This window comes from Aegilops tauschii, chromosome 5 (genome assembly GCF_002575655.3).
Source record: "Aegilops tauschii subsp. strangulata cultivar AL8/78 chromosome 5, Aet v6.0, whole genome shotgun sequence".
NCBI lineage: Eukaryota > Viridiplantae > Streptophyta > Magnoliopsida > Poales > Poaceae > Aegilops > Aegilops tauschii.
Window position 1 is genome coordinate 71,471,537 of NC_053039.3, and position 72,089 is coordinate 71,543,625.

The following is a 72,089-nucleotide window of genomic DNA, read 5'->3' on the forward strand; positions in this document are numbered from 1 at the left end:
GCTGGTTAGGCCGGCGGTTAGCTGGAGCACGGCGGCGTTGGCCGTCCGGCCAACTCCAGCGTCGGGAGGGCGCGCGACTAGGCATGTTAGAACGCCCCAGAGAGGCGAGTGGGGTGGTGCCCACGGTTCGTGCCAAGGCCGCCGAAGTCGCCGGCGGTGAGCACGACCGCGACGGCTGCAGAGAAGCAGCCGCGCGGACGAGCGGCAGTGGCGGAGCTCGCGAGCGAGGGTGGGGGTACGGACACGGCGGGCGCAGGGGCTCGCGGTGAGCGCGGTCTGCGGCAAGCGAGCGCGGCCACGGCGTTGGGACGGAGGGGGAAGACGGACGGGGCCCGACAGGGAGCTCACCCCCGTTGAAGAGAAGAGGGCGGCGAGGCGCGGGGAGGACCGACGAAGGAGAGGCGGGGATGGGGCAGTCCGGCGGGGAGGTGGCGCTGGCAAGGTCGCGGGCGACCCGGCGAGCGACAGCGAGGGCGATCCGGTGGCGGCGACGTTGATGTGGCGGCGGGGCGCCGGCGCGAGGCGGGGCGGTCCGGTGACGATGTCGGTGGCGAGCGGCGTGCGCCCCCAATCCAGATCGGGGAGGAGCGAGAGAGCGAGGGGATCGGGGAGAGTGGGTGGGGTTCGGGTTAGGTTAGGGTTTGGCTGGGGGGGTGAGGGGATAAGGTGTGGCCGGCTGGGCCTGGTGGGTTGGCCCAGTGGGGTTGATGGCCTGCTGGGCCGAAGCCCGGGGGGTTCTTTTCCTTCTTTTTTTTTGTTAGTTTTCTTTTCTGTTTTTGTCTTTGTTTCCTATTGTTTTATTTTTTTTAATATATACTTGGCATCTAATTTAGTAATTCAATTTAGGCCATTGTCACAAAAAGTCTAGTCCTCAAATAATTTAGTTTGACATTTTATTAATTACAAAAGGTATTTAAATAATTATTTATGCTGCTGTTTTATTCATCTGATAGTATTTAAACATTTTATAAAGGTGTGGCTTCTCCACCATAATTACTATGCAATATTTGGTTCACTCCGGACATTTTAGTTTTAATATTCGAAAACTTTTATTGTTTGACTTGATTTCGAATTTAGAATTCAAACGGGATTTGAACCAGAGTGAGTTTAGTAACGATAACAGTGGTGACGTGGCATCATTAGTAGAGGGTTACTGTAGCTTAATTATCCGGGCGTCACAATTCTCCTCCACTAAAAGAAATCTCGTCCCGAGATTTAGGAGGCGGAGTAAGGGGGAAGATCTGGTTACGAATTCTAACGAGTCTTCTTGGTCTTGGTTACTCTTCTCGAAGAGGTCAATTCATTACGTTGATGTCTTCATTTCTCTACTTCGGGAACTCCATCGTACTTACGAAAGAATAAAGGGTGGGTAGCCCGGGAGAACGGACCTCTGCAAGGTTGACTATCTGGTCGATAACATCGGGGGAAGGTGGAAAGTAACTCTCGAATTGAAACTTAAGAAAATATCAATAGTAAATAAAGGAGGTATCGTGGGAAGTTTTGAGCGGGCAGGCAATCGCCCGATGCCTGAAACAGGGCATGAAAGGGGTTCAAAGCAACGGGGATAAGTATTGTGTTTGATACCAGAATTGATGATCCCTCGGAAGCTGGTCGTGAATTATATACGAGGTCACGCGCGAGGAACAACCTTGGGAACCAGTGGTGTACAGGAGAGTCAGGTTTCGATCATGTGGAACTGTGGGTTATGGACCCACCATGTGGGTTAAAAGTAGGAAGAGGGGTGACATCTTGCATGATCATGTAAGCAAGGCATGTGAGAGAATAACCGGTCAGTTATGTTGGCAGCATCGTTGGTACCAAGGGCGAGGGACGAAGAGAACCATTTTCCTGCTCGTTGAAACGAGGCGGACCAATAGGCAAAGTTCTCGTTCATCGGTGGTTACCGAAATGTCATCAACAATAGTAACACAGTCTTGCTGACACAGTTGCACACCAAGGTGTTTACATAAGCAGAAGAATATTACTGCTTAGATCATATAGATCACAAGCAACGTTAAACCAACCAATGGAAAGGAAAATATGACTATCATATTAAACAGATCAATGAAAAGGAAAAGGTGTTTAAACACATATTTCAAGGGTATATCCTTCCGAAGGTCAAGCAGAGCATGATATCCATGTTAGGATATAATGTAGAAAACTCTTTAGGTAGGGGAGAGAAATTTCATGACATTACCCATACAGCGGTGTTTGGATAATTAAGCAGGAAACATTTAGTATTGGGCTTCAAATGTTCTTTGTTGAAAGTCGGAGTACCATAGGCATGCTTCGAGATAGCATTGACATGGTCATCAGGTGAAGATCAAACTTTGGAAACACAAAGGATCCATCAAGAATAACTTGTAGAATAAGTCTTACAATTTCCTCATGGAAGAATGGATAACCTTGCTGAAAAGGAATCTGTAACAATAGGGCCTCCGGCCAGGTGTGCTATGCATGACATAACCTTACCGGGTCATATAAAGACCAACATTATAACTCTTGGAAATATGTTCCAACCATCACATCTGACCGAGATTCAGATCTGATTGGTGTCACGATACCTCAGACTTAGGATGCCTGAGAAGAAAAGGAGCGGCACAATTTGACGAGATGACATTGTAAGATTCTCGGGAAATGAACTATGGAAGTGAGTTCCGAAACAAGAGTCCATCAGTAAACCAATGAGAGGATGAGGAGGTGGCTGATGGAATCAGCGACAATTCATCGAGATTAACAAAAGATGGATTTCCACAACTATGTGAACAAGGAGATAACATTTGTTAGATCAAATGGTATAATGATGTATGCTCGAGGAAAACATACACAATTAAACATTGGTTGAAAGGTGCACCCGAAATATGGGCTGGGTTGCACGATCAATGTTTAGACCGGTGATTCAATAACCAATAGTCTAAGAATGAACTATCGACCATTAACTTCAAATCAATAGGGCTGCTAGAAGTACCGAACCCAAACATCATCGTTCACTTGTTGATATTCCCGGTTAGTCAATATGGGGACCAAGAATAATGGTGCTTGTGAGAAGTATCACTATACCAAGAATTATTAAGAGGTGGAGCAATCCTTGCAACATCCTTGACATAAGGACAGTAATACTTCAAGGTAGAACATAACACAAACTGGATAGCAAGTTGCATCCATAACATGAACAAGTTTGTGTTGGGGGAAGGCAAGGATGTTGTCGATGATAACCCACATCATCGAGGGGCAAGGATGGTATTTCTCATCATGAATTCGATCGATATCCTGGAAGATCTCAGAATGCTGATGATGATCACGACACATTTGTCACGAGATTTCATGAAGATGTAATCGATCGGCGATGACATCAAGTCAAAGGAATGATGAAGCGAAAGGTTATTGGAACCACGGTTACGACACAAACTCAAAATTAAGCTTGTTGTTCAAGGCGAAATGATACGACGAGGAAGAATGGCGTAAGGTTATCTCATCGTCGAAAATTATGCTCTGGGAAGAAGGACCAGGTAGCACAGTTAAAATTTAGCACAATGATATAGCCGATCAGGCTAGGAATGACTTGAAGGATTATTAAACTCGTAAGCAATGAAAATTACTTAGAGTTATTGAATCGGAGTGCGGAATCGATTCACTTATCGGTGTTCTCGAGTGAAATAACTCAGAACCCGGGGGAAATCTGAAATCGGTGAGAAGCAATAATAGATGAAGACTCATAGGAAGCAACACAGTTCGTTGATATTCTCGAGATACTGGAGGGTATTACTCGAAGGAAGATTGACATAGGGGTTGCGGAGATGTATTGATCCGTAGAAGACAAGTGTTTTCACTTGCTTGAGAAATGGGATCAAGTAGAAAATATGGTCGGAACCACGATCATAAATGATCGAACCACGGATACAAGATGAACTTATAACAAGGGGGTAATTATTTTTACAAGCAGATTCCATGATAAGTTATACATCGTGTCCATGGGCATGAACGCAAGGTTCAAGGTCGACTCCCACTTCTTTAGTGCATAACCTTTCATTCCCTGCTCTAGATAAAAATGATTTCAGCGTCAAAACCTACCTGGTGAATTACCAGAGGAGTATGACTCGTGAAAACTTCCGAGTTCACACATATTAAGGAAGGCATAGGTTCAACCCGTCAGGGTATCGTGGAAACATATACCACAAGCTTCAGTAGTAACTACCACCAGCTCGAAAACTGAGCATGGTTGAGAAAACAGAGGATACAATTTACCCAAGGCTTTATATATCCGTGGAAAGACTCACAAGGTTATTTGAATATGAAGGACACTGTCGGATAATAATCCAACAAGAGGTCCGGTGGTCTACAACGGAGCTGATGTGAGTATCGGTACTCTATCAAAGGAAGAAGGAATGCAAGTGCATCGGATTATAGAAACAACTGACTAACTCAAAGCTTAAATGCAAAGGAATTATGAATTCCAAGACAAGGGATCAGAAGCAATGCTCTGATTAGGGATGGATAAGCTGAATAGACTTAGGGATACAACCGATCAAGGCATTGATTGGTCAAGAACCAGCTCATATCCAAATGACGTCTGAGCCGGAAGAATGAATTCTAGGATCTGATTGAGGATTGCGAGCATTCACAACAAATTGAATCAACGAACTCAAAATGATAAACGCCAAGGGATGCCAATAAGATTACGAGACTTATGGGATTAAACATAATGCAAGCAAGCAAGAATTTCAAGAGCAATAGACTGCTTAGGATTTTTGGAAGATCGAATGGTATTTCGAAAACTTTTGTGAAACACATGAACAACTGGGAAAGAGCGGATACTCGATAAGCATGAGGAATTATCCGTAAGGGTATTCATGAGGCAAGAACTGTATAGCAGTAAGCTCAAAGGATTCTTGGAACAACGGAGAGCGATTCGGGGCATCTTGTATTAACAATATCAACTTGGAATAAAATTAAGAATGACGGGTGTAAGTATTTATCCATAGGGATAGATCAGTGGTAGGGAATTGCAAAAGCAACGAGCACAAAGTCTCGAGAACATCGGAGAGTATCTTCAAAATCCTTCGGTGCACCAAGCAATCATCTGGAGTGAGGGGCTCTCCGGGAGGAAGTAGTTATGAGAACCTAGAGTTAAAGTTAGTAAAATCATTTCACCCGAATAGAAGAGAGGTCAGAGTCCCAGAGTATAGGTCGAGGAATAAAAGATCCTAATACCACCCAATGGCGACGTGGGCCCGTAAGACACACAGCCATGTTAGTAAAAGTTTTTGCAATGTCTAGACTCGACTTCGGCCAAGGAGTGTGGAAGGGGGTTTCCTACAGGCAGTCGGCTCTGATACCAACTTGTGACGCCCCCGATTTGACCGTACACTAATCATACATGCAGCGTGTACGATCAAGATCAGGGACTCACGGGAAGATATCAAAACACAACTCTAAAAAAAGTCATACAAGCATCATAATACAAGCCAGGGGCCTCGAGGGCTCGAATACAAGTGCTCGATCATAGACGAGTCAGCGGAAGCAACAATATCTGAGTACAGACATAAGTTAAACAAGTTGCCATAAGATGGCTAGCACAAACTGGGATACAGATCGAAAGAGGCGCAGACCTCCTGCCTGGGATCCTCCTAACTACTCCTGGTCGTCGTCAGCGGCCTGCACGTAGTAGTAGGCACCTCCGGTGTAGTAGGAGTCATCGTCGACGGTGGCGTCTGGGTCCTGGGCTCCAGCATCTGGTTGCGACAACCAGGTAGAAGGGAAAGGGGGAAAAGAGGGAGAAAAGCAACCGTGAGTACTCATCCAAAGTACTCGCAAGCAAGGAGCTACACTACATTGTTGGGGAACGTAGCAGAAATTCAAAATTTTCTACGCATCACCAAGATCAATCTATGGAGTTTACTAGCAACGAGAGGGAAGGAGTGCATCTACATACCCTTGTAGATCGCGAGCGGAAGCGTTCAAGAGAACGGGGTTGATGGAGTCGTACTCGTCGTGATCCAAATCACCGATGATCCTAGCGCTGAACGGACGGCACCTCCGCGTTCAACACACGTACGGAGCAGCGACGTCTCCTCCTTCTTGATCCAGCAAGGGGGGAGGAGAGGTTGATGGAGATCCAGCAGCACGACGGCGTGGTGGTGGAAGTAGCGGGATTCCAACAGGGCTTCGCCAAGCGCTGCGGGAGGAGGGAGATGTGTCACGGGAGGGAGAGGGAGGCGCCAGGGCTTAGGTATTGCTGCCCTCCCTCCCCCCACTATATATAGGGCCAAGGGAGAGGGGGGGCGCAGCCTTGGCCCTTCCTCCAAGGAAGGGTGCGGCCAGGGAGGAGTCCATCCTCCCCAAGGCACCTCGGAGGTGCCTTCCCCCTTTAGGACTCTCCCTTTCCCTTATCTCTTGGCGCATGGGCCTCTTGGGGCTGGTGCCCTTGGCCCATATAGGCCAAGGCGCACATCCCTACAGCCCATGTGGCCCCCCGGGGCTGGTGGACCCCCGGACCCCTTTCGGCACTCCCGGTACAATACCGATAATGCGCGAAACTTTTCCGGCGACCAAAATAAGACTTCCCATATATAAATCTTTACCTCCGGACCATTCCGGAACTCCTCGTGACGTCCGGGATCTCATCCGGGACTCCGAACAACTTTCGGGTTACCGCATACTAATATCTCTACAACCCTAGCGTCACCGAACCTTAAGTGTGTAGACCCTACGGGTTCGGGAGACACGCAGACATGACCGAGACGACTCTCCGGTCAATAACCAACAGCGGGATCTGGATACCCATGTTGGCTCCCACATGCTCCTCGATGATCCTATCGTATGAACCACGATGTCGAGGATTCAATCAATCCCATATACAATTCCCTTTGTTAATCGGTATGTTACTTGCCCGAGATTCGATCGTCGGTATCCCGATACCTTGTTCAATCTCGTTACCGGCAAGTCTCTTTACTCGTTCCGTAACACATCATCCCGTGATCAACTCCTTGGTCACATTGTGCACATTATGATGATGTCCTACCGAGTGGGCCCAGAGATACCTCTCCGTTTACACGGAGTGACAAATCCCAGTCTCGATTCGTGCCAACCCAACAGACACTTTTGGAGATACCTGTAGTGCACCTTTATAGCCACCCAGTTACGTTGTGACGTTTGGTACACCCAAAGCATTCCTACGGTATCCGGGAGTTGCACAATCCCATGGTCTAAGGAAATGATACTTGACATTGGAAAAGCTCTTAGCAAACGAACTACACGATCTTGTGCTAGGCTTAGGATTGGGTCTTGTCCATCACATCATTCTCCTAATGATGTGATCCTGTTATCAACGACATCCAATGTCCATGGTCAGGAAACCGTAACCATCTATTGATCAACGAGCTAGTCAACTAGAGGCTTACTAGGGACATGGTGTTGTCTATGTATCCACACATGTATCTGAGTTTCCTATCAATACAATTCTAGCATGGATAATAAACGATTATCATGAACAAGGAAATATAATAATAACCAATTTATTATTGCCTCTAGGGCATATTTCCAACAGTCTCCCACTTGCACTAGAGTAAATAATCTAGTTCACATCACCATGTGATTAACACTCACAGGTCACATCACCATGTGACCAACATCCAAAGAGTTTACTAGAGTCAACAATCTAGTTCACATCACTATGTGATTAACACTCAATGAGTTCTGGTTTGATCATGTTATGCTAGTGAGAGATGTTATTAGTCAAGGGGTCTGAACCTTTCAGATCCGTGTGTGCTTTACGAATATCTATGTCATCTTGTGGATGCTACCACGCGCTACTTGGAGCCATTTCAAATAACTGCTCTACTATACGAATCCGGTCTACTACTCAGAGTCATCCGGATTAGTGTCAAAGTTCGCATCAACGTAACCCTTTACGACGAACTCCTTTTCACCTCCATAATCGAGAAAATTCCTTAGTCCACTAGATACTAAGGATAAGTTCGACCGCTGTCATGTGATCCATTCCCGGATCACTATTGTACCCCTTGACCAACTCATGGCAAGGCACAGTTCATGTGCGGTACACAGCATAGCATATTGTAGAGCCTACGTCTAAAGCATAGGGGACGACCTTCGTCCTTTCTCTCTCTTCTGCTGTGGTCAGGTCTTGAGTCTTACTCAATACTCACACCTTGTAACACAGCCAAGAACTCCTTCTTTGCTGATCTATTTTGAACTCTTTCAAAAACATGTCAAGGTGTGCATTCTTTGAAAGTATCATCAGGTGTCTTGATCTATCTCTATAGATCTTGATGCCCAATATGTAAGCAGCTTTATCCAGGTCTTCCTTTGAAAAACTCCTTTCAAACAACCCTTTATGCTTTTCAGAAATTTTACATCATTTCGGATCAACAATATGTCATTCACATATACTTATCAGAAATGTTGTAGCGCTCCCACTCACTTTATTGTAAATACAAGTTTCTAACAAAATTTGTATAAACCCAAAAACTTTGATCACTCCATCAAAGCGTACATTCCAACTCCGAGATGCTTACTCCAGTCCTTAGAAGGATTGCTGGAGTTTTGCATACTTGTTAGCATCTTTCAGGATTGACAAAATCTTCTGGTTGTATCACATACAACCTTTCCTCAAGAAAATCATCAAGGAAATAATGTTTTGACATCCTATCTGCAAGATTTCATAAATAATGCAGTAACTGCTAATATAATTCCAACAGATTCTTAGCATCGCTACGAGTGAGAAAATCTCATCGTAGTCAACTCCTTGAACTTGTCGGAAAACATCTTAACGACAAGCCGAGCTTTCTTAATGGTGACACTTACCATCTTTGTCTGTCTTCCTTTTAAAATTCATCTGCACCCAACAGCCTTACGACCATCAAGTACATGGATCCTCTCTCGGATTTTATGGCCTCGAGCCATTCGTCGGAATCCGGGCCCACCATCGCTTCTCCATAGCTCATAGGTTCATTGTTATCTAGCAACATGACTTCCAAGACATGATTACGTACCACTCTGAAGTAGCACGCATCCTCATCGTTCTACGAGGTTTGGTAGTGACTTGATCCGAAGTTTCATGATCACTATCATAAGCTTCCACTTCAATTGGTGTAGGTGCCACAGGAACAACTTCTTGTGCCCTGCTACACACTAGTTGAAGTTATGGTTCAATAACCTCATCAAGTCTCCACCATCCTCCCACTCAATTCTTTCGAGAGAAACTTTTTCTCGAGAAAGGACCCGTTTCTAGAAGCAATTACTTTTGCTTCCAGATCTGAAATAGGAGGTATACCCAACTGTTTTGGGTATTCTATGAAGATGCATTTATCCGCTTTGGGTTCGAGCTTATCAGCCTGAAACTTTTTCACATAAGCGTCGCAGCCCCAAACTTTTAAGAAACGACAACTTAGGTTTCTCTAAACGGTGTCGTCTCAACGGAATTGCGTGGTGCCCTATTTAAAGTGAATGCGGTTGTCTCTAATGCCTAACCCATAAACGATAGTGGCAATTCGATAAGAGACATCATGGTATGCACCATATCCAATAGGGTGCAGTTATGATGTTCGGACACACCATCACACTGTGGTGTTCCAGGCGGTATTAATTGTGAAACACTTTCCACAATGTCTTAATTGTGTGCCAAACTCGTAACTCAGATATCTCTATGATCATATCATAGACATTTTATCCTCTTGTCACGACGATCTTCAACTTCACTCTGAAATTACTTGAACCTTTCAATAATTCAGACTTGTGTTTCATTAAGTAAATACACTCAGCATCTACTCAAATCATCTGTGAAGTAAGAACATAACGATATCCACTGCATGCCTCAGCACTCATTGGACTGCATACATCAAAATGTATTACTTCCAACAAGTTGCTCTCTTGTTCCATCTTACTGAAAATGAGGCCTTTCAGTCATCTTGCCCATGTGGTATGATTTTCATGTCTCAAGTGATTCAAAATCAAGTGAGTCCAAACGATCCATCTGCATGGAGTTTCTTCATACCAATAGACATGGTTCGCATGTCTCAATCTTTTCAAAAACGAGTGAGTCCAAAGATCCATCTACATGGAGCTTCTTCATGCGTTCTATACCAATATGACTCAAATGGCAGTGCCACAAGTATGTGGTATTACTATTTTATATCTTTTGGCACAAACATGTGTATCACTGCGATCGAGATTCATTTTAGGTGCAAGACCATTGAAGGTATTATTCAAATAAACAGAGTAACCATTATTCTCCTTAAATGAATAACCGTATTGCGATAAACATAATCCAATCATGTTTGTGCTCAACGCAAACACCAAATAACAATTATTTAGGTTTAACACCAATCTCGATGGTAGAGGGAGCATGCGATGCTTGATCACATCAACCTTGGAAACACTTCCAACACATATCGTCATCTCACCTTTAGCTAGTCTCCGTTTATTCCGCAGCTTTTATTTCGAGTTACTAACACTTAGCAACCGAACCAGTATCTAATACCCTGGTGCTGCTAGGAGTACTAGTAAAGTACACATTCATATAATGTATATCCAATATACTTCTGTCGACCTTGCCTGCCTTCTCATCTACCAAGTATCTAGGGTAGCTCTGCTTCAGTGACCGTTCCCCTCATTACAGAAGCACTTAGTCTCGGGTTTGGGTTCAACCTTGGGATTCTTCACTAGAGCAGCAAATGATTTGCTGTTTCATGAAGTATCCCTTTTGCACTTGCCCTTCTAGAAACTAGTGGTTTTACTAACCATCAACAATTGATGCTCCTTCTTGATTTCTACTTTTGCGGTGTCAAACATCGCGAGTTGCTCAAGGATCATCATATCTATCCCTGATATGTTATAGTTCATCACGAAGCTCTAATAGCTTGGTGGCAGTGACTATGGAGAACCATCACTATCTCATCTGGAAGATTAACTCCCACTCGATTCAAGCGATTGTGGTACTCAGACAATCTGAACACATGCTCAACGATTGAGCTTTTCTCCCTTAGTTTGCAGGCTTAAGAAACTTGTCAGAGGTCTCATACCTCTTGACGTGGGCACTAGTCTGAAATCCCAATTTCAGTCTTCGGAACATCTCATATGTTCTGCGACGTTTCAAAAACGTATTTGGTGCCACAATTCTAAACCGTTAGCACTACGCACTGAACTATCACATAGTCATCAAAACGTGTATGTCAGATGTTCCGCAACATCTACAGACGACGCTGAGGTTCAGCACACTGAGCGGTGCATTAAGGACATAAGCCTTCTGTGCAGCAATGAGGACAATCCTCAGTTTATGGACCCAGTCCGCATAATTGCTACTATCAACTTTCAACTAAATTTTCTCTAGGAACATATCTTAAACAGTAGAGCTAAAGCGTAAGCTATGACATAATTTGCAAAGACCTTTTGACTATGTTCATGATAATTAAGTTCATCTGATTATTTAATGAACTCCCACTCAGATAGACATCCCTCTAGTCATCTAAGTGATACATGATCCGAGTCAAACTAGGCCGTGTCCGATCATCACGTGAGACGGACTAGTCATCATCGGTGAACATCTCCATGTTGATCGCATCTACTATACGACTCATGTTCGACCTTTCGATCTCTTGTGTTCTGAGGCCATGTTTGTACATGCTAGGCTCGTCAAGTCAACCTAAGTGTTTCGCATGTGTTCCGAGGCCATGTCTGTACATGCTAGGCTCGTCAACACCCGTTGTATTCGAATGTTAGAATCTATCACACCCGATCATCACGTGGTGCTTCGAAACAACGAACCTTCGCAACGGTGCACAGTTAGGGGGGACACGTCTCTTGAAATTTTAGTGAGGGATCATCTTATTTATGCTACCGTCGTTCTAAGCAAATAAGATGTAAACATGACAAACATCACATGCAAATCATAAAGTGACGTGATATGGCCAATATCATCTTGCGCCTTTTGATCTCCATCTTCGAGGCGCGGCATGATCACCTTCGTCACCGGCATGACACCATGATCTCCATCATCATGATCTCCATCATCGTGTCTTCATGAAGTTGTCTCGCCAACCATTACTTCTACTACTATGGCTAACGGTTAGCAATAAAGTAAAGTAATTACATGGCGTTTTCATTGACACGCAGGTCATACAATAAATTAAGACAACTCCTATGGCTCCTGCCGGTTGTCATACTCATCGACATGCAAGTCGTGATTCCTATTACAAGAACATGATCAATCTCATACATCACATCCTTTTGGCCATATCACATCACATAGCATACCCTGCAAAAACAAGTTAGACGTCCTCTAATTGTTGTTGCATATTTTACGTGGCTGCTATGGGATTCTAGCAAGAACGTTTCTTACCTATGCAAAAGCCACAACGTGATATGCCAATTTCTATTTACCCTTCATAAGGACCCTTTTCATCGAATCCGATCCGATTAAAGTGGGAGAGACAGACACCCGCTAGCCACCTTATGCAACTAGTGCATGTCAGTCGGTGGAACCTGTCTCATGTAAGTGTACGTGTAAGGTCGGTCCGGGCCGCTTCATCCCACGATGCCGCCGAATCAAGATAAGACTAGTAACAGCAAGTAAATTGACAAAATCAACACCCACAACTACTTTGTGTTCTACTCGTGTATAGAAACTACGCATAGACCTAGCTCATGATGCCACTGTTGGGGAACGTAGCAGAAATTCAAAATTTTCTACGCATCACCAAGATCAATCTATGGAGTTTACTAGCAACGAGAGGGAAGGAGTGCATCTACATACCCTTGTAGATCGCGAGCGGAAGCGTTCAAGAGAACGGGGTTGATGGAGTCGTACTCGTCGTGATCCAAATCACCGATGATCCTAGCGCCGAAAGGACGGCACCTCCGCGTTCAACACACGTACGGAGCAGCGACGTCTCCTCCTTCTTGATCCAGCAAGGGGGGAGGAGAGGTTGATGGAGATCCAGCAGCACGACGGCGTGGTGGTGGAAGTAGCGGGATTCCAACAGGGCTTCGCCAAGCGCTGCGGGAGGAGGGAGATGTGTCACGGGAGGGAGAGGGAGGCGCCAGGGCTTAGGTATTGCTGCCCTCCCTCCCCCCCCCCACTATATATAGGGCCAAGGGAGAGGGGGGGCGCAGCCTTGGCCCTTCCTCCAAGGAAGGGTGCGGCCAGGGAGGAGTCCATCCTCCCCAAGGCACCTCGGAGGTGCCTTCCCCCTTTAGGACTCTCTCTTTCCCTTATCTCTTGGCGCATGGGCCTCTTGGGGCTGGTGCCCTTGGCCCATATAGGCCAAGGCGCACACCCCTACAGCCCATGTGGCCCCCCGGGGCTGGTGGACCCCCGGACCCCTTTCGGCACTCCCGGTACAATACCGATAATGCGCGAAACTTTTCCGGCGACCAAAATAAGACTTCCCATATATAAATCTTTACCTCCGGACCATTCCGGAACTCCTCATGACGTCCGGGATCTCATCCGGGACTCCGAACAACTTTCGGGTTACCGCATACTAATATCTCTACAACCCTAGCGTCACCGAACCTTAAGTGTGTAGACCCTACGGGTTCGGGAGACACGCAGACATGACCGAGACGACTCTCCGGTCAATAACCAACAGCGGGATCTGGATACCCATGTTGGCTCCCACATGCTCCTCGATGATCCCATCGTATGAACCACGATGTCGAGGATTCAATCAATCCCGTATACAATTCCCTTTGTTAATCGGTATGTTACTTGCCCGAGATTCGATCGTCGGTATCCCGATACCTTGTTCAATCTCGTTACCGGCAAGTCTCTTTACTCGTTCCGTAACACATCATCCCGTGATCAACTCCTTGGTCACATTGTGCACATTATGATGATGTCCTACCGAGTGGGCCCAGAGATACCTCTCCGTTTACACGGAGTGACAAATCCCAGTCTCGATTCGTGCCAACCCAACAGACACTTTCGGAGATACCTGTAGTGCACCTTTATAGCCACCCAGTTACGTTGTGACGTTTGGTACACCCAAAGCATTCCTACGGTATCCGAGAGTTGCACAATCTCATGGTCTAAGGAAATGATACTTGACATTAGAAAAGCTCTTAGCAAACGAACTACACGATCTTGTGCTAGGCTTAGGATTGGGTCTTGTCCATCACATCATTCTCCTAATGATGTGATCCCGTTATCAACGACATCCAATGTCCATGGTCAGGAAACCGTAACCATCTATTGATCAACGAGCTAGTCAACTAGAGGCTTACTAGGGACATGGTGTTGTCTATGTATCCACACATGTATCTGAGTTTCCTATCAATACAATTCTAGCATGGATAATAAACGATTATCATGAACAAGGAAATATAATAATAACCAATTTATTATTGCCTCTAGGGCATATTTCCAACATACATATGCATGGGTACATGTGTAAAGGGCCACATCGGTGGACTGAACTGCAGAATGCCAGAATAAGAGGGGGATAGCTAATCCTGTCGAAGACTACGCTTCTGGCCACCTCCATCTTGCAGCATGTAGGAGAGAGTAGATGGTAAGTTCACCAAGTAGCATCGTATAGTATAATCCTACCCGGCGATCCCCTCCTCGTCGCCCTGTTAGAGCGTGATCACCGGGTTGTATCTGGCACTTGGAAGGGTGTATTTTATTAAGTATTTGGTTCTAGTTGTCATAAGGTCAAGGTACAACTCCGGGTCGTCCTTTTACCGAGGGACACGGCTATTCGAATAGATAAACTTCCCTGCAGGGGTGCACCACATAACCCAACACGCTCGATCCCATTTGGCCGAACACACTTTTCTGGGTCATGCCCGATCGCGGAAGATCAACACGTCGCAGCCCCACCTAGGCACAACAAAGAGGTCAGCACGCCGGTCTAAATCCTATGCGTGCAGGGGTCTGGGCCCATCACCCATTGCACACCTGCACGTTGCGTACGCGGCCGGAAGCAGACCTAGCCTAGTAGGCGTTCCAGTCCAATCCGGCGCGCGCCGCTCAGTCGCTGACGTCACGAAGGCTTCGGCTGATACCACGACGTCGAGTGCCCATAACTGTTCCCGCGTAGTTGGTTAGTGCGTATAGACCAAATGGCCAGACTCAGATCAAATACCAAGAACTCGTTAAGCGTGTTATTTTGAAGTAACTGCGGACGCCGTCCAGGGCCAGGCCCACCTCTCGCCTAGGTGGTCTCAACCTGCCCTGTCGCTCCGCCACAAGATCCACTCGCGGGTACTCCTACGAGCCGACCCGACTTTAGTCACCATAGGTATCATGTATAGAGTATATAAGTATATACCTATGATCACCGCCCAAGTGATCACGGCCCGATAGTATAGCACAGCAGACGGACAAGAATGTAGGGCCACTGATGGAAAACTAGCATCCTATACTAAGCATGTAGGATTGCAGGTAAAGGTAACAACAGTAGTAGCAAAGACAGGCTATGCAGCAGAATAGGATTAACGGAAAACAGTAACATGCTACACTACTCTAATGCAAGAGTACAGAGAAGGATAGGCGATATCTGGTGATCAAGGGGGGGGGGGGCTTGCCTGGTTGCTTTGGCAAGTAGGGGTAGTCAACAGCGTAGTCGGTCGGGGCACCAACAGCGGCGTCAGTCTCGTAGTCTACCAGAGAGAAGAGGGGGAAGAAACAATGAATACAATGCAAACAGATGCATAACGATGCATGACAAAGCAAACAACGGTGTTAGGTGTGCCCTAACGCGGTAAAAGGTGATACCGGCGAAGGGGAGAAACATCCGGGAAAGTATCCCCGGCGTTTCGCGTTTTCAGGCAGATGAAACGGAGGGGGAAAGTTGCGTGTTCGATATGCTAGGGGTGTGTGGCGGACGAACGGGCTGTGTATTCGGATTCGTCTCGTCGTTCTGAACAACTTTCATGTAGAAAACATTTTCATCTGAGCTACGGTTTATTTTATATGATTTTTCAAAGCTTTAAATGATTTTCTAAATTTCTGGATTTAATTTAATTCGAAATACTAAATGAGAAAACTGCTATGTGTACCCAGAGGGTAACAAGCCTCTTAGTATGATAGGTGGGGGTCCAGGGGTCTAGTCAACAGTGCAGTCAAAAGGTTGACCAGTCAAAGTTTGATTGGTCAACAGGGTCAATGGACCCACATGTCATGGGGTGTAAAATTTAACTAGCACTAAATAAATCTAACAGGGCCTTTTAACCGATTTTATTTAAGTTACTTAGGGTGTTGGGTCCCATATGTCAGTGTGGCATTAGTTATATCAGTTAGCACTTTAGTTGATTAACGGGACGGGGCCCGGTTGACAGTGAGAGGGGAAAGGTGATTAGCGCCCTAATTAAGCCGGTTAGGCCGGCGGTTAGCTGGAGCACGGCGGCGTTGGCCGTCCGGCCAACTCCAGCGTCGGGAGGGCGCGCGGCTAGACATGTTAGAACACCCCCAGAGAGGCGAGTGGGGTGGTGCCCACGGTTCGTGCCAAGGCCGCCGAAGTCGCCGGCGGTGAGCACGACCGCGACGGCTGCAGAGAAGCGGCCGCGCGGACGAGCGACAGTGGCGGAACTCGCGAGCGGGTGGGGGTACGGACACGGCGGGCGCAGGGGCTCGCGGTGAGCGCGGTCTGCGGCGAGCGAGCGCGGCCACGGCGTTGGGACGGAGGAGGAAGACGGACGGGGCCCGACGGGGAGCTCACCCCCATTGAAGAGAAGAGGGCGGCGAGGCGCGGGGAGGACCGACGAAGGAGAGGCGGGGGTGAGGACGACGCAGTCCGGCGGGGAGGTGGCCCCGGCAAGGTCGCGGGCGACCCGGCGAACGACAGCGAGGGCGATCCGGTGGCGGCGACGTTGATGTGGCGGCGGGGCGCCGGCATGAGGCGGGGCGGTCCGGTGACGATGTCGGTGGCGAGCGGCGTGCGCCCCCGATCCAGATCGGGGAGGAGCGAGAGAGAGGGGGGATCGGGGAGAGTGGGTGGGGTTCGGGTTAGGTTAGGGTTTGGCTGGGGGGTGAGGGGATAAGGTGTGGCCGGCTGGGCCTGGTGGGTTGGCCCAGTGAGGTTGATGGCCTGCTGGGCCGGAGCCCGGGGGTTCTTTTCCTTCTTCTTTTTTTGTTAGTTTTCTTTTCTGTTTTTGTCTTTGTTTCCTATTGTTTTATTTTTTTAATATATACTTGGCATCTAATTTAGTAATTCAATTTAGGCCATTGTCACAAAAAGTCTAGTCCTCAAATAATTTAGTTTGACATTTTATTAATTACAAAAGGTATTTAAATAATTATTTATGCTGCTGTTTTATTCATCTGATAGTATTTAAACATTTTATAAAGGTGTGGTTTCTCCATCATAATTACCTATGCAATATTTGGTTCGCTCCGGACATTTTAGTTTTAATATTCGAAAACTTTTATTGTTTGACTTGATTTCGAATTTTGAATTCGAACGGGATTTGAACCAGAGTGAGTTTAGTAACAATAACAGTAGTGACGTGGTATCATTAGTAGAGGGTTACTGTAGCTTAATTATCCGGGCGTCACATGCAGGTACCTTGGATGATGCCCGCGTGGCTCAGCCGCCACATAATAGCGACAAGTCAACAAGTATAAGTCTATCGACATGTGTCGCTGCCTTGACAATGGGCGTCGCCTTCCCATGATAGTCCTTCTGAGATATTTTATTAAACAAAAGCGATTGGAGTTAAACTTATTCTAGATCTATGATAGTGCCCGTCCACCAAGTTTGTGTTGTTCCCCTTCATGCTCATGGCAGGCGACCATGCCCATTTCTGACGAAGATAAGACCCATGAAATGAAGGTGTGGTCGCCAATGAGTAAGAGTAGGATATTGGACAGGGACCAACCCACTCGAGACTTGAGGCTCAAACTGTCCGCCGCCAGTGGACGCAAAGTCGATGCTGGACGTGGACAGGCCAACCTCGTCGTCGTAGCGGCGCCAACAAAAAGCACAGTTGACATCATGAACAATGTGCAGCTACTGGCGTTCTTGTCCGCGATCACGAGGGCCGTCTCCATGTTCGTCTGTGTCGTGACAGTGTTGCAGGCGGCGCGAGGCGACATCGCCCAGTGCTCCACGACGAAGTTTGGGTTCTCTGTGGCCATGGTTGTCACGGCCTCCTCACTCGCGAGCTCGTCGTATATTTGAGCCTCCACCAGCAGGTGTCGCTCGAGGAGGAACAGGTTGTACCGCTACTCCTCTCTTGTGTGTGTCGGAACACCGACGTCGGTTGCAGCTTTGGTTGCTCCTCCGCCGTGTCGGCGTTGCAGTGCGCATGCGCCTGCTCCATGGGCAAGCCGACATGGAACAACGCAGGCAGGATTGCCTCCATCATCCGGTCGTCATTGGAGACCTCCAGGGAGCTGGCCGGCAGACTAGCCTCTACCCTCCTCGCATGGCGGCACTGCAGCCAGCCGCAAGGCAGCCATCTCGTGTTTTTGCTCCATCGAGAGGCTCTCCCACGGAGCGGCCTGTTTGAATGCGGTAGATATCCGCCCATCCCGTCGAGTCACATCTCTTTGGCAATATAACTGAAGTGACAGTTATAATGTGTGACAAATTTTCAATACAAGATGATTTAGACTTCTATATGATCCACTTTGACAAAGTAGAGAGACACAGAAGAATTGTAATTCAGGCTCCGATATGCAGTAATAGCTATATGAGCCAAGCTCATCTGCTCCTGATGAAATAGTAAATTCCCAAAAAAATACCAGACACATACGATCTAAATTTGTTTTTGACATTCAAGAGGTCCTGCAAACTTTCGTAGTATTTGGACATCCGACAAGGTCAAATCGAGTCTAAATAGTGTGTTTTTATACAGTTTCTTTTAGAGCCAATTTTCTTTTGCCACGACCTTCTTGAATGTCCAAATACCACGAATTTGTCGTCGAGGCCTGCATTGGGGGCGATGTTGCGGGGGCGAAGCCATGGTGGCGGCGGAAGGTTCTTAGGTAGGCAAAAGAGGGCAAAGGGTTTGGGCGAGGGGAAACTGGGGGGGTCGGGAGTCAATAGTGGTGAAGGGTTTGGGGGAGGGGAAACTGGGGAATCGGGACTCGCAGAGATGCATGGCGTGAAAGAGAGGAAACAGTCCGAGGTGGGATTGTAATTGACCACTTAAATGCAAATTGGCAAATTACCTCCTATATGATTAATAATTAGTTGTATTATTTGGGGCGGAGAAGAAAGGAATAAACCCTCACCGCCGTCGGGGCATGCAGAAACCGAAAATGATGCCCCCGTGGCTCAGCCACCATGCAATGGCGATAACTCAGCGGCTGCGAGTCTACCGACACGTGACGGTGACTCGATGATCGACGTGAGGGTCATAAGATGATGACTTCAGCGTTGTGCTTCCATGCTCCATTTCTGCGGTGTCTTGTGTCTTGTTTGAAGATGTGTTACTGTATTTTCTACAGTTTCTTGTGTGAAGATGTTACTGAATTTCTGTGCTTTTGTTCCTATACCTACCGTAGCAAGAGCTTCAAATTTTTGACAGGACAATGAGAAATCTGTGAATGTGTATTGAGGTAAAAAAATAAATACAAATCTTCTAAGTTTTGATGCAATGTTGAACATTTTTCCATTGTTAAAAGTGACAATTACAGTGCATGATAAATTTCTAGATAAGATGATTCAGGCTTTGGAAAAAAAAGACAACGAAGAATTATGTATGAAAATGATTTAGCATACACAAAGTGCAAAGAAGAAGTCTTCAGGCTGGCTCTGAAAAGACAGCCATGCATACTTCGTCTTGTAAAGATGTGATTCATCATAGGCCGGCTTTACAAGAGCTACAACATCCAGTAATACAAATCTTGTACCCAGAATAGAATAAAGGGAGAGAAGTAATACAGTTTTTTTTGGGAAGAAAACTTCCAATCTATTCATCTTCAATCATGGCAGTACAACAAACACCAGAAATAAAAATTACATCTAGATCTGTAGACCACCTAGCGACGACTACAAGCACTAAAGCGAGCCGAAGGCGCGCCGCCGTCATCACCCCTCCATCGCCAGAGTCGGGCACAACTTGTTGTAGTAGACAGTCGGAAAGTCATCGTGCTAAGGCCCCATAGGACCAGCGCACCAGAATAGCAACCGCCGCCGATGAAGAATAACGTAGGTTGAAAGGATTCAACCCGAAGACACAAGAACGTAGACGAACAACGACGAGATCCGAGCAAATCCACCAAAGATAGATCCGCCGAAGACACACCTCCACATGCCCACCAACGATGCTAGATGCACCGCTGGAACGGGGGCTAGGCGGGGAGATCTTTATTCCATTTTCAGGGAGCCGCCGCCGTCTCGTCATCCTGAGCAGGACACAAACCCTAACAAGACAGGAAAAAACGACTGAAAACGGAGCCCTCCCGCCGGCTCTTCAAAAAATATTCGTTGATTCAATTAAAATAAATAAAATAAAACTCGTTGGCAGGATCCACCGCGTCCCCTTGGCCCTAGGGCCACCAGAGATGAGGCGGACCTGCGGCGGCGCAGGCGAGAGGCAGAAACCCTAGCTTTCTTTCTTGGAGGAGGAGGAGCAAAGAAAGTAACACAGCTTTTATTGCATACAAACAACAATTCAACAAACTGAACAGAAAATGCAGTAAAGAACAAACGCTCGACAACTAGCTTGTTTTCAAACAAACTGATTCATGGGTTGGTGTGCATTTCGTCATTTCTGATGGACTATGCGATCATTGTTTTTTGCGAACACTTATATGATTGTATATTTAGAAAACAAAAAAGGCACACAACATAGATGCACTGTTAATCCAGTACCAACACCAATCAATACTGAGGACCTTCATCAGTTTGTACATCAAAATATTATAGTCTTGTCTGCTCCAGGTAGCCATGTACCTGTGTCAACAAGCACCAGCTTGAAACCCAAACTTGCTGTCTTGGATATCATACACGACCCTGAATGATCTTGTTGCCCTGTTCCCCAGAATCGGAACCCCTGTCAGTCCAGCAACATCTGGCTGAAATGTGGAGCAAATTTTATCTGCTGACACTCGATAGAACACATTCTCTGACGGGAGCTTCAAGATAGACCTTACAAATTTCATCTCCACCGTTGGCATGTCTCGCCAGTTCACTGAATCACTAGTGGATGTGAAACAAATTTTATTCCTTCCAGCTGTTTCCCGGGCATATCCCTTAGCTAGCATTGCCGCTGTGATGGTCTTGTCAAACGCACGAAACACTGGGGACAGAATGAACGTGTCGATCGTGCCAGAATCCAGTATCGTCATTCGAGTTGCGTAGATTGACGGGTCGACTTCAAGCCGTATCCCGTCGACCATCATGTCCAGCTGCTGAATAGCATACACCGGGTTATCTCCGTGCGAGCCGTACTCGACCAACGGAATGAACTGTAAACTGTACCGATCATACGGCCCGATGGATAGAAACCCTCCGTTTCTATGATTACCAGGAAAGCAGTGAGAGAACGCGGTGTAGTTGGTATGGCGAACTACCTGACGAAAGAAGGAGTAAGTCGCACCCCCAAATCCAATAATGCCTGCATCAGCTGCATTGTACCTGTCATCTCCACTGCAGCCAAACATGAAATCATCAATGCTGAAGTTGTTTCCTAAAGTGAGCTTGTCCTTGACCAAGCTTCCGGCCGTGTACTCTTCTGATGCATATCTCAAGCTGTAAAGGCAGCTATCTTGCTCCTCGTTGCAGCCAAAGGGAATACCAAGTGTTTCATGCACATAACCACAATCTTCAGTTGAGCAGCCAACGCTTTGGTAAGTTGAGGACTGAAGGGGGTCAAATATCCGTCCGGCCTCTTCATCTTGATTATGGCATCTTATCGGACAAGGTCGGCACTGAACCCAGGAAAGTGTTGAGCCGGTGTCGATGGTGACGAGATTCACAAAGGCCGGAGTGCCCAGACCAATGGCCATGAGGAACCGATCTTTATGGATTCTGTCATCCTCAAAGGAATACCATGTTTTCTGTACATTTGCTATATGTACTGATGCTTGTATGCATGGGTGCTTCTCGTGGAACACCGGGAATTGAAAGGCACCAGCGCCAGTCTGACCAAGATCTGCTAGCAGTAGATATAATTCAATAATTAATATTTCGGAGAAGGATTAAATACAAGTGTAGTATAGCATAGATATTTTTAAAGCTAGTGAAGTGAACAAAGATGGAAAGTGGATACCATGCAGGGTGCCCTGAAATGAAAACATCCTATAGAATGTGGTAAAATATTTGATGTATTTTTTATGTAATCAGTAAACAACTGTGCCTCTGCATGACATTAAAATAAAATTATGTTAGGTTGTTCAATGACAGAGAAATGTGGAAAATGATGAAATTTTGGTGATTGTATGATTATTCACCACGCACTCCTACTTACCAACAAGCACTCCTAAACTTGAATATTTGATTACTTCTTCGAACATCATCAATATTTCCATAATCTTGATCATAAGATGTTTTGGAATTTTATCACTTCCGGCAATACTACCTCAGAAAGTATAAGAATGATATATTTTAGTTGGCACCTAGATATTAACTGCGAGAAGAATAGGCTGAGTTGGTTACACAAATTGAAACAATTTCTAAAATACACATGGAAATGCACATCATTTTCATTAAGAAGAAGAAAGGCCAAAGCAACTAAGCATATCCACTTGTGGTATGCCAAACTGACGACCGTTGAGACTTCCAACACTTTTGTACATACCTAAATAGCCGTCCGTCCTCACAATCCCTTCAGGACTCAATCCTAACTTTGAGTGACATTTCTATTTTTAATTTGTACATGATAATGATTTCTTCATGCAGGATATTGCTTGGTTGTATTCTGCTACTAGGTGGCTGTCTGCTACAGTACATCCTAAACCAGAAACATAAAAAGCCGGTGCACCTTTTCCTTGTTCGTTTTCCTTCCAAAAAATTACTTAGATAAGTGGATATGGAGTTTCCTCCTAGTAGTTGTTTCATATTGTTACTGCACAGGTATTGACGAGAACTTATTTGTGTAGCTACTATGGGCGCAAAACTTGGATGTGTTAGTTAGGTGGATCATTATATTAACTCAGCATAGGTTCATTCTATAATCACAACTAATATTTTATCCGAACATACAAGTTAAAAATAAAATTTAACCTAGAAATGAAGCACCGAAGCCTATAGCAGTAAGATAAACTGGTAGGAGCTAGGACCCTACCAGGTCTAGGACGAAGGTTGTAGGGGAAGGAGGGTGCTGGACGTGGCGGAGCTTGCGGTCGCCGGCGGCAGGGCGCCGTCATGCGCGAGGGAAGGGGCGGCGGCGCAAGGAGCAGGAGGCGGCTAGGGCTAGGGTTAGGTCTCCCGGCTCCCTTCGGGAAGCCGAGCAAATAATGATTGCTTCTCGCTTGATTAGATTGATACATCTCCTCTCCTTATATAGAGGTTTACTTGACTCCTAAGCAAACGATCCTAATAACGATAAGATAATTGGGCTAAGCCCCTAATAACGATAAGATAACTTGGGCCACAACCCACTGGGCTAAGCCCCTAATATCCCGGTCATAACACTTCTCCCCGCCTGCACAAACAGCTCGTCCTCGAGCTGTAAGGTGGGGAAGCGCTTGCTGAACTCCTCGAGGTGATCAACCAGCATCAAACACCTTCGCGACAGCTGGGGCGGCCAGATCGGCGGCAACAGCGTCCTCCTCAATGTAGTCTGCAGCCTCCAGGTAGAAGAGTCACGGGCAGACGTGGCCGGGCGTGTAGGGCTCGTCGTAGTTGAAGCACAACCCTTCGCGGCGACGCTCGAGTAGCTCGGCCGAGGTGAGCCGGCGGAACGGGCGCGCCGCGGTCGCGGCGAGGGGTGTCGCGGAAGCCTGAGCAAGCCGACCCTGCGCGGGAACATCCGGCCAAGGTAGCAGCCCAGCGGCCCGGGATGGTGATGCCTGCTGGCTGGCCACCGCGCGGCGCTCGAACGCGTGGGCGTAGTACATGGCCGTCTGGAGATCCTGGGGTCCCCGAAGCTCCACGTCCACGCGGATGTGATCCGGAAGTCCACCGACGAAGAGGTCGGCCCGCTGCTGCGCCGTCACACCCGACGCATGGCATGCCAGAGCCTGGAAACGGTCGGCGAAGTCCTGAACCGTGGAGGTGAAGGGAAGGCGGCCTAGCTCTGCCAGGCGGCTCCCGCGGATCGGTGGCCCAAAACGAAGGAGGCAGAGCTCGCGGAAGCGCTCCCAAGGGGGCATGCTGCCCTCGTCCTGCTCGAGGGTGTAGTACCAGGTCTGTGCCGCGCCGCGGAGGTGGTAAGAGGCGAGCCAGGTACGCTCCGAGGCGAGGGTACGCTGCCCGCGAAAGAACTGTTCGCACTGGTTGAGCCAGTTGAGGGGGTCCTCCGTGCCGTCATAGGTGGCGAAGTCCAGTTTGGCAAACCGCGGCGGTGTCTGAGTCGGAACGCCATGGCCGACTGGCTCGGAGGTGCGAAGCAACAAGGATTGGGGCGCCCGGTCAATATGGCCGCGGCCCGTGGAGTGCCCTGCCGAGCCGGAGGGATCGCCGAACTGCAGAGTGGGTGCCGGCGGGTCTCCAGCTGACGTGTAGACGGGTGGCGGCGATGATCCGGTCAGCCAGGCCGGTATTGGGGACGGCGATGGCGGGAAGCGCACTTGCTGGATCGGTACGCCTCCCTGCGAGGGTGACCCGGGCCCCGTGCTGGGCGGTGGCGGGGCCGGCAGCTGCGGCACGGACCCGGGTGGCGTGGGGGGCGCAGCGAGCGCCAGGGGCGGCCACTGTGGCCATTGAGGCGCGGCAGCGGGCGGTGGTGGGGCCGGCAGCTGGGGCTGCGGCTGCCCGGACCCGGGAGGCGTCGGGGGCGCGGCGATTGCCGGAGCCGGCCACTGCGGCCAGTGGGGAGCGACGGCGGGCGGCGGCTGACCGGGCCAGTGGTGGTGTAGAGGCCCGATCGGCGCCGTGGTGGCCGCATACCAGGGCAGGGCGGCTGGCCCGGTCGCGACGGCGAGCGGCGGCTGATGCGACCAGTGGTGATGTAGAGGCCCGATTGGCGCCGTGATTGCTGAGTACCAGGGCAGGGCGGCTGGCCCGGTCGCGGCGGCCGGCGGCTGCCCGTAGGGCCCGGCCAGGTAGAGGCGTATGCCCTGGATGGCGGTGACGAGGTCGTTAAGGACCCCGGTCATCTCCGCCGGCGAGTAGATGGCGACGGGCGGCGCGGTGGAGGGCGGCGGCGTCTGGCCGGTGGAGGCGCCGGCTGTGGAGTCCAGCGGCGCGGTGGGGAGAGCCAGCGGCGCGGTGGAGAGGGGCAGCGGCGTGGTGGTGACGGGCAGCGGCGGGTTGGGTGGTGGTGCAGACATGATCGGAACCGAGCTACCTGATACCAAATTGGTAGGAGCTAGGACCCTACCAGGTCTAGGACGGAGGTTGTAGGGGAAGGAGGGTGCTGGACGTGGCGGAGCTTGCGGTCGCCGGCGGCAGGGCGCCGTCGTGCGCGAGGGAAGGGGCGGCGGCGCAAGGAGCAGGAGGCGGCTAGGGCTAGGGTTAGGTCTCCCGGCTCCCTTCGGGAAGCCGAGCAAATAATGATTGCTTCTCGCTTGATTAGATTGATACATCTCCTCTCCTTATATAGAGAGGTTTACTTGACTCCTAAGCAAACGATCCTAATAACGACAAGATAATTGGGCTAAGCCCCTAATAACGATAAGATAACTTGGGCCACAACCCACTGGGCTAAGCCCCTAATATCCCGGTCATAACATAAACATTCAGAAATCTTTGTGTACTTTCTTAGTTTAAGAAATAAACATAGATTTCTAATTATTTGTCTTACTTTTTTTGCTGGGAAATTATTCATCTTACTGCTATAGCTTTGAATTTAATTTACCCAACACATAATTAACTCCACTCATCTGTTAGCCACTGTTAATGCACGCAGTACATAATATTTGGAAAAATCGTAGAAAACAGACTTGAACTTCACCATAGGTATAGGAGATGAGGAGCATGAGCTAGAAGATTACCGTAGGTTGAGGGGCATAAGCTAGAGCTGGTGCAGTACTGAGACGTATAGCTTAGTGCAAGCATCATGAGAATCAAGTACTCCATGGCTAATATTATTCTCTGAAGAAACTTTGCTTCATAGAACTTCACCAGGCAATATGTACTGGCTTAGAGACATGCAAAACAAGCTCAGCACCTACCCAGTCATGCATGCTTACCACACTGCTAACTAGTACTCCCTCTGTGAAGAAATACAAGAGCGTTTAGATCACTAAAGTAGTGATATAAATGTTCTTATATATTTCTTTATGGAGGGAGTATAATAGATGGCATATGCTCACTAACAAAATTATTAGGAAGGAAAATGTTATTGGGGCCTAAAACTATAAATTGTGCGGATCTACTGGTAACTAATACGGGCAAGGTAAGTCATATAAGAGTTTTGTATCAGTGACTGAAATTCCATTGTGTGTTCTTCTTTAACTAATAAGCATAGGTAAACAAAATGGAAAACATCTGGGGAAAAGAAGTAGTTTGAATTTTAAAAGAAGAAGTTATCACAAGTCAGCTGTTGCATTGCATCAGGTAAGGCTGTAATACTGAGATTCCAACATTCACATTTAACAAAACCTACAAAAAGAAGATGATATATAAGCTACAATTTGTCGCAGTTGAGGGCTTGAGGCTAGTGGTTTGCTCACTGCAGTCAATCAATAACGGGAAGTTCAGTCGGTAAAACACCAGTCCGTGGAGTATCCCCACTGACGCCTATCGCCTCCCATGCATGGGTACCCATTTGCCATAGGATGGCTTAGAAGAGCAGCTCCGAGAGTGACAGTTTGATCTGGCATCACCGACGCATTGATATTTTTCAGCTCCCTCCCATCAAAATAATCGGTGACGAGTCTCCGAATCCCAGGGATCATGGTGCTTCCACCAACCAGCACAATCTCATCAAGCAGCTCCTTGTTCTTGTCTAGCCCAGCCTGTCTCATGGCACTCTCCACCAACGCCATGGCTTTAAGGAACAAGTCATGGTTCAGCTCCTCAAACTCTGCCCGGGTCAGCGAGCCGGAGAAATCGACACCATCGACCAGCGACTTGATGCTCAGTTCGGCAACATCTTGGCTGCTCAACGCCTTCTTGGCCTGCTCGCACGCCGTCCTCAACCTGCCCAGCACGCCCTTGTCGTTGCTCAGGTCCTTGCCGTGCTTCTTCCTGATCAGCTCCACGAAGTGGTCGACGATCCTCTGGTCGAAGTCCTGTCCTCCAAAGAAAGGGTCCTCGTCTGCTCCCATGAACTCGAAGACGCCGTCCACATACCACATGACGCTCGCGTCTGACGTCCCGCCGCCGACGTGGAGGACGAGGACGTTGCCCTCGTCGCGCAGCTTCCTGTGGAGGCCGTGAGCGACGGCAGCCGCGGTCGGCTCGTCGATCATCCTCGTGACGCGCAGGCCGGCGAGCTCCGCGGCCCTCAACATCGAATACCTTGACGGATCGTTGTACTGCTGCGGGACGGTGACGATGGCCTCCTGGATTGCACGGCCGAGGTACGCCTCGGCCGACTCCCTGAGCTTGGCCAACACCATGGCCGTGATCTCATCGGCGCCGAGGTTCTTGACCGCGCCGTCGGCCATCTGCACCTGAACCAGGGGCCTTTCGCGGCCGACGACTTTGTACGGCACGCGGACCATGAGTTCCCGCACCTCCTCCTCTTCGCGCTCCAAGTCGCGACTCTTCCCGAGCAGCCGCTTGAAGCCGAAGATGGGATTGGGAGCGGCGTGGTTCTTGGCGTCCTCGCCGACCAAGACGGATCCGTCGCCGGGGAAGGCCACCCAGGTTGGGATGCAGAGCTGGAACATGGTTTCGACCTGACCATGGCCGTGGCTGTAGCCGGCGACGCACGAGTTGGTGTTGCCCAAGTCGATGGCGATCACCGGAGACGGGGAGTGGGGCGCCTGGTTGCCGTTGACCGCGCCCGCATGGCCGAGCAGAAGAAAACAGGCAGCGATCGATACGAGGAGGATGGCCGCGACCCTGACGCCAACCATCGCCATCGCTCCTGATCGAGGCTTCTCTATTTTCTGAGCAAACCGCCGGTCGTGATGTTGTTTATAATTCCGAGTTTCGATCCATCTCTAGTCGGAAGTAGTAACCGAACGCGAATCCAGGAGCTGTTTTTCCCAACTCGTTCTCTTTTTTTTTATCGATTTCTTCTTCTTTTCTTTTGACAATCAAACACCTCCTTTATTCATTTTTTATTGATTTCAATTAGTGTTATGAGGCCTACTTCGGTAGACCCCCCTCCACAAACCGTATAAGGGCGGTATAGTCATTTCATCAAACCGTATACTCATACGCTTATGTGACACATACGAGACATCATACCCACTTTTTATTAAATTTCAAAAAATGCAGGCACCTTGTATCGAACTCAAGACCTCTTGGTCTAAGGAAGACCACATTAACCAACTAGAACAACCTAATGTTTGGCTGTTTTACTTCTTTTTTTATTTTCTTCTACTTCAGTTCGCGGCTGGGCCGGCCCATTGTTGAATCGTACTGTTATTACTATTTCTTTTTCGTTTTTTCTATTTGTCTTTTTCATTTTTGTTTCTTTTTTATTTTCTAAAAATTCTCACACTTATTTTTTTTAATTTTAAAAATCGCTTTTTAAAATTTTGTTCATAAAGTACAGATATTCGCATTTCAAGAGAATTTTACAGATATGTCAAAAAATTGTTTGTTTAAATAGAAAATGCTCACATCAATATGATTAAATTTCTGAACATCTATTAAATAGATAAATTGTTCGTTTAAACAAAAATGTTTGTTTATTGTTCGTTTAAATAGGAATATGCTCACATAAAAGAATCGGACACTTTTAAAATTTCTGAGCATCTATTAAATAGAAAAAGGAAAATGAAACTAAATCATTCAACGACCGGTTTACTGTTCTTTTTTGTTTCTTTTCATTCTTGTTGTTTTTCGTTTTTCGTTCTTCATTCTTTTTCTTTCAAAAAATGCCCACATCAATAAAATTGACCCAATTTTTTTTCCACACACTAGTATCATCATGTCAAGCATCCATGATAAGTTTCATTGAATTCTGACCTTTTATACATTTTCTAGGGTTTTCCTAGTGAAAAAAACCCTAAAACACTAGCCAAACGTGACACAACGAGCGTTCGGTGTCCAAATTTCTTCAAATTTTTTATGGAGGCCTGCCATGAGCATGCTCACATGCTGGCAAAATTTGATGTTATTTCATGCATGGCAAGAAGCACACCATGTTCAAAGGTGGTGGTTTGAGTAGGCCGGTAGGGCAAGTCTGGTTGAACTTTTATTTCACACCAATAAAATGAAACCAATTTTCTTCGAAACACTAACATCACCATGCAAAGCATCCATGATAAAATTCATTGAGTTCTGACTTTTTATGCATTTACTAAGGTTTTCCCGTGAAAAAAATCCTAAAATACTAACCGAACGTGACACAATGTGTGTTAGGTGTCCGAATTCCTTCAAATTTTGCATGAAGGCCAACCATGAGCATGGCCACATACTGACAAGTTTTGGTGTCATTTCGTGCATGGCAAGAAGCATATCATGTTCAAAGGTGATGGTTCAGGTAGGCTGGTTGGATGCACTTTTTCACATCAATAAAATGGACTCGAATTTGTTCCACACACTAGTATCACCATGCCAAGCATCCAAGATGAATTTCAAAGAACACTCATTAAGAAAGAGGAGTGAGTTTAATTACAACTTGATTATTGACCTTTAGATAATTTTTAAAATAAATAATTAGGAATTCAAGAAAGTTCACAAAAAAAAATAAAAAGTTCACTGGATTTTAAGAAAGCTCATTGATCAGAAAAAGTAAAACAAGACTTCATCAATTTTCGGAAAAGTTCACAAATTAGAAAAAAAGTTTATCGATTTTGAAAAAAAGTTCATTGATTTTTAAAATCAAATTCATCATTTTTATAAAAAGTTCAATATTTTTTTTAAAAATCACTGATTTGAGAAATAGTTCAGGAATTTGGGAAAAAAACTTCACCATTTTTGGAGAAAAAAGTTCACCCACTTTGAAGAAAAATTCACGAATTTAAATATCTTTACGCATTTAAGAAAGAAAAGGGAAACAAATAAAGAAAAGGAAAAATAAAGAGGAAAAGAAAACCAAACAGGATATAGTGCGCTTTTCCTGTGTTCTATTTTTAGTCAAAACAATATATCTACCACAAGCTGTTCGGTTGCCCAGTTGGTTATTGCGCTTGTGCTAATTATTGCTGGAGTGCGGTTCGAATCCTCTGCGGCACATACTTATTTTTGCTGTTTTAGAAAATAAAAAAACATGATGCATGGGCCGGTCCATCGCGGGAGGATGTGCGCGTTCATTCATGGACTAAAAAAAATGTTTAGCGTATATGTACGGCGAAGAATTTATAAATATGACTATCATGCCCCTTTCTATGAAGAGGTATGGGCTAATCTGAGCCGTCCTTGTGTTTAGAGGGGGTCTACCGAAGCAGAAGTGTTATAATTACGTCACATCTAAGATGACATCAGCCTGTTTGTGGCCCTCCTGATCGATCTGTTTGTCCTCTCGTCAATTGTTTGTCACCCGCGCGCTTCCTCGCTTCGGGCCTTGTTATGTGTTTCTCGCTTCCAAAGGCTGGGCCCCCACCCCCCACCCCCCACTTTCTTGGGCCTGGGCGTTGTTTTTTTGGGCTTAGTTGTTTGTTTGTTCTAAAGAAAAAGAAATGATTGAGAACAGATGTAGGCCTTGTGCCAGTTCATGTCTGGGGACTTTTCTTGTCAGACAAGCTTGTCAAAAAAGATAGGGAAAAAGTGGGCGTTCTTTTGCCAGCTGATAATCACAGCTATCCTGCCACCCCCACCCCCCAGGTCCCTCCCCCCTACCCCTCCCCCGATAACCCTTACCTGCTCCCATGATACAAATTTTGAAAAGTCATATTTAGATGTTTCAAAAAATTCTGATTTTTTTTGTGGATGTTGACAAGACATATGTCTATAACTCCTAAAAAAATCAGATCAAAATTCGAAATGTACGTTGAGAAACAAAAAAGACAAATCCATATGGGAATAGTGTCATTTCTGACACTATTCATATTTTGTCTTCTTTTGACACTATTCATTCTAGATTTGTCTTTTTTGTTTCTCGATGTACATTTTGAATTTTGATCTGAACTTTTTAGGTGTTATAGACATATGTCTTATGAACATCCAAAAAAAATTTCAGAATTTTTTGAAACATCTAAATGCCACTTTTCAAAACTTGAAGCATGGTAGCATGTGAAGTGTGGTATCATCTGATATTCCCTGCCCCCCCCTTAGTCCCTCGTCTCCGTCCATTCCATCCCCTTCTCCCTCCTTCCCCAACCACAGCCGCCATGGCTGGATGAGGGACAAGCACATAATAGAGACAAGCAAAATTGGAGATCTGAAGGAAAGAAAAAGAGCAAGTTGCAGCAGGGGAACAATGTCAGGCAGTGGTACCTCTTCCCACGGTGAGTTTTTCTCAATCTTCCTTGAGTTCCTTCTTCTGAAACACCACCCAAAGATCAGCGTGTTGGTGCTTGTTACAGCCTTCATGGAACAAGAAAAGATTGATTGGTCTGCTGACAAAAAGAAGATAACAGGCCTGTAGATCAGTACATAGGAAAAATTGTGTTATCAGGCGTAGATCAGCTAGATCCAGTGTGTGCAAGTACATATATGTGCCTAGATTTCTGAGAACCCAAAAAAAGACTGAAAAATTAAAGAACTGGACAGGAAAATCTTCACTTGTGCATTTACAGATTTTCAGTTTCTGCATGTTTGCATGCACACATATATGTTGTACAAAAAAGGAAGACCTCAAAGTTATTTGATTGTAGAAACAGAGTATCATTTTGTTTCTTAAACTGAAAAAAAGCAAGTAGCAATTTGTTATACAAACATATATGTGATGGTACTAACTAACAAGAAAATACATTCAATCGTTTTATCAGAAAAAATAAAAAAAATGGAAAAAAAGATTGTTGCCAAACATAATTTTGACCCAATGGCTGCAGGTCATGAATATAACTTTGCAGAAGACAACATTGGTACACAGGCAAGTGTTTCAACTCATGTTTATGTAATACATATGAACCAGAAAGAGGTGGACCAAAAAAAGGTGCTTACAAAAAAATGTATTTATATTTGCAGCTTGGACAATCCCAATATCCTGGAGCATTGTTTGATCCCAGTCTATTTGGAATGCAAAACAACGGAGCGAGTTTTGTGCCGATGTTTTATCCCTACTCATTTCCTCCCCAGGTTTCATGGGCATCCTTGCCTCCGACCAAAAAATTATACAAAATGCTTACTATAAGTGTTTGATGCTGTGTGTCAGAACTCAGATATTATGTTTCATTTACTATGTATGCAGGGCTAACTTTTGGTGCTAGCTCAACAAATGCTCCGGTCGGCCAGTCTGTTGGTAATTTTGGGCAGGAGCATCAGCCCCCTGTAAGTCCACCTGTTCACAAAAGAAAAATCAGTCAATTATTTGAAAAAGAAAAAATACAAATGTATTGTTTCTCTCTGTTATTCTGTAGATATGAACTGTATACAAAATATAAAAAATAAAAGTTGTTTAATGTAATGCAGGGGCTAACTTTTGGTGCTACCTCAACAAATGCTCCCGTCGGCCAGTCTGTTGCTAATTTTTGGCAGTAACATCAGCCCCCTGTAAGTCCACCTGTTCACAAAAAGAAAAATCAGTAAATTATTTGAAAAAGAAAAAAATCATGTACGCTGGTTCTACCTTCAGTACAGCGATTCAAAAGAACAAGTAGGGACATCAGGCCACCATACGTAATAACACAAGGCAGAAGGTTTGGATGAAACAGGGACATCAAGCAAACTGTGCCTGATCGATGCTCCCAGTCCCAAATAACCAGCATGTAGCTAGGAAGATTACCAAACATGTTAGTGACATCGATCACAGAACATGATTAAAACACACAACAGCCTGCCCCAAGCTGACTGAGAAAAAAGAAGAAGCATGCATGGTCTTCCAGAGGATATGGGGCAAGCAATATCAAACAGCAAGCACAGGGACAAACAATAAAATGGATGAAGTCTGTTGTTTATAATGTGCATGAATGAACAAATTCAGTCTGTACAACAAACACACTCTTAAATTAAGAAAAAATGGATGAAGTCTGTGTCTCCCCTGCTCAAAAGTTTCACCATAAAAGCCTAAAATGATGTTGGTAATTCCTCCTAGGGAGAAACACCTAAAATCAACCCCCCCTAGGAGGGGTGGCTATGGTGCTCTGAATCTAACAAATTCAGTCTTACTGTACAATTTCTCTAACAGATTCTATCAATAAAATTCCTGGCTGAATGAATCGAAATCCTCATCCCCCGGCTGCCCACCCCCCTAGTCCCCAACCTGACCTACACAAAATTCACCAGCTACCAGACGGATTGTACAGTTCAATTCGCGGCGCTGAGTTGAACAAAGTGGAACTCCGCGTACAAACGAAATAAAATCGAGATAGCGTGAGGTGGACTTGGTCTTACTCGCTCGTGTGCCGCGAGGTCTGCATCATCGGCGCAGAGATCGGGGGCCCTGCCGATGGCGGAGGGCCCGTCGCCCGCGCGGAGCTCCTGGACGGTGCAGATGGCGGGGGGGCTTGACGGGCGCGCGAAGCTCCTGTACGCTGGGGATGAGGGGTGGCTTGTCGGGCGCGCGAAGCTCCTGTACGGTGGGGATGGCGGGTGGCTCGTCGGCGGCGACATCGCAGGCCATCGTCTTCGATGCACTCGCCTCCGTCTCTGCCCAGCTCTCTCTCTCCCACCGATTCAAACAGTGCCAGCCAAAACAGAAGCAGAGCTGCACAACCGTGTTATCCGTTGCAAAACTTTGGACATTTTGCAGAAAACTCCTCCGAAAAAATAAACAAAGACAGTTGAGTTCAAAAACTGGCCTTTATGCTCCTACAAAAAAAGGTTGTTTGTGTAAAAAATAATTATTATACAATATTGATCATAGTAAAAACTAGGGTTAGAGAAAAAAATTAAAAAATTGCAGTTATATTAAAAACAAAGTACAAATCCTTCTATCTGTTAGGGATTTCATGAAAAAGTACCTTGTAAAATTGTATTCCATCAAAAAGGGAAAAAATCTATCAAAAAAATGAAATAGTTGCAAATGCGAGCCGAGCATCGACTTGCAACTGGTAATCGGGGTCCTCAACAAACACACACAGACACCGGCACCTCTCGATTGCGAGTTTGATGGTTGACTTGCAAAAAATAGGGGGTTGTACGAAAACAAATTTTCCTCTCCCCCTCCCCTAAGTTGTGAGTCGGCAAATTTGACAATTTTGACCTGTGGATAAAATCATTTCACAAAATGAACTGCCCCTGAAAAAATTTCACTCGGCTGACCTTTTTTAGTGGCGCCCGACACGAAGGCGCCACACTACATTGTGCAACGCCTCACAGATAGGCGCTACACGCCTGGCCAGCGTCGCACCCCGGACTGACTAAAAATTACTAAGTCAATGTGCAGCGCCTAAGAGCTAGGTGCCACACTATACAGTGTAACGCCTAGCCTCTAGGCGTTGCACTAGTGGTTGCCTACCAAATGAAGCAACCACTAGTGCAACGCCTAGAGGCTAGGCACTACACTGTATAGTGTGGCGCCTAGCTCTCAGGCGCTGCACACTGACTTAGTAATTTTCGGATCACACTGGTGCGACGCTGGCCAGGCGTGTAGCGCCTATCCATGAGGCGCTGCACAGTGTAGTGTGGCGACTTCATGTCGGGCGCCACTAAAAAAGGTCAGCTGAGTGAATATTTTTTAGAGGCAGTTCATTTTATGAAATGATTTCATCCATAGGTCAAAATTGTCAAATTTGCCTTGTGAGTCGATGCTCGGCTAGCAACTAGGGCTTGTACAAACAAACTACTCCCCCTCCTCCTCAGTTGCGGCTCGATGGTAGAATCGCAACTAGGGACCTTAACAAACACACAAAACACCACCCCGTCCCCCTAGTTGCGAGTCGATGGTCGGCTTGCAACTAGGCGCCATGACAAAACAGACACACCCTTAGTTGCGAGTCGATGGTTGGCCTACAATTGGGGGCCAAGACAAAATACACACAAACACCCCCTAGTTGCGAGTTCGATGGTAGGCTTGCAACTTGGTGCCGCCGACAAACACACATACCCCCTAGTTGTGAGTCAATGGTTGAGTTGCAACTTGGGACCATGACAAACACACACACACACACAACCTCCTTAGTTGCAAGTCGATGGTCGACATGCAACTGGGCGCTCGACAAAACACACGCCCATAGTTGCGAGTTGATGGTCAGCATGCAACTAGGTGCCCCGACAAACAACACTCACCCCCTAGTTGCATATCGATGGTCGACATGCAACTGGGGACCCTCGACAAAGCATGCACTCCGCTAGTTGCGAGTTGATGGTTGACATGCAATTGGGAACCCTCGACAAAAGACACAGACACTCCCCCTAGTTGTGACCTGATGGTAGACATGCAACTGGGGACCCTCGACAAACACAAACATTCCCTTAGTTGCGAGTCGATGGTCGGCTTGCAACTGGGGACCCCCAACAAACACACACACTCCCCCTAGTTGTGAGTCGATGGTGGACATGCAACTAAGGACTCCTGACAAACACACACACCCTTAGTTGCAAGTCGATGGTTGACTTGCAACTGGGGACCCTCGACAAACACACACCCTCCCCTAGTTGCGAGTCGATGGTTGACATGCAACTGGGGACCCTCGACAAACACAGACACCCTTAATTGTGAGTCGATGGTCAACTTGCAACTGGGGACCCTCGACAAACACACACACACACACACACACACATCCTCAGTTGCGAGTCGATGGTTGACTTGCAACTGGGGGCCACGATAAAACACACACACACACACACATCCTATTTGCGACTCGATGGTCAACTTGCAATTGGGTGCGCCGACAAAACACATGCACCCCCTAGTTGCGAGTCGGTTATCGACATGCAACTGGGGACCCTCGACAAACACACACACACACATAGACATCCCCTTAATTGTGAGTCGATGGTCGAGATGCAACTGCGGACCCTCGACAAACACACACTCCCCCTAGTTGCGAGTTGATGGTCGATATTCAACTATGGACCCTCGACAAAAACACACTCCCCCTAGTTATGAGTCGATGGTTGGCATGCAACTAGGTGGCACGACAAAATAGACACACCCCTAGTTGCGAGTCGATGAGCGACATGCAACCGGGGACCCTCGACCAACACACACTCCCCTAGTTGTGAGTCGATGGTTGACATGCAACCGTGGACCCTCGACCAACACAAATACCCTTTAGTTGCGAGTCGATGGACGTCTTGCAAATGGGGACCCTCGACAAACACACACACTTCCCTAGTTGTGAGTCGATGGTGGACATGCAACTAAGTACCCTCGACAAACACTCATTAAAAATCGGGGACCACGACAAACACAAACACCCTTAGTTGCGAGTCGATGGGCGACATGCAACTGGGGACCCTCGACAAACACACACTCCCCTAGTTGCGAGTCGATGGTTGGCTTGCAACTGGGGATTCGACAAACACAAACACCCCTTAGTTGCGAGTCGATGGTCGGCTTGCAACTGGGGACCCTCGGCAAACACACACACACACACTCTCCCTAGTTGTGAGTCGATGGTCGAGATGCAACTATGGATCCTCGACAAAAACACACTCCCCTAGTTGCAACTCGATGTTTGGCTTGCAACTAGGTGCCATGACAAAACAGACACACCCCTAGTTGTGAGTCGATGGGCGGCGTGCAACTGGGGCCCTCGACAAACACACACTCCCCTAGTTTCGAGTCGATGGTTGACAGCAACTAGGGACCCTCGACAAACACAAACACCCCTTAGTTGCGAGTCGATGGTCGGCTTGCAACCGAGAACCCTCGAAAAACACACACTCCTCCCTAGTTGTGAGTCGATGGTGGACATGCAACTAAGGACCCTCGACGAACACACACATCCTTAGTTGCAAGTCGATGGTTTGCTTGCAAACTTGGGATCTCTTCACAAACACACACACTCTCTTAGTTGCGAGTCGATGGTTGGCTTGAAACTAGGGATCTCTCTACAAACACAGACACACACCCTTAGTTGCGAGTCGATGGTCGGGTTGCAACGGGGGATTGACGTGCGCTTGAGATGCGTCGGTATTTCACCAAAGAGGAAGGGATGATGCAGCACAGCGACGGTAAGTATTTCCCTCACTTATAAACCCAAGGTTATCAAACAAGTAGGAGAACCACGCAACACTATGTAAACGGTACCTGCACACAAAGAATAAATCTTGCAACCCGGCGCGTTAAAGGGGTTGTCAATCCCTTTTGGGTAACGATGCCAGAAATTGGTAAGTTGACGGGATAAAATTGTAGTAGATTGAAAGATGCAAATAAAATCAAATAAAACGCAGCAAGGTATTTTTTGTGTTTTTGATAATATAGATCTAAAAATAAAAGTTACAAATAAAGGAAAAGGCAAATGGCAATATAGATATGAAAGTATATGATTGGAAAATAGACCCGGGGGCCGTAGATTTCACTAGTGGCTTCTCTCGAGAAAATAGCATACGGTGGGTAGACAAATTACTGTTGGGCAATTGATAGAAAAGCAAATAATTATGACGATATCCAAGACAATGATCATGTATATAGGCATCACGTCCAAGATTAGTAGACCGACTCCTGCCTGCATCTACTACTATTACTCCACACATCGACCGCTATCCAGCATGCATCTAGTGTATTAAGTTCATGGAAAACGGAGTAATGCAATAAGAACGATGACATGATGTAGACAAGATCTATTCATGTAGGAATAGACCCCATTTTTTTATCCTTAATAGCAACGATACATGTGTGCCTTGTTGCCCCTTCTGCCACTGGGAAAGGACACCGCAAGATCGAATCCATTACAAAGCACCTCTTCACATTGCAAGATAAATAGATCAAGTTGGCCAAACAAAACCCAAATATCGGAGAAGAAATACGAGGCTATAATAATCAAGAATGTATATTAAATCAAGGCAAATCTGATCATAAACTCACAATTCATCGGATCCCAACAAACACACCGCAAAAAGTCATTACATCAAATAGATCTCCAAGAGACCATTGTATTGAGATACAAAGAGAGAAGAAGCCATCTAGCTACTGCCTACGGACCCGTAGGTCTGTGGTAAACTACTCACGCATCAGCAGAGAGGCACCAATGAGGATGATGAACCCATCCGTGATCGTGTTCCCCTTCGGCAGAGTGCCTAAAAAGGGCTCTAGATTGGATCTCGTGGTTCTGGAACTTGCGGCGGTTGGAATAAAATTTCGTCGACTCCCCTAGGGTTTCTGAAATATTGGAGTATTTATAGAGCGAAGAGGCGGTGCGGGAGGCCACCAAGGTGGGCACAACCCACCTGGGCGCGCCAGGGGGCCCAGGCGCGCCCTGGTGGGTTGTTCTCCCCTCGGAGCCCCCCTCTAGTACTTCTTCAGCCCATGTTGTGTCTTCTGGCCCAGAAAAAATCTCCAAAAAGTTTCACTGCATTTGGACTTCGTTTGGTATTGATTTTTCTGCGATGTAAAAATAAGTAGAAAATAACAAATGGCACTGGGCACTATGTCAATAGGTTAGTCCCAAAAAATGATATAAAATAATTGTAAAACATCCAAGAAATGATAATATAACAGCATGGAACAATCAAAAATTATAGATACGTTGGAGACGTATCAGGGACACTCAACAAAACACACACACACACACACACTAGTTGCGAGTCGATGGTCGACATGCAACTAGGGACCCATGACAAAAACACACACTCCCCTAGTTGCGAGTCGATTGTTGACATGCAACTGGGGAGCCTCAACAAACACAAACACCCTTAGTTGCGAGTCGATGCTCAGCTTGCAACTAGGTGCCACGACAAAACATACACACCACTAGTTGCTTGTCGATGGTGGGCTTGCAACTGGGGACCCTGGACAAACACACGCCCTTCCCTAGTTGTGAGTCGATGGTTGACATGCAACTGGGGACCCACAACAAACATATACACCCTTAGTTGTGAGTCGATGGTTAACTTACAACTGGGGACCCTTGACAAACACACACACATCCTTAGTTGCGAGTCGATGGCCGACTTGCAACTAGGGGCCACGACAAAACACACACACATCCTTAGCTGCGAGTCGATTGTCAACTTGCAACTGGGTGCGCCGACAAAACACACACCCCCTAGTTCTGAGTCAATGGTTGACATGCAACTGGGTGCACCGACAAATCACATGCACCCCTAGTTGCGACTCGGTTATCGACATCCAACTGGGGACCTCGATAAACACACACACGCCCTTAGTTGTGAGTTATGATCGAGATGCAACTGGGGACCCTCGACAAACACACACACGCCCTAGTCGCGAGTCGATGGTCGAGATGCAACTATGAACCCTCGACAAAAACACACCCCCTAGTTGCGAGCCGATGGTTGGCTTGCAACTAGGTGCCACGACAAAACAGACACCCCTAGTTGTGAGTCGATGGGCGACTTGCAATTGTGGACCCTAAAAAAAACACACTCCCCTAGTTGCGAGTCGATGGTTGACATGCAACTGGGGACCCTCGACAAACACACAAACGCCCTCCTTAGTTGTGAGTCGATGGTCGACATCCAACTGGGGACCCTCGACAAGCACACACACACACACACGCCCCCTAGTTGTGAGTCGATGGTGGGCTTGCAACTGGGGACCCTCGACAAACACACACCCTCCCCTAATTGCGATTTGATGGTTGACATGCAACTGGGGACCCTCGACAAACACACGCCCTTCCCGAGTTGCGAGTCGATGGTTGACATGCAATTGGGGACCCACAACAAACACAGACACCCTTAGTTGCGAGTCGATGGTAAACTTGCAACTGGGGACCCTCGACAAACACACACACATCCTTAGTTGCGAGTTGATGGCCGACTTGCAACTAGGGGCCACGACAAAACACACACACATCCTTAGTTGCGAGTCGATTGTCAACTTGCAACTGGGTGCGCCGACAAAACACACACCCCCTAGTTCTGAGTCAATGGTTGACATGCAACTGGGTGCGTCGACAAATCACATGCACCCCTAGTTGCGAGTCGGTTATCCACATGCAACTGGGGACCCTCGATAAACATACACACACACACACACCCTTAGTTGCGAGTCGATGGTCGAGATGCAACTGGGACCCTCGACAAACACACACACACCCTAGTTGCGAGTCGATGGTCGAGATGCAACTATGGACCCTTGACAAAAACACACCCCCTAGTTGCAGGTCGATGGTTGACTAACAACTAGGTGCCACGACAAAATAGACACACCCCTACTTGCGAGTCGATGGGCAACATGCAACTGTGGACCCTTGACAAAACACACGCTCCCCTAGTTGCTAGTCGATGGTTGACATGCAACTGGGGACCCTCGACAAACACATAGATGCCCTCCTTAGTTGTGAGTCGATGGTCGACATGCAACCGGGGACCCTCGACAAGCGCGCACACACACGCCCCCTAATTGTGAGTCGATGGTGGGCTTGCAACTGGGGATCCTCGACAAACACACACCTTCCCCTAATTGCGAGTCGATGGTTGACATGCAACTAGGGACCCTCGACAAACACGTACACCCTTAGTTGCGAGTCGATGGTCAACTTGCAACTAGGACCCTCGACAAACACACACACACACACACATCCTTAGTTGCGAGTCGATGGTTGACTTGCAACTAGGGGCCACGACAAAACACACACACACACCCTAGTTGTGACTCGATGGTCAACTTGCAACTGGTTGCGCCGACAAAACACACACCCCCTAGTTGTGAGTCAACAGTCGACATGCAACTGGGTGCGCCGACAAAACACACGCACCCATAGTTGCGAGTCGGTTATCGACATGCAACTTGGGACCCTCGACAAACAAACACACACACACACGCATCCTTGGTTGCGAGTCGATGGTCGACTTGCAACTATGGGCCACGGCAACACACACACACCCTAGTTGCGACTCGATATTCAACTTGCAACTTGGTGTGCCAACAAAACAGACACCCCCTAGTTGCGAGTCAATAGTCGACATGCAACTAGGTGCGCCGACAAAACATATGCACCCCTAGTTGCGAGTCGGTTATCAACATGCAATTGGGAACCCTCGACAAAAACACACACACATCCTTATTAGTTGCGAGTCGATCGTCGACTTGCAACTGGGCGCCGCGACAAAACACACAGACACGCACACCTCTAGTTGCGAGTTGATAGTCAACTTGCAACCGGGGGTCCTCAACAAACACACACTTATGACCCACAAATATAGGGAAACAATCTTAGTCCTTTCGATAAGTAAGACCGTCGAACCCAACGAGGAGCAGAAGAAAATGACAAGTGGTTTACAGCAAGGTAATGTCTGCAAGCACTGAAATTGTCGGTAACAGCTAGTTTGATAGCAACATAATTTGTAACAAGCAAGTAACGGTAACGGTAAATAGTATGCAGCAAGGTAGCCCAATCCTTTTGTGGCAAAGGATGGACCAATACGGTTTCTTATAATGAGCAAAGTGTTCTTGAGGAGACACATGAATTTCATCCAGTCACTTTCACCATGTTGGTTCGATTTGTGTTCGCTACTTTGATAATTGATATGTGGATGGGTCGGTGCGTAAGTTCTGTTCTTACTTGAACAAACCTCCTACTTATGATTAACCCCCTCGCAAGCATCCGCAACTACGAGAAAAGTATTAAGATAAAATCTAACCATAGCATTGAACATTTGGATCCAAATCGGTCCTTACGAAGTAGCATATAAACTAGGGTTTAAGCTTCTGTCACTCTAGCAACCCATCATCTAATAACTACTCCACAATGCATTCCCTTAGGCCCAAATATGGTGAAGTGTCATGTAGTCGATGTTCACATGACACCACTAAGGGAATCACAACATACATATCATCCAAATATCGAAAACATATCAAGTTCCCATGATTACTTGCAACAAGATTTCTCTCGTGACCTCAAGAACAACAGTAACTACTCATAAATGATAAACATCCTCAAGATCAGACGGGTATTAAATAGCATAATGGATCTAAACATATAATCTTCCACCAAATAAACCATATAGTAATCAACTACAAGATGTAATCAACACTACTAGTCACCCACATGTACCAATCTGAGGTTCCGGTACAAAGATTGAACACAAGAGATGAACTAGGGTTTGAGAGGAGATGGTGATGTTGAACATGTTGATGAATATTGGCCTCCCAAAGATGAGAGGGTTGTTGGTGATGACGACGACAATGATTTTCCCCTCCGGGAGGGAATTTCCCCCGGCGGAATCGCTCCATCGGAGGGCAAAAGTGCTCCTGCCCAAGTTTCACCTCGAGACGGTGGCGCTCCATCTCGAAAGTCCTCCCTTTATTTTTTTCTAGGTCAAAATGACTTATTGATACGTCTCCAACGTATCTATAATTTTTGATTGTTTCATGCTATTATATTATCTGTTTTGGATGTTTAATGGGCTTTAATATACCTTTTTATATTATTTTTGGGACTAACCTATTAACCGAAGGCCGAGTGCAAATTCCTGTTTTTTTGCCTATTTCAGTGTTTCGCAGAAAAGGAATATCAAACGGAATCCAAACGGAATGAAACCTTCGCGAGGATCGTTTTTGGAACAAACGCAATCCAGGAGACTTGGAGTGGATGTCAAGGAAGCAACGAGGCGGCCATGAGGTAGGGAGGCGCCCCCACCCTCGTGGGCCCCTCGTGGCTCCACCGACCTACTTCTTTTGCCTATATATACTCTTATACCCTAAAAACATCCAGGGGAGCCATGAAACCACTTTTCCACCGCCGCAACCTTCTGTACCCGTGAGATCCCATCTTGGGGCCTTTTCCGGCGCTCCGCCGAAGGGGGAATCGATCACGGAGGGCTTCTACATCAACACCATAGCCTCTCCGATGATGTGTGAGTAGTTTACACAGACCTTCGGGTCCATAGTTATTAGCTAGATGGCTTCTTCTCTCTCTTTGGATCTCAATACAAAGTTCTCCTCGATCTTCTTAGAGATCTATTCGATGTAATTCTTTTTGCGGTGTGTTTGTCGAGATCTGATGAATTGTGGGTTTATGATCAAGATTATCTGTGAACAATATTTGATTCTTCTCTGAATTCTTATATGCATGATTTAATATCTTTGCAAGTCCCTTCGAATTATCAGTTTGGTTTGGCCTACTAGATTGATCTTTCTTGCAATGGGAGAAGTGCTTAGCTTTGGGTTCAATCTTGCGGTGCTCGATCCCAGTGACAGAAAGGGAAACGACACGTATTGTATTGTTGCCATCGAGGATAAAAAGATGGGGTTTATATCATATTGCTTGAGTTTATCCCTCTACATCATGTCATCTTGCCTAATGCGTTACTCTGTTCTTATGAACTTAATACTCTAGATGCATGCTGGATAGCGGTCGATGTGTGATGACCCACAAGTATAGGGGATCTATCGTAGTCCTTTTGATAAGTAAGAGTGTCGAACCCAACGAGGAGCAGAAGGAAATGACAAGCAGTTTTCAGTAAGGTATTCTCTGCAAGCACTGATATTATCGGTAACAGATAGTTTTGTGATAAGGTAATTTCTAACGGGCAACAAGTAATGAAAGTAAATAAGGTGCAGCAAGATGGCCCAATCCTTTTTGTAGCAAAGGACAAGCCTAGACAAACTCTTATATGAAGGAAAACGCTCCCGAGGACACATGGGAATTATCGTCAAGCTAGTTTTCATCACGCTCATATGATTCGCGTTCGTTACTTTCATAATTTGATATGTGGGTGGACTGGTGCTTGGGTGCTGCCCTTTCTTGGACAAGCATCCCACTTATGATTAACCCCTATTGCAAGCATCCACAACTACAAAAGAAGTATTAAGGTAAACCTAACCATAGCATGAAACATATTGATCCAAGTCAGCCCCTTATGAAGCAACTCATAAACTAGGGTTTAAGCTTGTGTCACTCTAGCAACCCATCATCTACTTATTACTTCCCAATGCATTCCTCTAGGCCCAAACAATGGTGAAGTGTCATGTAGTCGACGTTCACATAACACCACTAGAGGATAGACAACATACATCTCATCAAAATATCGAACGAATACCAAATTCACATGACTACTTATAGCAAGACTTCTCCCATGTCCTCAGGAACAAACGTACTACTCACAAATCATATTCATGTTCATAATCAGAGGGGTATTAATATGCATAAAGGATCTAAACATATGATCCTCCACCAAATAAACCAACTAGCATCAACTACAAGGAGTAATCAACACTACTAGCAACCCACAAGTACCAATCTGAGGTTTTGAGACAAAGATTGCATACAAGAGATGAACTAGGGTTTGAGAGGAGATGGTGCTGGTGAAGATGTTGATGGAGATTGACCCCCTCCCTGTGAGAGGATTGATGGTGATGACGATGGTGATGATTTCCCCCTCTCGGAGGGATGTTTCCCCGGCAGAACAGCTCCGTCGGAGCCCTAGATTGGTTTCGCCAGGTTCCGCCTCGAGACGGCGGCGCTTCGCCCCGAAAGCTTGTTTATGATTTTTTTTCCATGGTAAGAGACTTCATATAGCAGAAGATGGGCACCGGAGGCCTTCTAGGGGGCCCACGAGGCAGGGGGCGCACCCAGGGGGGTAGGGCGCGCCCCCACCCTCGTGGCCAGGGTGTGGGCCCCCTCTGGTTGATTCTTTCTCCAATATTTTTTATATATTCCAAAACGTGCCTCCGTGAAGTTTTAGGACTTTTGGAGTTGTGCAGAATAGGTCTCTAATATTTGCTCCTTTTCCAGCGCAGAATTCCAGCTGTCGGCATTCTCCCTCTTCATGTAAACCTTGTAAAATAAGAGAGAATAGGCATAAGTATTGCGACATAGCGTGTAATATCAGCCCATAATGCAATAAATATTGATATAAAATCAAGATGCAAAATGGACATATCAACTCCCCCAAGCTTAGACCTCACTTGTCCTCAAGCGGAAGCCGATAACGAAAAATATGTCCACATGTTTAGAGATAGAGGTGTCTATAAAATAGAATACGGACATGAGGGCATCATGATCATTCTTATAACAGCAACATATATAGATATTGTCATATGATTTCTTATGCTCAAGTAATAATCTATTCACAATGTCAAGTATGAATCAGAAACTTCATTGAGAACTAACAAACTATAATGAAGCAATTGCAATTTATCATAACATCAGAAAGAGTCAATATAAGAGCTTTTCAACAAGTCCACATACTCAACTATCATTTAGTCTTTCACAATTGCTAACACTCACACAATACTTATGGTTATGGAGTTTTAATCGGACACAGAGAAAGATAGGGGCTTATAGTGTTGCCTCCCAACATTTTACCTCAAGGGTAATGTCAACAATAATAGTTCATGCTAACTTACATCCAATTGGATATATATATATATATATATATCAGGATCTTTCCAACACAAGGTGCTTGCCAAAGGATAAAATGTAAAAAGGAAAGGTGAAGATCACCATGAATCTTGCATAAGGTATAAGACAAAAGTAAAAGATAGGCCCTTCGCAGAGGGAAGCAGTGGTTGTCATGTGCTTTTATGGTTGGATGCACGAAATCTTAATGCAAAAGAACGTCACTTTTATATTGCCACTTGTGATATGGACCTTTATTATGCAGTCTGTCGCTTTTATTTCTTCCACATCACAAGATCGTATAAAGCTTATTTTCTCCACACTAATAAATCATACATATTTAGAGAGCAATTTTTATTGCAGGCAACAATGACAACTTACTTGAAGGATCTTACTCAATCCATAGGTAGATATGGTGGACTCTCATGGCAAAACTGGGTTTAAGGGTATTCGGAAGCACAAGTAGTATCTCTACTTGGTGCAAAGAGTTTGGCTAGCATGACGGGGAAAGGCAAGCTCAACATGTTGGATGATCCATGACAATATACTTTATTTCGGATATAAGAAAACATAACCCATTACGTTGTCTTCCTTGTCCAACATCAACTCTTTAGCATGTCATATTTTAATGAGTGCTCACAATCATAAAAGATGTCCAAGATAGTATATTTATATGTGAAAACCTCACTTTCTTTATTACTTCCTATTAATTGCAACGATGACCAAAACTATGTTTGTCAACTCTCAACAACTTTTATTCATCATACTCTTTATATGTGAAGTCATTACTCTCCATAAGATCAATATGATATCTTTTATTTCTTTCTATTCTTTCATTTTTTTCCCTCGAGATCATAGCAAGATAACCAAGCCCTTGACTCAAAACTAATCTTTATTATATAGCTCACGGACTCGATTACATAGAGGGATCATAAAGAAAAAATCAAACTAGATCATACTAAAACTTTATTCTACTAGATCAAGATATTACTAAAAGGATCGAACTAAGAAAAACGGTAAAGATAGGAGTGTGATGGTGATACGATACCGGGGCACCTCCCCCAAGCTTGGCAGTTGCCAAGGAGAGTGCCCATACCCATGTAATTATGTCTCCTTCCTCGGGGGTGGTGATGATGGAGTTGTTGATGATGTAGGCTTGTCGTCCATCTTCCAAGGCATAGGCTCACCATCATAGAAGGATGGTCGAGTCTCCGGGATCCTTAAATCTGCAGCCAAACTCATCCTCTTGAATCTATATTCATACTCACAGTTTTGGTTTTGCAGGCCATAGATCTGGGCTTGGAGATGCTCGATTTTCTCATGAAGCTTGAAGATGGTCTCCCCAATGTTCTTGGCATATAGCTTGTGGTTGCTGGTGAACTCCATGATCATATGTGGTTGGTGTCGAGTCCACGTTCCACCATCTCCTGACACTTGAAAACTTGTTGCTCCATTGCTTCGAGTCTTGTCTCCACGCTTCCGGTCCTCCTTGGTCCCTCAACATCGCGGATGTGCAGCAACCCCTCATGCATCTCAATGGTTTGAGGGTGTTGCAGCACCTCCGCGAGGTAGGGGTTGATGACCTTCTCGAAGAACACTTGTCCTTGGGGGCACTTGGAGACGTCATGGTGATCTAGATCTATCAGAAAAACAACTCGAAATGAAAACAGAGGATATTTGCGTGGTACGGTGGTCAAAACCTTCGGGAGATTATATAATGAATTTTTACCGACCGAAAGAAGTATCGTGCAAGAAAACGGAGTCTAGAGGGCACACGAGGTGCCCACGAGGCAGGGGGCGCGCCCTCCACCCTCGTGGGTGCCTCGTGTCCTTCCCGGACTACTTCTTATTTTCCTATTTTCTTAAATATTGCAAAACGGAGAAAAATTGCCATTAGAACTGTTTTGGAGTTGGTTTACTTACCGTACCACATACCTATTCCTTTTCGGAGTCTGAAACGTTCTGGAAGGTGTCCCTTATGTACTCCTCCGGGGTTACGGCTCAATAACATTAGTTTCAACATTTATAGGATTACCTGAGATAATGCTTGATTCTTTGACCGTTCACCACCTCCGGATTTGTGCCTTCGAAGTTGTTGATTTTTATGGCACCGGAACGATAGACCTCCTCGATAACGTAAGGGCCTTCCCATTTAGAGAGAAGTTTTCCTGCAGAAAATCTTAAACGAGAGTTGAATAGCAACACATAATCACCTACGTTAAACTCACACTTTTGTATCCTTTTATCATGCCATCTTTTAACCTTTTCTTTAAACAGTTTGGCATTCTCATAAGCCTGGGTTCTCCATTCATCAAGTGAGCTAATGTCAATAGCCTCTTCTCATCGGAAAGTTTGAAATCGTAATTGAGCTCTTTAATGGCCCAATATGCCTTATGTTCTAGTTCGAGAGGTAAGTGACATGCTTTTCCATAAACCATTTTATACGGAGACATACCCATAGGATTTTTATATGCAGTTCTATAGGCCCATAATGCATCATCAAGTTTGTTGGACCAATTCTTTCTAGATCTATTAACAGTCTTTTGCAAAATTAATTTGAGCTCTCTATTACTCAATTCTACCTGGCCACTAGATTGTGGGTGGTAAGGAGATGCAATTCTATGATTAACATCATACTTAGCAAGCATTTTACGAAAGGCACCATGAATAAAATGTGAACCACCGTCAGTCATTAAGTATCTAGGGACTCCAAACCTCAGAAAAATAACTTCTTTAAGCATCTTAATAGAGGTGTTATGATCAGCACTACTAGTTGGAATAGCTTCTACCCACTTAGTAACGTAATCAACATCAACTAAAATATGTGTATACCCGTTAGAGGAAGGAAATGGTCCCATATAATCAAAACCCCAAACATCAAATGGTTCAATAACAAGTGAATAGTTCATAGGCATTTCTTGACGTCTACTAATATTACCAATTCTTTGACATTCATCACAAGACAAGACAAACTTACGGGCATCTTTGAAGAGAGTAGGCCAATAAAAACCGGATTGCAATACCTTATGTGCAGTTCTATCTCCAGCGTGGTGTCCTCCATAAGCTTTGGAGTGACACTTGCGTAGGATCTGTTCCTGTTCATGCTCAGGTACACAACGTCTAATAACACCATCTACTCCTTCTTTATAAAGCTGTGGGTCATCCCAGAAGTAATGTCTTAAATCATTGAAAAACTTTTTCTTTTGCCGGTATGTGAAACTAGGTGGTATAAATTTAGCAACAATTTAATTAGCATAATCAGCATACCATGGAGCAGTACGAGAAGCATTTATGACAGCTAATTGTTCATCAGGAAAGTTATCATCAATAGGTAGTGGGTCATCAAGAACATTCTCTAACCTAGACAAGTTGTCTGCAACGGGGTTCTCAGCTCCCTTTCTATCAATAATATGCAAATCAAATTCTTGTAGTAGGAGAACCCATCTAATGAGTCTAGGTTGAATCTTTCTTTTCCATAAGATATTTAATAGCAGCATGATCGGTGTGAACAGTTACTTTAGAATCAACAATATAAGGTCTGAACTTATCACAGGCAAATACAACTGCTAAAAATTCTTTTTCAGTAGTAGCATCACTTCTCTGGGCACTGTCTAGAGTTTTACTAGCATATTGGATAACATTTAATTTCTTATCAACTCTTTGTCCTAGAACAACACCTACAACATAATCACTAGCATCACACATAATTTCAAAGGGTAAATTCCAATCAGGTGGCTGAACAATAGGTGCAGAAATCAAAGCTTTCTTATGTATTTCAAATTCTTCTACACAATCATCATCAAAGAAAAAAGGAACATCTTTTTGTAAGAGATTGGTCAGAGGCCTAGATTTTTTTAGAAGTCTTTAATGAACCTCCTATAAAAACCGGCATGACCAAGGAAACTTCTTATACCTTTGATGTCCTTAGGACACGTCATCTTTTCAATAGCATCAACTTTGGCTTTATCAACTTCAATACCTCTTTCAGAAATTTTATGCCCCAAGACAATACCTTCATTAACCATAAAGTGGCACTTCTCCCAATTCAAGACGAGATTAGTTTCTTCACATCTCTGCAAAACTCAATCAAGGTTGCTTAAGCAATCATCAAAAGAAGTTCCATACACCAAGAAATCATCCATGAAAACCTCAACAATCTTTTCACAGAAGTTAGAGAATATAGCAGTCATACATCTTTGAAAGGTAGCAGGTGCATTGCATAAACCAAAAGGCATACGTCTATAAGCAAAGGTACCAAAAGGGCAAGTAAAGGTGGTCTTTTCTTGATCCTCTTTTGACACAGGTATTTGAGAGAAACCAGAATAACCATCTAGAAAGCAAAAATGTGTATGTTTGGATAATCTTTCTAGCATTTGATCAATAAAAGGTAAAGGGTAATGATCCTTTTTAGTAGCTTTATTTAGTTTGTGGAAATCAATTACCATTCTATAACCTGTAACAATTCTTTGTGGGATCAATTCATTTTTATCATTAGGAACAACAGTAATACCTCCCTTCTTAGGGACACAATGGCCAGGACTTACCCGCTGACTATCAGCAACAAGATAAATTATACCTGCCTCCAAAAGCTTTAGTATTTCTTTTCTTACCACTTCTTTCATCTTAGGATTTAACCATCATTGGTGATCAACAACCGGTTTAGCGTCTTTCTCCAATTTAATTTTGTGCTAGCATAGAGTAGGACTAATGCCCTTAAGATCATCAAGAGTATATCCAATAGCAGCACGGTGCTTCTTCAGAGTTTTCAATAATTTCTCTTCTTCTTGCTCTGAAAGGTTAGCACTAATAATAACAGGATATATCTTTTTCTCATCAAGATAAGCATATTTAAGAGTATCAGGTAATGGTTTAAGCTCAAACACGGGATCACTCTTGTGTGGAGGTGTTGGGGAACGTAGTAATTTCAAAAAAAATCCTACGCACACGCAAGATCATGGTGATGCATAGCAACGAGAGGGGAGAGTGTTGTCCACGTACCCTCGTAGACCGAAAGCGGAAGCGTTATCACAACGCGATTGATGTAGTCGTACGTCTTCATGATCCGACCGATCAAGTACCGAACGCACGGCACCTCCGAGTTCAGCACACGTTCAGCCCGATGACGTCCCTCGAACTCCGATCCAGCCGAGTGTTGAGGGAGAGTTTCGTCAGCACGACGGCGTAGTGACGATGATGATGTTCTACCGACGCAGGGCTTCGCCTAAGCACCGCTACAGTATTATCGAGGTGGACTATGGTGGAGGGGGGCACCGCACACGGCTAAAAGATCAAGCGATCAATTGTTGTGTCTCTAGGGTGCCCCCCTGCCCCGTATATAAAGGAGCAAGGGGGGAGGTGCGGCCAGCCAGGAGGGGCGCGCCAGGTGGAGTCCTACTCCCACCGGGAGTAGGACTCCCTCCCTTTTCCTAGCTGGATTAGGAGTGGAGGGGGAAAGAGGAGGGAGAGAGGAAGGAAAGGGGGGAGGCGGCGCCCCCCTCTCCTTGTCCTATTCGGACTAGGGGGAGGGGCGCGCGACCCTGCCCTGGCCGCCTCTCCTCTTCTCCACAAAGGCCCACTATGGCCCATTAAGCCCCCGGGGGGTTCCGGTAACCCCTCGGTACTCCGGTAAAATCCCGATTTCACCCGGAACACTTCCGATATCCAAATATAGGCTTCCAATATATCAATCTTCATGTCTCGACCATTTCGAGACTCCTCGTCATGTCCGTGATCACATCCGGGACTCCGAACAACCTTCGGTACATCAAAACATATAAACTCATGTCATCGAAACGTTAAGTGTGCGGACCCTACAGGTTCGAGAACTATGTAGACATGACCGAGACACGTCTCCGGTCAATAACCAATAGCGGAACCTGGATGCTCATATTGGCTCCCACATATTCTACGAAGATCTTTATCGGTCAGACCGCATAACAACATACGTTGTTCCCTTTGTCGTCAGTATGTTACTTGCCCGAGAGTCGATCGTCGGTATCTCAATACCTAGTTCAATCTCGTTACCGGCAAGTCTCTTTACTCGTTCCGTAATACATCATCCCGCAACTAACTCATTAGTTGCAATGCTTGCAAGGCTTAAGTGATGTGCATTACTGAGTGGGACCAGAGATACCTCTCCGACAATCGGAGTGACAAATCCTAATCTCGAAATACGCCAACCCAACAAGTACCTTCGGAGACACCTGTAGAGCACCTTTATAATCACCCAGTTACGTTGTGACGTTTGGTAGCACACAAAGTGCTCCTCCGGTAAACGGGAGTTGCATAATCTCATAGTCATAGGAACATGTATAAGTCATGAAGAAAGCAGTAGCAACATACTAAACGATCGAGTGCTAAGCTAATGGAATGGGTCAAGTCAATCACATCATTCTCCTAATGATGTGATCCCGTTAATCAAATGACAACTCATGTCTATGGCTAGGAAACATAACCATCTTTGATCAACGAGCTAGTCAAGTAGAGGCATACTAGTGACACTCTGTTTGTCTATGTATTCACACAAGTATTATGTTTCCGGTTAATACAATTCTAGCATGAATAATAAACATTTATCATGATATAAGGAAATAAATAATAACTTTATTATTGCCTCTAGGGCATATTTCCTTCAGTCTCCCACTTGCACTAGAGTCAATAATCTAGATTACACAGTTATGATTCTAACACCCATGGAGTCTTGGTGCTGATCATGCTTTGCTCGTGGAAGAGGCTTAGTCAACGGGTCTGCAACATTCAGATCCGTATGTATCTTGCAAATTTCTATGTCTCCCACCTGGACTAAATCCCGGATGGAATTGAAGCATCTCTTGATGTGCTTGGTTCTCTTGTGAAATCTGGATTCCTTCGCCAAGGCAATTGCACCAGTATTGTCACAAAAGATTTTCATTGGACCCGATGCACTAGGTATGACACCTTGATAGGATATGAACTCCTTCATCCAGACTCCTTCATTTGCTGCTTCCGAAGCAGCTATGTACTCCGCTTCACACGTAGATCCCGCCATGACGCTTTGTTTAGAACTGCACCAACTGACAACTCCACCGTTCAATGTAAACACGTATCCGGTTTGTGATTTAGAATCGTCCGGATCAGTGTCAAAGCTTGCATCAATGTAACCATTTACGATGAGCTCTTTGTCACCTCCATAAACGAGAAACATATCCTTAGTCCTTTTCAGGTATTTCAGGATGTTCTTGACCGCTGTGCAGTGATCCACTCCTGGATTACTTTGGTACCTCCCTGCTAAACTTATAGCAAGGCACACATCAGGTCTGGTACACAGCATTGCATACATGATAGAGCTTATGGCTGAAGCATAGGGAACATCTTTCATCTTCTCTCTATCTTCTGCAGTGGTCGGGAATTGAGTCTTACTCAACTTCACACCTTGTAACACAGGCAAGAACCCTTTCTTTGCTTGATCCATTTTGAACTTCTTCAAAACTTTGTCAAGGTATGTGCTTTGTGAAAGTCCAATTAAGCGTCTTGATCTATCTCTATAGATCTTGATGCCCAATATATAAGCAGCTTCACCGAGGTCTTTCATTGAAAAACTCTTATTCAAGTATCCCTTTATGCTATCCAGAAATTCTATATCATTTCCAATCAGCAATATGTCATCCACATATAATATCAGAAATGCTACAGAGCTCCCACTCACTTTCTTGTAAATACAGGCTTCTCCAAAAGTCTGTACAAAACCAAATGCTTTGATCACACTATCAAAGCGTTTATTCCAACTCCGAGAGGCCTGCACCAGTCCATAAATGGATCGCTGGAGCTTGCATACTTTGTTAGTTGCCTTTGGATCGACAAAACCTTCCGGTTGCATCATATACAACTCTTCTTCCAGAAATCCATTCAGGAATGCAGTTTTGACATCCATTTGCCAAATTTCATAATCATAAAATGTGGCAATTGCTAACATGATTCGGACAGACTTAAGCATCGCTATGGGTGAGAAGGTCTCATCGTAGTCAATCCCTTGAACTTGTCGAAAACCTTTTGCAACAAGTCGAGCTTTATAGACAGTAACATTACCGTCAGCGTCAGTCTTCTTCTTGAAGATCCATTTATTCTCAATTGCTTCCTGATCATCGGGCAAGTCAACCAAAGTCCACACTTTGTTCTCATACATGGATCCCATCTCAAATTTCATGGCCTCAAGCCATTTCGCGGAATCTGGGCTCACCATCGCTTCTTCATAGTTCGTAGGTTCGTCATGGTCTAGTAACATAACCTCCAGAACAGGATTACCATACCACTCTGGTGCGGATCTTACTCTAGTTGACCTACGAGGTTCAGTAACAATTTGATCTGAAGTTCCATGATCATCATCATTAACTTCCTCACTAATTGGTATAGGCGTCGCAGAAACCGGTTTCTGCGATGAACTACTTTCCAATAAGGGAGCAGGTACAGTTACCTCATCAAGTTCTACTTTCCTCCTACTCACTTCTTTCGAGAGAAACTCCTTCTCCAGAAAGATTCCGAATTTAGCAACAAAAATCTTGCCTTCGGATCTGTGATAGAAGGTGTACCCAACAGTCTCCTTTGGGTATCCTATGAAGACACATTTCTCCGATTTGGGTTCGAGCTTATCAGGTTGAAGCTTTTTCACATAAGCATCGCAGCCCCAAACTTTAAGAAACGACAACTTTGGTTTCTTGCCAAACCACAGTTCATAAGGCGTCGTCTCAACGGATTTTTATGGTGCCCTATTTAACGTGAATGCGGCCGTCTCTAAAGCATAACCCCAAAACGATAGCGGTAAATCAGTAAGAGACATCATAGATCGCACCATATCTAGTAGAGTACGATTACGACGTTCGGACACACCATTACGCTGTGGTGTTCCAGGTGGCGTGAGTTGCGAAACTATTCCGCATTGTTTCAAATGAAGACCAAACTCATAACTCAAATATTCTCCTCCACGATCAGATCGTATAAACTTTATTTTCTTGTTACGATGATTTTCAACTTCACTCTGAAATTCTTTGAACTTTTCAAATGTTTCAGACTTATGTTTCATTAAGTAGATATACCCATATCTGCTTAAATCATCTGTGAATGTGAGAAAATAACGATATCCGCCACGAGCCTCAATATTCATCGGACCACATACACATGTATGTATGATTTCCAACAAATCTGTTGCTCTCTCCATAGTTCCGGAGAATGGCGTTTTAGTCATCTTGCCCATGAGGCACGGTTCGCAAGTACCAAGTGATTCATAATCAAGTGGTTCCAAAAGTCCATCAGTATGGAGTTTCTTCATGCGCTTTACACCGATATGACCTAAACGGAAGTGCCACAAATAAGTTGCACTATCATTATCAACTCTGCATCTTTTGGCTTCAATATTATGAATATGTGTATCACTACTATCGAGATTCAACAAAAATAGACCACTCTTCAAGGGTGCATGACCATAAAAGATATTATTCATATAAATAGAACAACCATTATTCTCTGATTTAAATGAATAACCATCTCGCATCAAACAAGATCCAGATATAATGTTCATGCTTAACGCTGGCACCAAATAACAATTATTTAGGTCTAAAACTAATCCCGAAGGTAGATGTAGAGGTAGCGTGCCGACCGCAATCACATCGACTTTGGAACCATTTCCCACGCGCATCGTCACCACGTCCTTAGCCAATCTTCACTTAATCCGTAGCCCCTGTTTCGAGTTGCAAATATTAGCAACAGAACCAGTATCAAATACCCAGGTGCTACTGCGAGCATTAGTAAGGTACACATCAATAACATGTATATCACATATACCTTTGTTCACCTTGCCATCCTTCTTATCCGCCAAATACTTGGGGCAGTTCCGCTTCCAGTGACCAGTCTGCTTGCAGTAGAAGCACTCAGTGTCGGGCTTAGGTCCAGACTTGGGTTTCTTCTCCTGAACAACAACTTTCTTGCTGTTCTTCTTGAAGTTCCCCTTGTTCTTCCCTTTGCCCTTTTCTTGAAACTGGTGGTCTTATTGACCATCAACACTTGATGCTCCTTTTGATTTCTACCTCCGCAGCCTTTAGCATTGCGAAGAGCTCGGGAATCGTCATATCCATCCCTTGCATGTTATAGTTCATCACGAAGCTCTTGTAGCTTGGTGGCAGTGATTGGAGAATTCTGTCAATGATGCTATCATCCGGAAGATTAACTCCCAGTTGAATCAAGTGATTATTATACCCAGACAATTTGAGTATTTGCTCACTGACAGAACTATTCTCCTCCATCTTGCAGCTGTAGAACTTATTGGAGACTTCATATCTCTCAATCCGGGCATTTGCTTGAAATATTAACTTCAACTCTTGGAACATCTCATATGCTCCATGACGTTCAATACGTCGTTGAAGTCCCGGTTCTAAGCCGTAAAGCATGGCACATTGAACTATCGAGTAGTCATCAGCTTTGCTCTACCAGACGTTCTTAACGTCGTTAGTTGCATCGGCAACAGGCCTGGCACCCAGCGGTGCTTCTAGGACGTAATTCTTCTGTGCAGCAATGAGGATAATCCTCAAGTTACGGACCCAGTCCGTGTAATTGCTACCATCATCTTTCAACTTTGCTTTCTCAAGGAACGCATTAAAATTCAACGGAACAACAGCACGGGCCATCTATCAACAATCAACATAGACAAGCAAGATACTATCAGGTACTAAGTTCATGATAAATTTAAGTTCAATTAATCATATTACTTAAGAACTCCCACTTAGATAGACATCCCTCTAATCCTCTAAGTGATCACGTGATCCATATCAACTAAACCATGTCCGATCATCACGTGAGATGGAGTAGTTTCAACGGTGAACATCACTATGTTGATCATATCTACTATATGATTCACGCTCGACCTTTCGGTCTCCGTATTCCGAGGCCATATCTGTAATATGCTAGGCTCGTCAAGCTTAACCTGAGTATTCCGCGTGTGCAACTGTTTTGCACCCATTGTATTTGAATGTAGAGCCTATCACACCCGATCATCACGTGGTGTCTCAGCACGAAGAACTTTCGCAATGGTGCATACTCAGGGAGAACACTTATACTTTGATAATTTAGTGAGGGATCATCTTATAATGCTACCGTCAATCAAAGCAAGATAAGATGCATAAAAGATAAACATCACATGCAATCAATATAAGTGATATGATATGGCCATCATCATCTTGTGCTTGTGATCTCCATCTCCGAAGCACCGTCATGATCACCATCATCACCGGCGCGACACCTTGATCTTCATTGTAGCATCGTTGTCGTCTCGCCAATCTTATGCTTCTACGACTATCGCTACCGCTTAGTGATAAAGTAGAGCATTATAGGGCGATTGCATTGCATACAATGAAGCGACAACCATATGGCTCCTGCCAGTTGCCGATAACTCGGTTACAAAACATGATCATCTCATACAATAAAATTTAGCATCATGTCTTGACCATATCACATCACAACATGCCATGCAAAAACAAGTTAGACGTCCTCTACTTTGTTGTTGAAAATTTTACGTGGCTGCTACGGGCTTAGCAAGAACGGTTCTTACCTACGCATCAAAACCACAACGATAGTTTGTCAAGTTGGTGCTGTTTTAACCTTCGCAAGGACCGGGCGTAGCCACACTCGGTTCAACTAAAGTTGGAGAAACTAACACCCGCCAGCCACCTGTGTGCAAAGCACGTCGGTAGAACCAGTCTCGCGTAAGCGTACGCGTAATGTCGGTCCGGGCCGCTTCATCCAACAATACCGCCGAACCAAAGTATGACATGCTGGTAAGCAGTATGACTTATATCGCCCACAACTCACTTGTGTTCTACTCGTGCATATAACATCAACGCATAAAACCAGGCTCTGATACCACTGTTGGGGAACGTAGTAATTTCAAAAAAATTCCTACGCACACGCAAGATCATGGTGATGCATAGCAACGAGAGGGGAGAGTGTTGTCCATGTACCCTCGTAGACCGAAAGCGGAAGCGCTAGCACAACGCGGTTGATGTAGTCGTACGTCTTCACGATCCGACCGATCAAGTACCGAACGCACGGCTCCTCCGAGTTCAGCACACGTTCAGCCCGATGACATCCCTCGAACTCCGATCCAGCCGAGTGTTGAGGGAGAGTTTCGTCAGTACGACGGCGTGGTGACGATGATGATGTTCTACCGACGCAGGGCTTGGCCTAAGCACCGCTACAGTATTATCGAGGTGGACTATGGTGGAGGGGGGCACGGCACACGGCTAAAAGATCAAGCGATCAATTGTTGTGTCTCTAGGGTGCCCCCTGCCCCCGTATATATAGGAGCAAGGGGGGAGGTGCGGCCGGCCAGAAGGGGCGCGCCAGGTGGAATCCTACTCCCACCGGGAGTAGGCCTCCCTCCCTTTTCCTAGTTGGATTAGGAGTGGAGGGGGAAAGAGGAGGGAGAGAGGAAGGAAAGGGGGGGCGCCGCCCCCCTCTCCCTGTCCTATTCGGACTAGGGGGAAGGGGCGCGCGGCCCTGCCCTGGCCGCCTCTCCTCTTCTCCACAAAGGCCCACTATGGCCCATTAAGCCCCCGGGGGGTTCCGGTAACCCCTCGGTACTCCGGTGAAATCGGGAACACTTCCGATATCCAAATATAGGCTTCCAATATATCAATCTTCATGTCTCGACCATTTCGAGACTCCTCGTCATGTCCGTGATCACATCCGGGACTCCGAACAACCTTCATGACATCAAAACATATAAACTCATAATATAACTGTCATCGAAATGTTAAGCGTGCAGACCCTACGGGTTCGAGAACTATGTAGACATGACCGAGACACGTCTCCGGTCAATAACCAATAGCGGAACCTGGATGCTCACATTGGCTCCCACATATTCTACGAAGATCTTTATCGATCAGACCGCATAACAACATACGTTGTTCCCTTTGTCATCGGTATGTTACTTGCCCGAGATTCGATCGTCGGTATCTCAATACCTAGTTCAATCTCGTTACCGGCAAGTCTCTTTACTCGTTCCGTAATACATCATCCCGCAACTAACTGATTAGTTACAATGCTTGCAAGGCTTAAGTGATGTGCATTACCGAGTGGGCCCAGAGATACCTCTCCGACAATCGGAGTGACAAATCCTAATCTCGAAATACGCCAACCCAACAAGTACCTTCGGAGACACCTGTAGAGCATCTTTATAATCACCCAGTTACGTTGTGACATTTGGTAGCACACAAAGTGTTCCTCCGGTAAACGGGAGTTGCATAATCTCATAGTCATAGGAACATGTATAAGTCATGAAGAAAGCAATAGCAACATACTAAACGATCGAGTGCTAAGCTAACGGAATTGGTCAAGTCAATCACATCATTCTCCTAATGATGTGATCCCGTTAATCAAATGACAACTCATGTCTATGGCTAGGAAACATAACCATCTTTGATCAACGAGCTAGTCAAGTAGAGGCATACTAGTGACACTCTGTTTGTCTATGTATTCACACAAGTATTATGTTTCCGGTTAATACAATTCTAGCATGAATAATAAACATTTATCATGATATAAGGAAATAAATAATAACTTTATTATTGCCTCTAGGGCATATTCCCTTCACGAGGATGATCCCCTAGTGAAAGGACATGCGGTGCCCCCATGTGTGGTTTTGGTAATTGATGACATTCTCTATGGACTAATGGTTGCATTGAGTTATATTTGAAGGATTTTTCCATAGGCATTTCTTGAAGTCCATGTGTTGGTTTCAAGGAGAGTTTGTGTCGACCAAGGTGCTATTCAAGGAATTACCTAAAAGATTGGTCTTGTGAGAGGTTGATCAAGACTAAGTCAAAGAGTGAATCAAGTTGATCAACACACAAAGTGTAGAAGATGTACCGAGAGGGATCAAGTGATCCCATGGTATGGTAAACATTGTCAATTACGCTTTGTGTACTAACCCATGGTCTTCATGAGAGTTCTTTGTCGGGTTAGGATGCGGTGTGCAAGTTCAAGTGATGCATCACGAAGAGATCAAGTGCTTGAAGCTTGCCGTCCATTGTGGTGACAATGGACTTGTGAAGATGAGTCGAAGAGTGGCTCACCCATAGTGGACTATTGAGGAGCAATCATCTAGTCTTCATCGAGCCAACACAATCAAGAAAGGTGGTCTTTGTCGGGTTAGGATGCGGTGTGCAAGTTCAAGTGATGCATCATGAACAGATCAAGTGCTTGAAGCTTGCCGTCCATTGTGGTGACAATGGACTTGTGAAGATGAGCCGAAGAGTGGCTCACCCATATTGGACTATGGGGGAGCAATCATCTAGTCTTCATCGAGCCAACGCAATCAAGAAAGGTGGTCCAACTTGAAGGAGTCAAGATCATCATCATCTAGCTCAAGTGGACCATGTGCAAGGCAAAGGTTTGCCCTTGATAGGTTTTCTATATTACCGGTCTCATGGTGGTAGTTGGAAGACCGGGTTATAGGATCGTTTGCCGTACTATCAAGGGGGGCTCTCAAGTTGGTAGCTTGATCGTATTGTTAGTAGAGAGAGCTCTAACCATTGCATCCTTGCATCATGCTTCTTGGTTCTTGTTTGGTTCTTTTTGTGAGTCTTAGAGCTTATGGTCATCTTGATGGCAAGCTTGAGTTCATCGAAAACGAAGTTTGCATGCATCTTCTATGATGTTTTCAGTGTTGCAGGTTTTACCAGTCTTATCCGAGGAAGGGTTCTCACCATTTTCTTTTGGGCCTTTTCTCATTTGCTTCTTATTGGTATTTCTATCAAGATTGTGTTAGCCCTTGTTGCTAGCTTTCCAACAAACTTGGTTTCGTCGAATTCAGAGTCCGTTTGCAGAAGTTGTGTCAGTTTTGGTGTCCTTAAAAGGGGCTGCTGCGGATGTAATTTTTTAGTACCGCCCTTGGGAGCGGTACTACCGCTTGGAGCGGTACTACCGCGACTACTTCCGTGGCTACTTCCGCTCGGGACCAAAAACGTCACAAGTCCAGCGGTGGTATGCACGGATGTAATTTTTTAGTACCGCTACCCCTAGCGGTAGTACCGTGAGGTCAAGCGGTACTACCGCTCTGACGGTTCTTCTGGCTTTTTTGCCTCCTCGCTGTTGTGTTTCAAAGGGCTACTACCGCCCTAGCGGTAGTACCGCTCGGTGCGGGCTGTGAGCATAACGGTTGGATTTTTTCCCACCTATAAAAGGGGGTCTTCTTCCCCAATGAACCTAATCCTTTGAGCTCGTGTTCTTCCCCCATTGTTGACCTTCTTCGAGCTTGCTAACTCTCAATCCCTCCATGGATTCTTGCTAGTTTTTGAGGGAAAAGAGAGAGGAGATCTAGATCCACATTTCCACCAATCACTTTCTCCTCTATGTGAGGGGAACCCCTTGGATCTAGTTCTTGGAGTTCTTGGTGTTCTCCTTCTTGTTCTTCCTCTCATCTTCCTCCCTAGCATTAGTTGCTTCAGTGGGATTTGAGAGAGAAGGATTTGGGCACTCCGTGTGCCCTTGCCATTGCATTAGGTGCATCGGTTTGAGTTCTCCACGTGATACGTGGAAGTTACAAGTTGAGAAGCTTATTACTCTTGTGTGCTTGGTACCCTTGAGCTTGTTACTCTTGGGTGTTTGGACACCCTAGAGCTTGTTCCTCTTGGGTGCCTTGGCGCCCTAGACGGTTGGTGTTGTTCGGAGCTCAATCATTGTGGTGTAAAGCTCCGGGCAAGCGTCGGGGTCTCCAATTAGGTTGTGGAGATCACCTCGAGCAATTTGACGGGTACCGGTGACCGCCCCCAAGGGTTGCCAAAGTGTACGGGTTCTGTCAGAGTAAATGGCCACGGGTAGCCTAACCGACTCCCCCTGGCTCTTCGAAAAATTATCAGGCCATTCGAGCCTTCAAGCATACAAAGCGCAGGGCCGCCTTCCCCCGGCCGGCTATCCCCAGGGCCGACTAACAGAAGGCGACCCGGCCTCAGAAACCTTCCCCAAGAAAGCTACGAGATGGCCGACTCCAGGAAGCCGGCCCCAAGAGGACCGACTCCCAGAAGCCGGCCAAGACTGCACGCACCAAGACTGCATCCACATAACGGTGATAAGACGGGGCGTGGCCGCAGTACAACCCACTACCCCCGAATCCCGGAGCAGGCATGGCCACAGGGCACCGTACGGGCCAGCCATCTCCCATCCGCCGCGGCACTGTAGCCATGTTGACCTCGATGTCACCCACGACAGGCGCCAGTACGGCCCGCGGGCGGCGGGCCCCCTCAGCCAGAGAGACACTGAAGGCGGCCCGGCCTCCCCTAGTCAGCCAGGGGCGTAGCCGGCTACCTCCCTCCCTCGAAACATGTGCCTCATTAAGGAGACAAGACGAGGTAAGGCTACAGTGAGAGCCCGTAAGGCGGCGGCACTGTAGCCACGCTTACCTCGACAAAGCCCTCGTCAGCAGAGGCGAGGCAACAGTAACCGGGAGCCGACGGGACCCACCAGTCGGCGGGCCCCAATGGCCGGCGGAGAAGCCGGCGAGCATAGACACTGACGGCTGGGACCCGCACCCAGCCGGATTACCATTGTACCCCTGGGGGCCTATATAAACCCCCAGGACACCCATGCAAAGGGTTGATCTCATAGAATTTCACACACCACATAGAGAGAAAAGGAGAGCTAGCCTTGCCCTTCTTCTTCCTCTAGCCAAACAGCTCAAGGAGCACTTGTAGCTACTTGTATTGATCTAGTGATCATGCGGAGACCCCGCAGAGCAGGACTAGGGGTGTTATCTCCACGGAGAGCCTCGAACCTGGGTAAGATCCGCCGGCGTGCATGTCTTCGCCTTATCCCATTTCCAGGCACCGGCGATGTCTTACTGGCTCCCACAATGATAAGCCACCCGTTGGCATATGTCGCACCTACCACCCGAGCTCGAGGGTGGGGAGAACGCCAAGAAAGCCTTCGCACAGGGTGACGAAGGCGGACAGCAGCACCACCATGTTTGGAGTGAGGTGGTGCGGCTGGAGTTGATAGAAGTCGAGGAAGGAGCGGAAGAAAGCGCTCGCCGGTAGGCCGAGGCCGCACAGGAAGTGCGAGCGGAAGATTACCCGCTCGCCTTCCTCCGGCGCCGGCGTGATCTCCTTCTCCGGCGCGAGACGGACCCGCACCTGGTCCTTGTCGGGCAACCGCCGCGTCTTGCGGAGGAACTCGATGTGGTCCATATGGACGAGGGAGCCGTCCCAGTCCCCGCCGTACTGCATGGTGGCGAGAAGCTAACGAGGAAGAGTGCAGTGGCGGAGAAAGCACGGCCCTGCGATGGCAAAGCTGCGGGGCGGAGTGAAGATTGGTGGGACGGCGCGGTGGCGAGGCGCTGCTGCGAGGGAAAGCATGAGGAAGAAGATGGCGGAGAAGAGAGGAGCGTGCGAGCGTTTGCCGCTTCCCCTCCTCCCCCTACTTATAGCCTCATGCGGCGAAGCCGAGGAGGCGAGGCGTGGGGAGGAACGTGGGATTAACTGCGCCCACTCCCCCACGTCCCGCGATTATTGCGCCCTAACGGCATGCGGAAACTGCCGCCGGAAGACGTGCGGACAGCTCTGGGCCACAGAGGATCCGCGCCTGGGCCTAGGCATAGGAGTGGTGGGCCCCGGGCCTGCGGCGACGTCTTGTCGCGCGCGTGGGTTGGCAGGCTTTTTTCAGCCGGAGGATGCCACGTGGTTCGCAGGCGGTGAGCGGCCGGCCCGCGGCCCGGCGCACGCGCCAACAGACTCCCGCCTTCCGACTTTAGAAATTTCGCCAAGACGGCGCGCCCAACCGAAGCTGGCTCCTAGCTGCTGGCTCGTCAAGATAAGAAGCTAACCGAGCTTCTCGACCTCTTCTCAGCCTCGAAGCCCAACCAGCTTCGGGGACTACTGTCGGAGTAAATGGCCATGGGTAGCCTAACCGACTCCCCCTGGCTCTTCGAAAAATTATCAGGCCATTCGAGCCTTCAAGCATACAAAGCGCAGGGCCGCCTTCCCCCGGCCGGCTATCCCCAGGGCCGACTACCAGAAGGCGACCCGGCCTCAGAAACCTTCCCCAAAAAAGCTACGAGATGGCCGACTCCAGGAAGCCGGCCCCAAGAGGACCGACTCCCAGAAGCCGGCCATGAAGAAAGCCCACTCCCAGAAGCCGGCCAAGACTGCACCCACCAAGACTGCATCCACATAATGGTGATAAGACGGGGCGTGGCCGCAGTACAGCCCACTACCCCCGAATCTCGGAGCAGGCATGGCCACAGGGCGCCGTACGGGCCAGCCATCTCCCGTCCGGCGCGGCACTGTAGCCATGTTGACCTCGATGTCACCCACGACAGGCGCCAGTACGGCCCGCGGGCGGCGGGCCCCCTTAGCCAGAGAGACACTCGAAGGTGGCCTGGCCTCCCCTAGTCGGCCAGGGGCGTAGCCGGCTACCTCCCTCCCTCGAAACATGTGCCTCATTAAGGAGACAAGACGAAGTAAGGCTACAGTGACAGCCCGTAAGGCGGCGGCACTGTAGCCACGCTTACATCGACAAAGTCCTCGTCATCAGAGGCGAGGCAACAGTAACCGGCAGCCGACGGGACCACCAGTCGGCGGGCCCCAATGGCCGGCGGAGAAGCCGGCAAGCATAGACACTGACGGCTGGGACCCGCGCCCAGCCGGATTACCATTGTACCCCTGGGGGGTAGGCCTATATAAACCCCCCGGGACACCCATGCAAAGGGTTGATCTCATAGAATTTCACACACCACATAGAGAGAAAAGGAGAGCTAGCCTTGCCCTTCTTCTTCCTCTAGCCAAACAGCTCAAGGAGCACTTGTAGCTACTTGTATTGATCTAGTGATCATGCGGAGACCCCGCAGAGCAGGACTAGGGGTGTTATCTCCACGGAGAGCCCCGAACCTGGGTAAGATCCGCCGGCGTGCATGTCTTCGCCTTATCCCGTTTCCAGGCACCGGCGATGTCTTACTGGCTCCCACAATGATAAGCCACCCGTTGGCATATGTCGCACCTACCACCCGACAGGTTCGGTGACCGCCCCCAAGGGTTGCCATTTGTACGGGTTCGGTGACCTCCGTCAAGGGTCCCTTAATGTACTCACGGCATCTTGCATTGTGCGAGGGCGTGAGGAGATTACGGTGGCCCTAGTGGCTTCTTGGGGAGCATTGTGCCTCCACACCGCTCCAAACGGAGATTAGCATCCGCAAGGGTGTGAACTTCGGGATACATCGTCGTCTCCGCGTGCCTCGGTTATCTCTTACCCGAGCCCCTTTACTTATGCACTTTACTTTGTGATAGCCATAGTGTTCCTTGTTATATTTCTTGCTATGACATAGTTGTTTATCTTGCTTAGCATAAGTTGTTGGTGCACATAGGTGAGCCTAGTTGTTTTAGGTTTTGTGCTTGACAAATTAACCGTTAGGTTTTTTCCACATTTGCTCAAGCCTAAACCGTAATTATTTTAAAGCGCCTATTCACCCCCCCTCTAGGCGGTATCCACGATCTTTCACCTAGGATTTCAACAGGCAAGTTGTGGTTCAAAATAGGTCCCTGTTTAAAGAATACTTCATCTATTTCCCTTCTTTCAATCATAAACATATCATTTTCATGGTCTAGCAAATATTGTTCTAAAGGATCATTAGGAGGCACGGCAATAGAAGCAAGACCAATAATTTCATCTTTACTAGGCAATTCCTCGTCACGGGGTTGTCTACGAAATTTAGCAAAATTAAACTCATGAGACATATCCCCCAAACCAATAGTAACAACATCCTTTTCGCAGTCTATCCTAGCATTAATAGTATTCAAGAAGGGTCTACCAAATATAATGGGACAAAAGTTATCTTGTGGGGAACCAAGAACAAGAAAATCAGCAGGATATTTAACTTCCCCACACAAGACTTCAACATCTCTAACAATCCCAACTGGTGAAATAGTATCTCTATTGGCAAGCTTAATTGTAACATCAATTTCTTCTATCTCAGCAAGTGCAATATCATGCATAATTTCTTTGTATAAGGAATGATGTATTGCACTTACACTAGCACCCATATCACATAAGCCACGATAGCAATGATCTCCTATTTTAACAGAAATAACAGGCATGCCTACAACAGGTCTATGTTTATTTTTAGTGTCAGGTCTAGCAATTCTAGTAGCTTCATCACAGAAGTAAATAACATGCCCATCAATATTATCAGCCAAGAGATCTTTAACCATAGCAATACTAGGTTCAACTTTAATTTGCTCAGGGGGTTTGGGTGTCCTAATATTACTTTTGTTGATCACAGTTGAAGCTTTAGCATGATCCTTTATTCTAACAGGGAAAGGTGGTTTCTCAATATAAACGGTAAGAACAATAGGATCATTATATGTGATAGTCTTTTCTTCAACTTTAATAGGTGCAACTACTTTTACTTCAGTGGGAGGATTATATTTAAACCACTTCTCCTTAGGAAGATCAACATAAGTAGCAAATGATTCACAGAAAGAAGCTACTATCTCAGAGTCAAGTCCATATTTAGTGCTAAATTCACAGAAAACATCGGTATCCATAAAAGATTTAACACAATCAAACTTAGGCGTTATACCTGACTCCTTAACTTCGTCGAGTTCCCAATCTTCAGAGTTGTGTTTAATTCTTTCCAATAAATCTCATCTAAATTCAATAGTCTTCATCATAAAAGAACTAGTACAAGAAGTATCGAGCATGGAGCGATTATTGAGAGAAAGCCGAGCATAATTTTTTTGAATAATAATATCTCTTGAGAGCTCATGATTGGGGCATGAATATAACATTGATTTAAGCCTCCCCCAAGCTTGAGCGATGATTTCTCCTTCATGAGGCCAAAAATTATATATATAGTTCATGATGAACCAGATGCATTGGATAAAACTTCTGATGAAATTCCAATTTCAATCGGTTGTAGTTCCATGATCCAATATCATCGCATAGCCTAAACCATGTCAATGCCCTTCCCTTCAAAGATAAAGGGAATACCTTCTTCTTGATAACACCCTCGGGCATACCTGCAAGCTTAAATAATCCACAAACTTCATCCACATAGATTAGGTGCAAATTGGGATGTAATGTTCCATCTCCTGTAAAAGGATTAGCTAGCAGTTTCTCTATCATACCCGAAGGAATTTCAAAGTAAACATTTTCAGTAGGTTCAATAGGTTGAGGAGCAACTCTTTTCTCTACTGGTCAGGGTGAAGATACCCCGAACAAGCCCCTCAAAGGATTACTTTCCATAGTAACAAGTGACAGTAAATTTCAGCACACTATATAAATTTTTACTTACCAAAGACGCTTCACTCCCCGGCAACGGCGCCAGAAAAGAGTCTCGATGACCCACAAGTATAGGGGATCTATCGTAGTCCTTTCGATAAGTAAGAGTGTCGAACCCAATGAGGAGCAGAAGGAAATGACTAGCAGTTTTCAGTAAGGTATTCTCTGCAAGCACTAATATTATCGGTAACAGATAGTTTTGTGATAAGGTAATTTGTAACGGGCAACAAGTAATGAAAGTAAATAAGGTGCAGCAAGATATCCCAATCCTTTTTGTAGCAAAGGACAAGCCTGGACAAACTCTTATATGAAGGAAAACGCTCCCGAGGACACATGGGAATTATCGTCGAGCTAGTTTTCATCACGCTCATATGATTCGTGTTCGTTACTTTGAAAATTTGATATGTGGGTGGACCGGTGCTTGGGTGCTTCCCTTTCTTGGACAAGCATGCCACTTATGATTGACCCCTATTGCAAGAATCCGCAACTACAAAAGAAGTATTAAGGTAAACCTAACCATAGCATGAAACATATGGATCCAAATCAGCCCCTTACGAAGCAACTCATAAACTAGGGTTTAAGCTTGTGTCACTCTAGCAACCCATCATCTACTTATTACTTCCCAATGCCTTCCTCTAGGCCCAAACAATGGTGAAGTGTCATGTAGTCGACGTTCACATAACACCACTAGAGGATAGACAACATACATCTCATCAAAATATCGAACGAATACCAAATTCACATGACTACTTATCGCAAGACTTCTCCCATGTCCTCAGGAACAAACGTAACTACTCACAAATCATATTCATGTTCATAATCAAAGGGGTATTAATATGCATAAAGGATCTAAACATATGATCTTCCACCAAATAAACCAACTAGCATCAACTACAAGGAGTAATCAACACTACTAGCAATCCACAGGTACCAATCTGAGGTTTTGAGAAAAAGATTGGATACAAGAGATGAACTAGGGTTTGAGAGGAGATGGTGCTGGTGAAGATGTTGATGGAGATTGACCCCCTCCCTATGAGAGGATTGATGGTGATGACGATGGTGATGATTTCCCCCTCCCGGAGGGATGTTTCCCCGGCAGAACAGCTCCGCCGGAGCCCTAGATTGGTTTCGCTAGGTTCCGCCTCGAGACGGCGGTGCTTCGTCCCGAAAGCTTGCTTATGATTTTTTCTAGGGTAAGAGACTTCATATAGCAGAAGATGGGCACCGGAGGCCTGCCAGGGGGCCCACGAGGCAGGTGGGCGCGCCCAAGGGGGTAGGGCGCGCCCCCACCCTCGTGGCCAGGATGTGGGCCCCTCTCATTGATTCTTTCTCCAGTATTTTTTATATATTCCAAAATGTGCCTCCGTGAAGTTTCAGGACTTTTGGAGTTGTGCAGAACAGGTCTCTAATTTTTGCTCGTTTCCAGCCCAGAATTCCAGCTGCCGGCATTCTCCCTCTTCATGTAAACCTTGTAAAATAAGAGAGAACATGCATAAGTATTGTGACATAGCGTGTAATAGCAGCCCATAACGCAATAAATATCGATATAAAATCATGATGCAAAATGGACGTATCAATGTGTGGAGTAACAGTAGTAGATGCAGAATCGTTTCGGTCTACTTGACACGGACGTGATGCATATGTTCATGATCATGCCTAGATATTCTCATAACTATGCGCTTTTCTATCAATTGCTCGACAGTAATTTGTTCACCCACCGTAATATATGCTATCATGAGAGAAGCCACTAGTGAAACCTATGGCCCCGGGTCTACTTTTTATCATATAAGTTTTCGATCTATTTTATTTTGCAATCTTTACTTTCCAATCTATACAACAAAAATACCAAAAATATTTATCTTATTATCTTGATCAGATCTCACTTTTGCAAGTGGTCGTGAAGGGATTGACAACCCCTTTATCGCGTTGGTTGCAAGGTTCTTGATTGTTTGTGCAGGTACTAGGCGATTTGCGTGTAGTCTCCTACTGGATTGATACCTTGGTTCTCGAAAACTGAGGGAAATACATACGCTACTTTGCTGCATCACGCTTCCTCTTCAAGGGAAAACCAACGCATGCTCAAGTGGTAGCAAGAAGGATTTCTGGCGCCGTTGCCGGGGAGATCTACGCACAAGTCAAGACATACCAAGTACCCATCACAAACTCTTCTCCCTCGCATTACATTATTTGCCATTTGCCTCTCGTTTTCCTCTCCCCCACTTCACCTTTTCCTTTTCTTCGCCTCTTTCCCGTTTGCTTTTCTTTCGCCATGGCCGGATCGAAAAGGGCTAAGGGTTTTCCCCCAGGTTTTAGTACTTTGGATAGTCCCTCTGTCCTCTCTAAGCTCATGAATAATGATGCTATGGAAAGACCAACTGGGGTTATCAATGAGGGTTTGAATAATTTCGATGAATATGATCCTGGAATTTTTCATTATTTACTTGATGAGTCTTTGAAAGATGCTTGGGATAGGCTATTGAGGATCCAAGCTAGCTATGTGCCCCAATATCAAATTGAGATATACCTAAAAAGCTTTTATGTTGGCTTACCCTCTTCGTTCAAGCAAGTTTTAGATTCTATTTTTGAAGAAGGTTTTCTTGAGGGGGATGCCATAGATACCTATGAAACGATGAAAACCATATTTGGGCACCCCATGAGTGAGAAGGTTGAATCCACCTCTCTTTTGTGCTTTTATCAAAATGAAATTATCAAAGATATGAAGGCTAGCTTAGATGCAAATTACCGTAGCGTGCTTAATCTTTCTTCCACCATTAATGGCCACGTGCTTTCTCAAAATAGAAAGATAAATGCTATAGATAAGAAATTTTCTCTTTTCTTTCCCAATACCAAAGATGGCAATACCTAGATCTATTCTTGCTTTTATGCCTAGCTAGGGACGTTAAACGATAGCGCTTGTTGGGAGGCAACCCAATTTTATTTTTGTTCCTTGCTTTTTGTTCCTGTTTAGTAATAAATAATTCATCTAGCCTCTGTTTAGATGTGTTTTTATGTTTTAATTAGTGTTTGTGCCAGGTGGAACAAATAGGATCTTCTTGGGTGATAGTTGTTTGATCTTGCTGAAAAAGACAGAAACTTTGCGCTCACGAAAATAATTGTTAAAATTCGCCAGAACATGATAAAATACCAATTCTTTTTGAAGTAGATCAATACACAAATTATCCAGGCTGTCCTAGGTTTTCAGAATTTTTGGAGTTCCAGAAGTAATCGAACAAATCAGATTGCTACAGACTGTTCTGTTTTTGACAGATTCTGTTTTTCGTGTGTTGTCTGCTTATTTTAATGAATCTATGGCTAGTATCGGGGGGTATGAACCATAGAGAAGTTGGAATACAGTAGGTTTAACACTAATATAAATAAATAACGAGTTCATTACAGTACCTTAAGGTTGTGGTTTGTTTTCTTATACTAACGGAGCTCATGAGATTTTCTGTTGAGTTTTGTGTTGTGAAGTTTTCAAGTTTTTGGGTAAAGATTTGATGGATTTTGGAACAAGGAGTGGCAAGAGCCTAAGCTTGTGGATGCCCAAGGCACCCCAAGGTAAAATTCAAGGACAACCAAAAGCCTAAGTTTGGGGATGCTCCGGAAGGCATCCCCTCTTTCGTCTTCGTCCATCGGTAACTTTACTCGAGGCTATATTTTTATTCACCACATGATATGTGTTTTGCTTGGAGCGTCTTGTATGATTTGAGTCTTTGATTTTTAGTTTACCACAATCATCCTTGTTGTACACACCTTTTGGAGAGACACACATGTATCGGAATTTATTAGAATACTCTATGTGCTTCACTTATATCTTTTGATCTAGATAATTTTGCTCTTGTGCTTCACTTATATCTTTTGAGCTAGATAATTTTTCTCTAGTGCTTAACTTATACCTTTTTAGAGCACGGTGGTGGTTTTATTTTATAGAAATTATTGATCTCTCATGCTTCACTTATATTATTTTGAGAGTCTTTTAGAACAACATGGTAATTTGCTTTGGTTATAAAATTAGTCCTAATATGATAGGCATCCAAGATGGGTATAATAAAAACTTCCATATAGAGTGCATCGAATACTATGAGAAGTTTGATGCTTGATGATTGTTTTGAGATATGAAGATGGTAATATTAGAGTCATGCTAGTTGAGTAATTGTGAATTTGAGAAGTACTTGTGTTGGAGTTTGCAAGTCCCGTAGCATGCACGTATGGTAAATTTTGTGTGACAAATTTGAAGCATGAGGTGTTTCTTTGATTGTCCTCCTTATGAGTGGCGGTCGGGGACGAGCGATGGTCTTTTCCTACCAATATATCCCCCTAGGAGCATGCGTGTAGTGCTTGGTTTTTGATGACTTGTAGATTTTTGCAATAAGTATGTGAGTTCTTTATGACTAATGTTGAGTCCATGGACTATACGCACTTTCACCTTTCCATCATTGCTAGCCTCTTCGGTACCGTGCATTGCCCTTTCTCACCTTGAGAGTTGGTGCAAACTTCGCCGGTGCATCCAACCCCCGTGATATGATACGCTCTATCACACATAAACCTCCTTATATCTTCCTCAAAACAGCCACCATACCTACCTATTATGGCATTTCCATAGCCATTCCGAGATATATTGCCATGCAACTTTCCACCGTTCCGTTTATCATGACACGCTTCATCATTGTCATCTTGCCTTGCATGATCATGTAGTTGACATCGTATTTGTGGCAAAGCCACCATGCATATTTTCATACATGTCACTCTTGTTTCATTGCCCTTCCCGGTACACCGCCGGAGGCATTCATATAGAGTCATACTTTGTTCTAGTATCGAGTTGTAATCTTTGAGTTATAAATAAATAGAAGTGTGATGATCATCATTAATAGAGCATTGTCCCCAAAAAATAGAAAAAAAGAAAGGCCAAATATATAAAAAAGGCCAAATAAAAAAAGAAAAAAGGGGACAATGCTACTATCCTTTTTCCACACTTGTGCTTCAAAGTAGCACCATGATCTTCATGATAGAGAGTCTCTTATATTTTCACTTTCATATACTAGTGGGAATTTTTCATTATAGAACTTGGCTTGTATATTCCAACAATGGGCTTCCTCAAATGCCCTAGGTCTTCGTGAGCAAGCAAGTTGGATGCACACCCACTTAGTTTCTTTTGTTGAGCTTTCATACATTTATAGCTCTAGTGCATCCGTTACAT

At 45.8% G+C, this 72,089-nt stretch overlaps 2 protein-coding genes across 16 annotated transcripts; both read right to left on the bottom strand.

Annotated features, from left to right (window-relative positions):
- Positions 1 to 20,543: 20,543 nt before the first annotated feature.
- Positions 20,544 to 32,727, bottom strand: LOC109767434 (aspartyl protease AED1). 15 transcript variants are annotated; one of them, XM_073499848.1, is made up of 5 exons: positions 32,675 to 32,727; positions 32,441 to 32,523; positions 31,518 to 31,639; positions 22,183 to 22,539; positions 20,544 to 22,065 (listed from the first exon to the last, which is right to left on the bottom strand). In XM_073499848.1, exons 4-5 carry the CDS (start codon positions 22,208 to 22,210, stop codon positions 20,870 to 20,872), a joined length of 1,224 nt encoding a protein of 407 aa, XP_073355949.1. In that variant the 5' UTR covers positions 22,211 to 22,539; positions 31,518 to 31,639; positions 32,441 to 32,523; positions 32,675 to 32,727; the 3' UTR covers positions 20,544 to 20,869. The 15 variants fall into 15 exon arrangements, with proteins under 15 accessions (XP_073355949.1, XP_040244856.1, XP_045084298.1 ...); XM_040388922.2 differs by lacking the exon at positions 22,183 to 22,539 and adding an exon at positions 26,009 to 26,229; XM_045228363.1 differs by lacking the exon at positions 32,675 to 32,727 and having other exon boundaries at positions 22,183 to 22,271; positions 22,381 to 22,539; positions 31,518 to 31,636; positions 32,187 to 32,468.
- On the bottom strand, positions 26,504 to 30,874 carry LOC109767433 (luminal-binding protein 5). The gene is made up of 2 exons (XM_020326185.3): positions 26,690 to 30,874; positions 26,504 to 26,618 (listed from the first exon to the last, which is right to left on the bottom strand). Exon 1 carries the CDS (start codon positions 28,046 to 28,048, stop codon positions 26,714 to 26,716), a length of 1,335 nt encoding a protein of 444 aa, XP_020181774.1. The 5' UTR covers positions 28,049 to 30,874; the 3' UTR covers positions 26,504 to 26,618; positions 26,690 to 26,713.
- Positions 32,728 to 72,089: the final 39,362 nt, after the last annotated feature.

Excerpts from the sequence above, each read along its gene's own strand:
- LOC109767434 (XM_040388922.2), bottom strand. The coding sequence starts at position 26,093 with ATGGAGTACTTGATTCTCATGATGCTTGCACTAAGCTATACGTCTCAG. Across the intron at positions 22,066-26,008 it reads CTTATGCCCCTCAACCTACG|ATCTTGGTCAGACTGGCGCT; the intron begins GTAATCTTCTAG and ends TACTGCTAGCAG.
- LOC109767433 (XM_020326185.3), bottom strand. The coding sequence starts at position 28,048 with ATGGCGATGGTTGGCGTCAGGGTCGCGGCCATCCTCCTCGTATCGATC.